A 72,089-nucleotide genomic window follows, 5' to 3' on the forward strand; every position below is an offset into this window, starting at 1 on the left:
GTTGTGCCCGCTTGCCACTGTACGCTTCCAGGGTGGCCTCCCACTCTCGGACGACCCTCGTGTCAGCGCTGGCGCTTCCCGCGACCTCCCTCCTCTCGAGCTACACGAGGGTTGTGTCGTGCATCGCCTCGAAGGCAACTATGTCGGCAAGGACCTAGCTCTACAGGGCCAAGATGCACTCTTGCTCTCCCTCCTGGTCGAATGCGGTCGGATCGGCCTCCCGCTCACGAAGAGCCATGTCGGCCTCCCGCCTGGCAAATGGCCTCCTTCGCTCCGGCCATCTCCGCCTCGCGGGTGGCATCTCAAGGAGCACGCGCCACAGAGTTGATCCCATGCACCCAAGGCTCTACCGTGATATCAGGCTGGCTGGTTGTCCCTCCAAGCATTGCAAGGCCAAGCGGAGGGGTGTAGCTCTCCCCCGCATGCGTCTCGCGCAGGAGCACCACGACAGAGGCAACCCTCTGCCTCTTGCGTGCGGACGTCCTAAGAAGATCTTCGATCAGGTTCACTAACCTCAAGGGAGACGATAGGAGTAAATAAGAAAGGGCTAGTGCACTTACTCATCAGTGACAACCCAGTGCCTCCATGACAGCATCGGGAGTCGACCTCCACCGCTCCCACGGGAGGAGGACAACGCCGAGCCCCACCTATGCACCGACACCGATGGTGCTGTTCTTGGGCGCCATGGCAATGAAAGGGGCAGGATGAGAGGGGACGAAGGAGAAATAGAGGAAGGGGGAGCGACACGATAGGGAAGTGGGTAGGAGAAGGCAGTAATGATGGTCTCACTCATGCGCGCGACAGTTTTGTAGGCAAGAGCGTAGTTCCTAAGGCGTCATGAGGAAGTGGGAGTGACACATCCCATCGTGAATCACCTAGGTCACCTCTCGGCCCGGCCGTACATCAGGTCCCATGGTGATTTGATCTGCGTTGTTTCATCTCAGTGTGTCTTCCTCACCTTGAGACCGGGGGTTATTGTCGGCCAGTGGGACGAGGGGTACCACGGCATGTATACCAGCTCAGGGGCGAATCCGGGACGGCCCAAAAAATTGGATTCCCTTCTTTCCTCTCCCGAGGGATTTGCCTCGCGAGGGGCAGGACCCTTTGGCGTGAGGCCTAGCCCTGCCAAGGCAACCTGGCGGGCGCAAGCACCTCGTGAGGCCTTCTCCGGAGGGCAGCCTCATGAGGCATTCTGTGTATGGCTGGCCGCAGGGCGCGGTCCCCTCCACAGGGGGATTCCCCTAGCATCATCGCAAGGACAAAGAGGGAGAGCGGGACAGTTTCGATTCCTGTGATAGGGGAGGCAGTGGAGCCCGCCTCCCACAAAGCAAGTCCCAATGCATTTCCCCTTTGGTGTAAGGAGATCAGGACAGATCGGCGTTGCAGGATGGAGGTCATCTCCGAGCCCACCGACTCGTCGCGGAAACTACTTTAGATGGTAGAGACTACCTTTTGTCAGGAGAAGACTAAACTCGTGTCCCCCTTTAAATCGCCACCCTATGGCGACCCGTTCTCACAAATATTTTCTCGGATGAGGTCCGAGGCATTAGAAAGGGGACATAGCGGTATCTTTGTAAGGGATCAAGCCATTCTCTCCCAAAAAACTCGTGTGCCTCGAGCATAGCTCTTGCATACAAAGCAATCCAACACGAAGCAGGAGTAGGGTATTGGACAATAAGGTGGCCATAACCTGGGTAACTCACGCGTCTCCGTTGTGTCCAGCAAGTAGCAGTGACCTCATCGTCGATCTCCATAGCTGAGCCCACCACCGAGTCATGGATAGCCAAGCCAAGTTCCCAAGTGTTTGAACCTATTTCTTGGGGGAGTTCTTGGACCAGATCCCAGACTCCGACAAAGGTTGTCTCTCTCAAACAACCCTGCAATCAAATACAAGAAATCTCTTGTGTCCCCAACACACCCAATACAATGGCAAATTGTATAGGTGCACTAGTTCTACGAAGAGATGGTGATACAAGTGTAGTCTGAATAGTAGAAATAGGTTTCTATAATCTGAATAAATTAGTAAAGCAAGGTAACAAGTAACAAAATGGGGATAAACGATATTACAATTCTTGGAAAGAAGGCCTACTTTTCATACTTTCACTTGTGCAATCTCTGAACAAGGCTAACATAATAGAATCATATGATCACCCCTCAACGTGCGACATAGAATCACTCCAAAGTTCATGTCTAGCAGAGAACATAAGATGAAATTTTCATAGGTAGTATAACTACCTCAAAGTTATACTTCCCAATCAATCTATTGAGCTATTCATATAAGTGTCACAAACAACCTTAGAGTTCATACTAAAATAACCATATGATACGCATTTACACACTCAAGTGTCACCTAGATACTCCAATGTCATCACAAGTATCTGTGAGTTGATTATTCAGCATGCATCAAACTATTTTAGATTCATCATATTCAATCCAACACAAAGAATTTCAAAGTGTACCCCAAGATTTCTACTGAAAAAGTAAGACAAGAACATGTATCAACCCATATGCATACATTACCCCAATGGTACCTCGGGTTTCCGCAAGTTGAATACCAAAATATATATCAAGTGAATCAATAGAACACCCCATTGTCACCACGGGTATCCACATCCTAGACATACATCAAGTGATCTAAAATCCAATATTCAATCCGACATAAGAAAATTTCAAAGGGAAAGATTCAATTCATCTGAATAAGATAGCAAGGGAAGAACACCATATTATCCAACTATAGTAACAAAGCCCATGATACATCTAGATCGTGCCATCTCAAGAACATGAGAGAGAGAGAGAGAGAAAGAGAGATAGAGAGAGAGATCAAACACATAGCTACTTGCACATACCCTCAACCGCGAGGGTGAACTACTCCCTCCTCATCCTGGTGACTGTCGGGATGATGAAGATGGCCTCCGGTGATGATTGCCCTCTCCAGCAGGGTGCCGAAACAGGGCTACGAATTAGATCGCTTCAAAGCAGAGGCTTGTGATGGCAGACCGGAAGTTCTAGGTTAACTTTCGGAGGTTTTTCAGCGTTGGAATCAGGCGAAACGGAGCCACAAGGGCCCCACAAGGCAGCAAGGCATGACCTAGGGGGTTGGTGCACCCTGTTCCCTTGTGGGCAACTGGTGTCCCCCCTCCGGTGCTTCTTCGCTCCAGTATTTCTTAGATCTTCCAAAAAATCGTCAAAAAGTTTTGGGCGATTAGGAGAACTTTTATTTTTTGCAAAATAAAAACACCACCACAGTAATTCTAATGGAAACAACGTGAGTCCAGGTTAGTTCCTATTCAATCATATAATGTGTATCAAAACCTTATAAAAATATTGTAACCATGGGTAAATATGGCATGAATACTTCATAAATTATCGATATGTACGAGACGTATCAGCATCCCCAAGATTAATTCCATCTCGTTCTTGAGTAGGTAAATGATAAACGAAGTAATTTATGAAGTGTGAATGCTAGCATAGTGTATAATTTTGATCAATGATAATTTCAGGCACTTTTATAGCATCATAACAACCAACTTTTTGTCATAAAACTCATCATGATAGAGTAGCAATCAATCCACATCTCATGGTTCAAACAATATATTCTCTTGAAACTTATCAACCTATGTTCTTAGTCATCAAACAATTTCAATGCATCTTATTTCTAGCAAAGTTTAAGTAAGAGCTCCACATACTAAATTGTCATATACTCTTCTATAATTGCTAATACACAAAGCATATTTTTAGAACAAACAACATTCATTGAACACACAGAAAGATAGGGGCTTAATGTTTCGCCACCCAACTCAATTATGATAAAGATAATTGTCAACAAAAATGACTCACGATCAACAAAAATGCCACCACATGATGCTTGCCAACTAATATACTAAGGTTGGGATAAGAAGTTGACTCAACATGAAATGTAAATAACAAAGAAGTAAATTGATTGTCCCTTAATAGAGGTAGTACAATTTTGTAGAGGTGCGAGAGCTCTTTGTATAAAATGGAGATGAATATAGGTAAGATCGAAAGTATGTCTAGAGGGGGGTGATTAGACTACTTGACAAGATATTTTTTTTCCTTTTCCCAATTTTACTTGAGAGGGAGCTACGACAGTTATAACAGGTCAAGTACACCCTACACATGCAGTTCTAATTGTATAGCAGCGGAAACTAAAACATGCAATTGTAAAGTAGAGGAGTAAGGTAGGGAGATCAAACACATGAGCTTGACACGACGATTTTTGGCATGGTTCCGATAGGTGGTGCTATCGTATGTCCATGTTAGTGGAGACTACAACCCATGGAGGGTAACAGCTATGAGTGTCCACGAAGGGCTCCACCCACAAGGGGCCCACAAAGAAGCGGCCTTGTCTATTCCATCACGGCTTCCATCCACACAGGACTAGCCTCACTCACGGTAGATCTTCACGAAATAGGCGATCTCCTTGCCCTTACAAACATCTTGGTTCAACTCCACAAGACGAAGTAGGAGGCTTCCAAGCGACACCTAACCAATCTAGGAGGCACCACCCTCCAAAAGTTAATAGATGGGGGTAGATCAATGAAATCCTTGCTCTTGTGATTCTAAAGATAGTCTCCTCAACACTAACCACTCTCTCATAGAATATGCATGGGCAGGAGAGATTGATTTGGTGGAAAGCAGTTTGGGGAGGCTAGAGATCAAGTTTCAAATGATAGGATTGGAATATCTTGGTCTCAACCCATGAGTAGGTGGTTCTCTCTCAGAAAATGGATTCAGAAATGAAATGTGTGTTGTGAGTGCTTCTCCCAGGAATGAGAGGTGGGTGAAGGGGTATATATGGGCAGCAACCAAAATCCAACCGTTACACACAAAAGAGCAAACTCGATGACACCGAAGTTGGAAACTCGATGGTACCGACTAGCACTAAAGTTGTTAACTTTTGAATCTTCCTGAGACAGATATATAGAACTCGATGGCATCGAAAAGGTGATTAACGGTCAGATGGCCAAACTCGGTGACACCGACACTCAAACTCGGAAATGCCGATTTTGTGTATCTTGGCAACAGAATGTTGGTACACTGAACTCGGTAGCATCGATGCAGTTTCAGTTGCACCGATTTGGTGGGAATGGCTAGGGTTCTGTCCAGGTTCAAATTCGGTGGGTTCGAAGTGGCAATGTTGGTGACACCAAATTTGTGTATGTGGAACTTGACAGAGTGGACACGTGGGAAAAATGATTGAGTGTTTTGGTGGCTAACTTTGAGCATTTGAGCAATCAGTTCATTTTACTACCTCACCCCCTTTTAACGGTATTGGCTTTCCTATGGACTCAAAAGTGATTTCTCACAAATATAAAATGAAGAGTCTTCTACCTTGAGCCAATATTATTCTTTTCTTGCATCCAGGGGTATCTCCACATAAACCTTAAGCCATAGCATCTTTTTAACTTTTCTGAAATACACTTGGAAAACACATTAGTCCAATGATGCATATATTGATTATCGAAACCACCCTAAGGACCAATTGTGCTTTCACTATATTTCGGAGGTATGCCTTTCCTGTCAATGTTATGACAAGTGATTTCACTATCTTCCATGCTAATCACATTATTTGCGGTTCCCAAACAGAATTTAAATTTTACTCCCCCTCAACGATTCAAACACACTCCATGACTAACCGTATCCACGGGTGCCCTCCAAGCAATCAACTTTCTAGGGGGAGTTCTTGTTTATTTTATTTTTGTATTATGCAAGACTGGACATCCTTTGTAATATCCTCTATTGTGCAACGACAAGTGAATAAACACTCATCATGGAAATAACCCGCTTAGCATGGAAGATACCAACAGCCCCGATCACTCAATGAGAAGTACGGGAACACAAAATGGATGTTTATTTGAAGGTTTAATAGGTGGCACTTGCAAATTTACATGGAATGGAAGTGAAATGCCATATATAGGTAGGTATGGTGGACTCTCATGGAAGATACTTGGCTCAAGGATTTGTATGCACAAGTAGTTTCTCTACTTAGTACAATGTTTTGGCTAGCAAAAGGTTCTAAACAAGCACCACATGTTGGAGGATCCATAACAATATAAGTTATATGCAAATATACCCGAACATAACCATTACGTTGTCTTCCTTGTCCAACTTCAACATTTTGATCAAGGTTGAAAATAATTAATGGGTATTCACAATCACAAAAGATGTCCAAGATAATATATTTGTATGTGAAAGTTCTATTTCTTATACCAATCATTCATGAATTGCTTGTATGGGCAATATTGTGATCATCAAACTTCAATAGATTTTGCTTTCTAAAACAAACATGAAACTACTACTAAGCGTAAAGGACAAATAATTTCTTATTTATTATACTACATTCACAATTTACTCTTAGGATATAACTCAAGCACAAGAGAAAACATCAAGCTATTATCAAAATATATAAGTAAAGATAAATGCATAGTCAAACAATTAAGTAGCTATGTGAGCAGTCTCTCTCAAAAAAGTTTTCATATCTTAGATTTACTTCAAATAGAAAACAAAACAAAAGGCACTCCCAGAATGACACATATGATGTGAACAAATAAAAACTTAAGATCAACATAGGCTAACCGATATTTGTTGACAAAGAGAGGTGGGATGTGTAGATCCCCAAGCTTATATGATTGAGACTTATTGTAATATTTACTTCGAGAGCCTTGGGCATCCCCAATCTCGAGCTTTCGTGTCTTGTTAATTCCTGTCATATCACGGTTTCACCTAAGTTTCAAAAAATTCATCCACACAAAAATCAAAAAGAACTTCTAATATAGGTTAGTACACATAAGAATAAATAAACACTTCATGTGCTAACAAGACAAGTGGCATAATAACTTTCAAACATTAGGTATTGTATACACAAATTTTACCTACCAATATAGACCATGAAAACTCTAGCATAAGAAGATAAGAAAACTATGGCAACAATCTATCCAAATAGAAGAGTCTGTGGCAATCAATTTCAAAAGTGTAGTTCTGTAGCTCCCAAAATAATGATATTTAGGGCATGATAAAGAATTTGATGACAGTATTGTGCAAAAAATTCATAATATTTGTATCCTTCATTATTGTCATATAATTCATATGTTGGACACAAAAGTTTTTGTTTTTCCAAGAATCAAACCAACAAGTATCCACACTATTCCAAAGGTTTTACTTGGCACATTATTGAAATAAAATGCACAAAACATGATTACTACAGTAACTTAATCATGTGAACACACAACAATAGTAGGTATAAGTATTGGGTGGTCTCCCAACAAGCGCTTTTCTCTAAAGCCTTTTAGCTAGGCATGATGATTTCAATGATGCTCGTATAAGAATAGTAATTCAAATATGAAAGAGAGCATCATGAATCACATGACAAGCATATTTATGTCTAATCCACTTCCTATGCATAGGGATTTTGTAATGAAATAATTATTTGTAGCAAGAATCAACTTGAATAGGAAGGCAAAACAAGCATAACTTCGTAAAAATTAGCACATAGAGAGGAAACTTGCTATTATTACCATACCTACAAGCATATGTTCCTCCCTCGTAATACTTTTGAGTAGCATAATGAAGGAATTCAACAATATAACTATCACATAAAGCATTTTTTTCATAACCCACAAGCATAGAAGTTTCATTACCCTCCACATAAGCAATTTTGTTCGCATTCATAATAGTGGGTGCAAACTCAACAAAATAACTATCATGAGACACTTGATTGACATAACCACATTGAATATTAAATTCATGATGAAAAGTTTCATGGTTATCATTATTCTTTATAGCAGACATGCAAACACCACAATCATCATAGATAGAAGGCATGCCATCATCATAATAAATTTGGTCGTCAAAACTTGGAGGACTAAAAATATCATCTTCATGAAACATAACATCCCCAAGCTTGTGGCTTTGCATATCATTAGAATCATGGATATTCATAGAATTCATACTAACAACATTACAATAATTCTTATCATCCAAGGATTTAATGCCAAACAATTTATTAAATTCTTCTTCTAGCACTTTGGCAAAAAATTCTGAACCATCATTTTCACGAAGGACACTATAGAGGTGAAGCATATGAGGCCACCTAAACTCCATTTTTTTGTAGTTTATTTTTTATAAACCAAAGTAGTGATAAACAAGAAACTAAAATATCCATTTGCAAGATTTAAAGATATACCTTCAAGCACTACCTGCCCAACAACGACGCTAGAAAAGAGCTTGGCGTCTACTACACAACTTTATTCTTGTAGACATTGTTGGGCCTCCAAGTGCAGAGTTTTGTAGGACATCAACAAGTTTCCCTCAAGTGGATGACCTAAGGTATATAAATCCATGGGAGGTGTAGGATGAAGGTGGTCTCTCTCAAAAAAACCTGCAATCAAATACATGAAATCTCTTGTGTCCCCAACACACCCAATACAATGGAAAATTGTATAGGTGCACAAGTTCAGGGAAGTGATGCTGATACAAGTGTAGTATGGATTGTAGAAATAGGTTTTTATAATCTGAATAAGTAAAAACAGTGAGGTAACGAGTAATAAAAGTGAGCATAAACTACATTGCAATGTTTGGAAATAAGGCCTAGGGTTCATACTTTCACTAGTGCAATCTCTCAACAATGCTAACATAATAGAATCATATGATCATACCTCAACACGCGACAAATAATAACTCCAAAGTTCATATCTAGCGGAGACCATAAGATGAAATTTTGGTAGCTAGTAGAACCACCTCAAATTTATCCATGGAGTTCGTACTAAAATAACCATATGATACGCATCAACCAACTCTACTGTCCCCCAGATACTCTAGTGTCACCATAATTATCCATGAGTTGATTATTTGACAAGCATCAAACAATATAAGATTCATCATATTCAATCCGACAAAAGAACATCAAAGAGTACCCAAATATTTCTATCAAAGTAAGTAGGACAAGAATGTGTATCAACCCATATGCATAGTTTACCCCAATGTCACCTCAGTAATCCGCATGTTGAGTACAAAAATATATATCAAGTGAATCAATATAAAACCTCATTGTCACCACGGGTATCCACATGCAAGACATACATCAAGTGATCTCAAATCCAATATTTAATCTGACATAACAAAACATCAAAGTGTACGATTCAATTCATCACAAAAAGATAGCAAGGGAAGAATACCATATGATACAACTATATTAACAAAGTACATGATACATCAAGATCATGCCATCTCAAGAACACGAGAGAGAGATCAAACATATAGCTACTGGCACATACCCTCAGCCCCGAGGATGAACTACTCCCTCCTTGTCCTGGTGACTGCCGAGATGATGAAGATGGCCTTCGGTGATGATTGCCCCCTATGACAGGTTGCCAGAACAGGTCTACACGTGTAATTGCTTCGGAACAGCGGCTTGTGGCGGCGGCCCAGAAGTTATATGTTACCTAGTGGCCCCCTCCAGTGGTTCTTGATACGTCCCAAACATATCTATAATTTCTGCTTGTTCCATGATCTTTTTGGTGACATTGTTATATGTTTTGCTACACTTTTATATCATTTTACACATATTTTTACTAACTTACTAACTCAGTGCACCCAGTGCCAGTTTCTATGTGCTGATGTCTATTTTGCAGGGGCTTTTACCAGAAAAAATATATAAAATATCAGCAAAACAGAAGCGTCCGGATCACCTAAGGAGGGCCAGAGGGGGGCCAGGGGCCTCCCAAGCGGCCTGCTGGTGCGGCCAGGCCCTAGGCCAGGCCAAGAGGTCGCCTGGGTGGATCCCACCTCCTCTGGTGCCCTCCTTTCGCCTATAATTAGAGTCCCGAGAGGAAACCATCAGAGACTTTCTGGAATCTCGAATTTCTCCATCGTTCCGCCACCGCAGCGCTTCCAAGACCGAGAACGTCAGGAGACCTCTTCCCGGCACCCTGCCGGAGGGAGGATTGACCTCCGGGAGCTTCTCCACCACCATGGATGCTTCCCGGACGTGCCGTGAGTAGTCCTCTTTGGACCATCAGTCCATGACCAGTAGCTATGTGATGTCTTCTCTCCAATCTTGTGCTTCAATGGTTAGTCCTTATGAGCTGCCCTACATGATCAACGCATCTATGTAATTCTCTTGCTATTGGTCTGCTCAGTTTGTTGGGATCGGATGTATAATGAGATTATGTTGAGATTGTTACGAGTTATATATTTGATTATCCTTTTATATTATGTTCCTTATTGATTCATGCATGTTCTCCGTTGCTTTTTATTGCTTTGGCCAGGTAGCAGATCGTAACTCCAAGAGGGATCGTTATGCATGATTCTGGGTTCATGCCCCTCGATTTCTAGATTGAGTGACAGAAACATGAGACTAGGGGATGTGCTTGTTGCCACCAGGGAGAAAACAATGGTGCTTGTGACCACGGTTGCAAGGATTGTTTACCTTACGCATAGTTCGTTAATGCAGTTGTTCGTTGCTTTGAGTTTACACTTTGGGTGGGGCTCGCAACTTAATACCGGAGAGATGTTCTGGATAGATATCTCAAGGTGGATGATTAGTAAGTAGATGTTGATGAATAAACGGTCTACTTGTCTTGGCGTACTACCCATTACTATTGAACCTCTAACAACCAAGGAGCATAATTAGCATTGCGGTGGGATCATAATTCTATCAATTTCCCAACTGTGATTTGTTTACCCAAGCATAGTTGTTTATCGCCTTTGGTAGAGAGACGTCACTAGTGAACATCATGTGACTCTGGTCCATATCACCATCATTGTTTACACCTCCATCATTTTCTGCTTTCATTTACTTTTCCGTTGCAATCACTATTACCTTCCCACTTGTGTTTTGATCCTTTGCAAACTACAAGGCCCGAGTTATTGACAACCTCTCTGTACTCGTTGGGAGCAAAGTTATTTGTTGTGTGTGCAGGTCCACGTCTTATGCTACCACCAGGGTGGAAGACACATACTTGTTGAGCCTAGGTCTCCTCCTGGTTCGATAAACCTTACAATCTCCGTGTAAGGGAAATTTAGTGCTGATTACATCTCCACCTTCCACTTGGGGTAACCAACAAGGGGCGAGAAGTATATACATCAACTCGTCATCAAGCGAATTTCTGGCGCCGTTGCCGGGGACTCCAGTCTTCAAGCTAGGGGAGTTGAACGCTATGTTTTACCTTTGCTTTTTAGTCTTGTTAGTTTGCCATGAGCTAGTTAGGCTTATGGAAAACTGCACTCTTAGTTCGCTGCTTGGGGAAGGCCGCTTTACCACACCCGTGGTAGAGAAGTCTCCTCCACCTGCTGAATGTATCCCATTCAAAATACCACTTGGGATAATTGAAATAATTAGGAACGATTGTTATGCAGGAGATGGAACAGTCAATCCTAGTATTCATTTGTTGAAATTTACAGAACTTTGTGAGTTGTTTAAGATTTCCGGTTTGACAAGAGATGGAGTCATAAGGTAATTATTGGCCTTGTAACTGAAATGAAAAACAGTGGAATGGTATAGGCTACTAGATGATTCTCACCTACGGGATTGGGAAGAGATTCAGTCTCTCTTTTACTCCAAGTTTCATCCTCTTCATGAAGTCCATGTGGATCATGGTAACAATGCTTTATGTGATACTTATATTGTTGGGTTTATTCATGATCCCACTGAAAACTATTATGAGAAGGGAACATATGCTTATAGATATTTCAATAATATCAAGTTCCCTCTCTTTATGTTGAAGGTTTTGAAGCTGCACTTGTTTTGCCTTCCTATGATTATTGCTTTGTCCTTCAATAAATTATTCTATTGCAATATTCCTATGCATAGGAAGCATGTTAGACTTAAATGTGTTTGGTATTTGCTTCTTGATGCTCTATTTTATTCTACAACTCTTATTCCTACGAGAGCATCATTAAAATCTTATGCCTATCTTTATGTCTATAAATATAGAGCTCTAGGGAGATGACCCTTGTTATCTTTACTTTGAGTTTTTTACTTTCAATTCTAGTGTTCTTGATTCTTGCTACTACTGTAGCAACATCATTGTATCTTTATTTTAAGCTTTGTGCCAAGTTATAGGCTCCAATTGCAAGAAAGTTCAAAAATTGTGACATGCTGTCCAGAAACAGATTCTATTTGCCTCACGGAAAAATTTGCCAAAAATCACCAGATCATCTTTTTGATCTGAATTGTTTTGACAGCATTCTCTATATAATTTACTTTCTAGCATCAGTTCTGAGTTTTTTGATTTGAGTTGAAGAAGAGACCGAATAAATTATTTACTACTTGTTGTTCTGTTTTTCGCAGATTCTGCCATGTTTTGCGTTTCCATTGTTTTGCAAATCCTAAGCTTACTTTTTTTTGCAAAAACCTTTTGGCAGTCATGAGAAGCAGTAGCTTTTCATGAAAATATTTATTTCCAGCAGGTAATGAATTATTTTATTAAGGGTACTAACCACTCTAATCAACTTATGACGAGTTTCGCATGAAGGGAGTTGATGAAAGAAGAAACATGAGTGTCAAGGCTCAAGCTTGGGGATGCCCCCATGCACCCCCAAGAAATATTCAAGGAGACTCAAGCGCCTAAGCTTGGGGATGCCCCCGTGCATCCCCTTGTCTATCAACAATCATCAAGTCATCCATCTGCATGCTATATTTTTATCACTTCATATGATATGTGCTATGCTTGGAGCGTCCCGCTATTTGCTTTTTAGTTTGTTTTAGCTTTTCTTGCTGTTCATAACAAGTCGTAACCTAGCCTACCTTGTTTGGGAAAAAGAGACGCTCCAGTCCACTCTAGAACACAACATAGGTCTTCATGCTTATCTTTTTGTGTGTTCTTTATCCTTTCATAGCTGCTGTCATGCTTAGCTCTTAGTTTTCATGCTTATCTTTTTAAGAGCTATTATTTAGGTTGATTTTGGAACTATCTTGAGTTATCATGCTTATCTTGCTTAGAGAGTTGGCTTGTTGCACTGAGTTGTGTGTCTTGCATGAGTAGGTAACTGAGATTGCTATTTAAGTATAGTAGTAACCTGCAATAGTTTTAAGGTATTGATTTGAGTAATGTTTGGACTATTGGTGCCAAGAGCTTGAGCCTATTAGTGATACGTGTCGTATTTTGCGAAATCCGTGTGTTTTTCAAAAACTAAAAATTAGTTGAGAACTCTAGCTACTAAATTGATCGCTAACCTCTGGAGGGGTTGGAATATATAGAGTACCCTCACCTTATCATGAGTCGAGGATGCGCAAGGATAACTGAACCCCCAAACACTCCTGCTCGGGGTACTTGTATCTTTGTGAATTTCCTAACTAGATAGGGAGTTACCGATAGTAAGTGTATGAGTTCTTCGGACTAATGTGAGTATTCGATTGTTGGCACTTCTAACATCCATATTTTCGTAGCCTCTTGGGTACCGTGCATTGCCCTTACTCACATTGAGAGTTGGTGAAAACTCCGCCGGTGCATCCAAACCCATGACATGATACACTCTGTCATACATAAGACTCATTATATCTTTCCTCAAAACAGCCACCATACCTACCTATTAAAGCATTTCCATAGCCTTTCCGAGATACATTTCCATGCAACATCCACCATCTCATGACTTGATCTTCATGTCATACATGCTTTTGCTTGATCATAGAGCCGCATGCTGGCTGGGCCTTGCCCTTATTATTGCTACATGACGCGCTAGTATCATTGCATATCCTGCTTCACCGGCAGAGGCATACATTTGCATACATCATGATAGTTTTCAGTTGTCTTTTATGTTGAGTACTTCTTATAAAGTGTGATGATTTTTCTTTTTATTTATGTAAAACATAGAGTGTTGCCCTTAAGAGCGGAAAAGAGCCCAAAGAGGACAAACAAAAGATGCCAAAGAGGACAAATGAGAGATCAAAATAAAGAGCCAAACAGGCCACAAAAATAAAAATAAAAGAGAAAAAGAAAAAAGAAAAAAAGAAGAAGAAAAAAGCAAGAAGGGGGCAACACTAGTATTCCTTTTGAAAGATCCACACTCGTACTCCATTACTATATTGGTACTACGTAGAGATTATAATTCATGCATAACTATGTGGGGATCCTTACACTATAGAACTTGGTTTGCATATTCAAATGATGAGCCTCCTCAAATGAGCTCTAGGTCTTCATGAGCAAACAAGTTGGATGCACCCCCACTAGTTACATTGGAGAGCTTACCTTAGCTCATATGTGCATCCGTTACATGGCAATCACTACTCCTCACATCATATCTATCATTTGGCTTTCTCTCGCCTATGGTTGTCCTCATTGATGTGAGCCTTTCACACCCTTTTATTTTTCCTTCCCCATCATTATTCTATTTGCCATCCTAAGTGCCAGCATATCTTGCTTACACTCATCCATTGCATGAGTGCTGAAAGTCGAAAGGGAGAGGATCATTTTGATTTGTGCCTGACTAGTGGTCTGGGATGAGTCAAAATAAGATTTCAAAGGAGACAAAGTGTACGGTTTAGTAGATTGAGTTCTCAAATAAAAAATGTTTTATGATCTCAACCCATCTCCCACTTCTTGCATGCAAACACCATTTGGAGACATTTGAGTCACGGACAGGAGAGCTCTTGCACCTTTATGTTCTTAGTTTGCTAAACTCAATACCAGATATAGACTCTTGCTTGTTATTGTCTTGACTTAAACTGCATGTCTCACTTGCTTTACTTTGAAGTTCTTATATGTGTGTTAGCATGTCACCACAAAAATTATTCTGTTATCATTTATCTACTCGAGGACGAGCAGAAATTAAGCTTGGAGATGTTGGTACGTCCCAAACGTATCTATAATTTCTGCTTGTTCCATGATCTTTTGGGTGACATTGTTATATGTTTTGCTACACTTCTATATCATTTTACACATATTTGGACTAACCTACTACCTCAGTGCACCCAGTGCCAGTTTCTGTCTGCTGATGTCTATTTTGCAGCGGCTTATACCCAATTTTCTGAAGCCCGAAAATATCTGGAAAAAATATATAAAAAAACAGCGAAACAGAAGATTCTGGATCACCGAAGGAGGGCTAGAGGGGGGGCAGGGGCCTCCCAGGGGGCCTGCTAGCGAGGCCAGGCCCTAGGCCGCGCCAGGAGGTCGCCTGGGTGGGTCCCACGTCCTTCGGTGCGCTCCTCTGGCCTATATTTAGAGTCCTAAGAGGAAACCCTCGTAGACTTTTTGGAATCACCAATTTCTCCATTGTTTTGCCACCGCAGCGCTTCCGAGATCGGGAGCGTCAGGAGACCTCTTCCCGGCTCCCTTCCGGAGGGAGGATTGACCTCCAGGAGCTTCTCCACCGCCATGGATGCTTCCCGGACGTGTCGTGAGTAGTCCTCCTTGGACCATCAGTCCATGACCAGTAGTTATGTGATTTCTTCTCTCCAATCTTTATGCTTCAATGGTTAGTCCTTGTGAGCTGCCCTACATGATCAAGGCATCTATGTAATTCTCTTGCTATTGCTATGCTCTGTTTGTTGGGATCCGATGGATTATGAGATTATGTTCAGATTGTTATGAGTTATATATTTGATTATCCTTTTATATTATGTTCCTTAGTGATTCATGCATGTTCTCCGTGGCTTTTTATTGCTTTGTCCAAGTAGTAGATCGTAACTCCAAGAGGGAGTGTTATGCATGATTGTGGGTTCATGTCCCTCGATGTCTAGCTTGAGTGACAGAAACATGAGACTAGGGGATGTGCTTGTTGCCACCAGGGGAGAAAACAACGGTGCTTGTGACCACGTTTGCAAGGATTGTTGACCTTATGCATAGTTCGTTAATGCAGTTGTCCGTTTCTTTGAGTTTACACTTTGGGTGGGGCTCGCAACTTAATACCGGATAGATGTTCTAGATAGATATCTCAAGGTGGATGATCAGTAAGTAGATGTTGATGAATAAACGCTCTACTTGTCTTCGCGTACTACCCATTACTATTGAACCTCTAACTATCAAGGAGCATAATTAGTATTGCGGTGCGATCATAATTCTGTCAATTTCCCAAGTGTGATTTGTTTACCCAAGCATAGTTTTTTTCGTCGTTTGGGAGAGAGATATCACTAGTGAACATCATGTGATTCCGGACCATATCACCATCATTGTTTACACCTCCATCATTTTCCGCTTTCATTTACTTTCCCGTTGTAATCACTATTACCTTCCCACTTGTGTTTTGATCCTTTGTAAACTACAAGGCCGGAGATATTGACAACCTCTCTGTACTCGTTGGGAGCAAAGTTATTTATTGTGTGTGCAGGTCCACGTGTTCTGCTAGCGCCTGGGTGGAAGACACCTACTTTTTGAGCCTAGTAGTCCTCCTGGTTCGATAAACCTTACAGTCTCCGTTTAAGGGAAATTTGTTGCTGACTACATCTCCACCTTCCACTTGGGGTAACCAACGAGGGGCGACAAGTATATACATCAATTCGTCATCAGTTCTTCACTCCAGTATTTCTTATATGTTGTAGGCAAAATCGTCCAAAAGTTTCGGGCGATTCTGAGAACTTTCATTTTCTACACAAAAAACAAACACCACAGTAATTATGCTATAACCAACATCAATGTGGGTTAGTTCCAGTTAAATCATATAAAGTGCATCAAAACCATATAAAAGTATTATAACAATGGGTAAAGATGCCATGAATATATCATAAATTGTCGATACGTTGGAGACGTATCAACTGTCATCGTGGCGGCGCCACCAATGGTGCTACCGAGACCGACTGTATGAACCAGAGCAGCCACACTAAAACCATCAGCAAAACTCGTCCGCATTCCCCTTATTTCAGCGCCACACGATGGAATTTTGGGCTAGGGATTTGGACACTATTTAGGGATTTGGGAAGATGGGGGAACTACGGGGACTCGCTAATGACCGGGAAACTATTATGGCATCCTGCTGTACACAACACACAATTTCAACAAAAATGGCAACGTGCGTGATCCACGGTTCCTGTAACTTAACCGTATGTGATGTGCTACCCAATACATATGGGGATGTAAACAACAGCTCTCCGGAAACCCATAAAAACAACTATTATGTTAATAGAAATGAGGGGTGACCGAGGAAGAAGCTACCGGATAGGAGGTCAATCCCCGGTCAGTCGGCAATGTCGGCATTATAGGAAGTCCACCATTGGTCGGTCAGCGGTGGGAGCTGATACGTCTCCAACGTATCTATAATTTTTGCTTGTTCCATGTTGTTATATTATCATTCTTGGATGTTTTACAATCATTTTACTACAACTTTATATTCATTTTAGGGACTAACCTATTAATGTTTCCACAATTGCACAAGTTCTTGTTTCACACTTTGATTTGTAGAAATTCATTAGAAATTGTCGAAAAATACGCAAAAGGAGCCTTGTTGGAGGAGGACTCTGTCTATCCTGAAATCTGTCCACAAACAGTTTTTAGAGATCATCAGGTTGACCCCCTAATACGGCGTCAAATGGAAAAAGCTAAAACTAGGAAAGTGTGGGGAATTTTATGGCAATGATTATGGACTACAAATTAATCCAAAACGGAATTCGTATACAATCTCGAGACCTGTTGTACTGAAGGAAAATATTTGATTATGGGATCACGAGAATTGTTGATGTGATTGAGTCCAACTCTTAACATATCTGATATATTCGGCCAAGACAGGACTTTGGAGACTCATGAGGGCTGTGAGGAGCCCCTAGGAAGGTTCTAGAGGTGCCCGAGAGCTATTGGATTAAGGGACCATCCATCGGAGGGTCATAGAGCACCACAAAGGCACATATAAGTAGAGAAAACCCCTAATTTTGGGAGAGACACCAAGAGCCACGAATTTGCCTCTCCATTGGCATCCGCCAAGAAGGGGAGAGGCACCTCCATTGCAGCACCAAGACCAAGGAAGAAGGAGGGGCAAGGAGCCGCCACCCGTCGCTGGTGTTGTGGCCACCATCGCCTCCATCTCTTCGGGGTTGCACCTCTCCATCAACAAATCTCTCTTTCTCACCATGATAATGTGTGAGTAATCCTCCTCGGGGCTGAGGGTATGTACTAGTAGCTATGTGTTCAGTCTCTATCTCTCTCTATCTCGTGTTCTTGAGATCACACGATCTTGATGTATCGCGAGCATTATTAATATAGACGAATCATATGGAGTTTTCCCCTCTCTATCTTCTTGTGATGAATTGAGTTTTCCCTTTGATGTTTTCTTATTGGATTGAGTATTTAAGGATTTGAGAACACTTGATGTATGTCTTGCGATGGGATATCTGTGGTGACAATGGGATGTTTGATTAATCCACTTGATGTATGTTTTGGTGATCAACTTGCGGGATCCGTGACCTTGGGAATCTATGCATAGGGGTTGGCACATGTTTTCGTCTTGACTTTCCGGTAGAAACTTTGGGGCACTCTTTGAAGTTCTTTGTGTTGAATTGAACATGATGAATCTGAAATTATGTGATGCATATCGTATAATCATGCCCATGGGTACTTGTGGTGACATTGGACTACCTATGTGACATTAGGGTTTTGGTTGATGTGTATCTTAAGGTGTTATTTTAGTACAAACTCTAGGACTGTTCGTGGCACTTATGGGGATAGCTCATAAGATTGATCAGAAAAGATAACTTTCAGGTGGTTTTATACCCTACAATAATTTCTTCGTTTGTTCTCCTCTATTTGTGACTTTGGAGTGAACTCTTCGTCGCACGTGAGGGGTTTATATATGATTCAACTATGTTAGTATTGTTGAGAGAACTGGCACTAGTGAAAGTATGGATGCTAGGCCTTGTTTCCAAGTATTTATACAACATTTTGCTCGCTGTTTACTATTTGTTACCTTTCTATTTTTATATTTTCTGATTACAAAAACCTATATCTACCATCCATATTAAACTTGAATCACCATCTCTTCACCGAACTAGTGCACGTGTACAATTTACCATTGTATTGGGTGTGTTGGGGACATAAGAGACTCTTCGTTATTTGATTGCAGGGTTGCTTGAGAGAGACCATCTTCACCCTATGCCTCCCACGGATTGATAAACCTTAGGTCATCCACTTGAGGAAAATTTGCTACTGTCCTACAAAACTCTACGCTTGGAGGCCCAACACGAGTCTATAAGAAGAAGGTTGTGTAGTAGACATCAGGAGCATGATATGAGGTCAATCCTCGGTCGGTGGCGGGGGATAGGAGGAGCTCAATCCTTGTGGTCAGCACCAGCATGATTGGAGCACATCCCTTGCGGTCGTAGGTGGGATAGTGGAACTCGGACTTCAGGCGGTTGCCCCACTAAGCTTTGCTCCTTGACCCTGATGTCTCTCCATGCCGTGACTACACGGTGCTGTGTCGTCTGGGTGGAGGTCGCCATGTGGATAACTAAGTAAGGTATTTCTTTGAGGGGCCTAATTAAGGTATTAAATTCATATAAGGGTAATGATGTACGTGTAAGTTTACTGGTAATTAGTATCATCGCACGGCTGGACAATATTATGCAGTGCCCTTTGTTAATTGTGAAGATAAAATGTTGTGATTTATTCACGCATCTTTGTTCATCCATTACTCGCAGGTGCAGATGGAACGATCTGAATGGATGGGGGATTGTAGAAGCTCAAGGTATGTGGATGGCACCAAAGAGTCCATGGCTTTCACTGAATGGACAAAAGGATAATTGACGAAGAATATTACATGCTATTTCCATGCAAGGATTGTACCAATATGGTGTCACATCCAATTTGTGAAGTCGACTATCTCTTATTCAAGAGGGGATTCATGGATGCGTACACACGATGGACTAAACACATTGAAGAGTCAGTTATGGATGAAGGTGTTAGAACATTGTGCCCCCATGTCTGTTGTTGTGGATTGATGACAATCCCTACGAACTAATGGTTGCCTTGAATTATATTTGAAGGATTTGTCCATAGGGATTTCTTGAAGTACATGTGTTGGTTTCGAGGAGTTTATAATATGACCAAGGTGGTATTCATGGAATTATCCAAAGATTGGTCATATGAGAGTTGAGCTTATTGCAACCATGTCTTGAAGAAGAGGATTGTGGAAATATTCATGTGCCCCATCTTGACGTTGATCAAGACTAAGTCAAAGATAGAATCAAGTTGATCAACACACAAAGCAAACACGATGTACCGAGATGGGTCAAGTGATCCCATGGTATGGTAAGAATTGTCCATTACGCTTTGTGTACTAACCCATGGTCTAGGTGGGAGTTCTTTGTGGGTTAGGTATGTATCCATGGGCTTGCATCAATAGGAAGATCTCATACAACCCATGGAGGATGAAATCAAGTGGTGATCATAATCAAGGTTGCAGTGTGCAAGTTCAAGTGGAGCATCATGAACAGATCATGCTTGAAGCTTTCCATCCATTGTGGTGACAATGGACTTGTGAAGATGTGCCGAAGAGTCGCTCACCCATAGTGGAGTATGGACGATCAATCTACTAGTATTCATGAAGTCATTGCAATCAACAAAGGTGGTCCATCTTTAGGAGGAAAATATCATAACCATCTAGCTCAAGTGACTATGCGCATGGCAGAGGTTTGTCCTTGATTGGTTTTCTATTTCACCGGTCTCACGGTGTTAGTTGGGAGACCGGGTTATAGGATCGATTGTCGTACTATCAAGGGGTCTCTCAAGTGAGTAGCTTGATCATATCGGTCGTTGAGAGCTCAAACCATTGCATTCTTTGCATCATCATATTTCTTGGTTCTTGGTTGGCTTTCCCCTTTGTCGGGTGATACATCTCCATCGTATCTACTTTTCCAAACTGTGTTGCCCTTGTTTTGGTCTCGAATTTGCATGATTTGAATGGAACTAACCCGGACTGACGCTGTTTTTAGCAGAATTGCCATGGTGTTGTTTTTGCGCAGAAATAAAAGTTCTCAGAATGACCTGGAAATTTACGAGGATTTTTTGTGGAATATATAAAAAATACTGGCGCAAGAATCAACTGGAGGGACGGAGCCAGGAGCTCACAAGCCCGCCCCCCTGGCCAGGCCTGGCAGGCTTGTGAGCCCCTCGGGGCTCTGCCGCCTCCAATTACAGCTCTATATATCCTCCTTCGACTAGAAAAAATATAGGAGAATAGTTCGTCATGTTTTACGATACGGAGGCGCCGCCACCACCTTTTCTTCCTCTGGAGGGCAGATCTGGAGTCCGTTCTGGGCTCCGGAGAGGGGAGATCATCGCCGTCGTCATCACCAACCATCCTTCATTGCCAATTCCATGATGCTCTTCATCGTTCGTGAGTAATCTCATCGTAGGCTTGCTGGACGGTGATGGGTTGGATGATATCTATCGTGTAATCGAGTTAGTTTTGATGGGGATTGATCCCTAGTATCCACTATTTCTGAGATTGATGTTGCTACTACTTTGCTATGCTTAATGCTTGTCACTAGGGCCCGAGTGCCATGATTTCAAATCTGAACCTATTATGTTCTCGTCAATATATGTGTGTTCTTGATCCTATCTTGCAAGTTGTAGTCACCTACTATGTGTTATGACCCGACAACCCCGGAGTGACAATACCCGGAACCACTCCCGGAGATGACCATAGTATGAGGAGTTCATGTATTCACTATGTGCTAATGCTTTGTTCCGGTTCTCTATTAAAAGGAGAACCTTAATATCCCGCAGTTTCCATTAGGACCCCGCTACCACGGGAGGGATGGACAATAGATGTCATGCAAGTTATTTTCCTTAAGCACGTATGACTATATACGGAATGCATGCCTACATTACATTGACGAACTAGAGCTAGTTACATATCTCTCCATGTTATGACTGTTGCATGCTAAATGTCATCCGGCATAATTATCCATCACCGATCCAATGCCTACGAGCTTTTCCTACTAGTCCTTGCTACGTTACTTTGCCGCTACTGTTGTCACTGTTGTTACTGTTAGCGTTGCTACCGTTGCTATCACACTACTTTTCTACTGAAACTTTGCGGCAGATACTTGATACGTCCATTTTGCATCATGTGTTCATGTTGATATTTAACGCTTCTAGGGCTGTTATTTCACTTCACGGTACAATACTTATGCCTTTTCTCTCTTATTTTGCAAGGTTTACATGAAGAGGGAGAATGCTGGCTGCAGGAATTCTGGCCTGAAAATGGAGCAAGTTTGAGATACCTATTCTGTGTTACTCCAAATGCCGTAAAAATCAACGAGGATTTTTTTTCGGGAATTATAAAAAATACTGGTCCGAAGAAGTGCGAGAGGGGCGCCAGCAGGTGGCCACAAGCCTGCTAGGCGCGGCCACCCCCCTGGCCGCGCCTAGGGGGCTTGTGGGCACCCAGCTGGCCCTCTGGCCCCCTCCTCTGCTATATGAAGGGTTTCGTCCGGAAAAAAATCAGGAGGAGGCTTTTTCGAGGATTCGCCGCCGCCACGAAGCGGAACTTGAGCAGAACCAATCTAGAGCTCCGGCAGGACGATCCTCCTAGGGAAACTTCCCACCCGGAGGGGGAAATCGTCGCCATCGTCATCACGAACACTCCTCTCATCGGAGGGGACTCGTCACCATCAATGTCTTCATCAGAACCATCTCATCTCCAAACCCTAGTTCATCACTTGTAACCAATCTGCGTCTCGTGACTCCGATTGGTACTTGTAAGGCTTCTAGTAGTGTTAATTACTCTTTGTAGTTGATGCTAGTTGGATTACTTGGTGGAATAGTTTATGTTCAGATCCTTGATGCTACTCATTACCTCTCTAGTCATGAATGTGATTATGCTTTGTGAGTAGTTACTTTTGTTCCTGAGGACATGGGATAAGTCATGCTAATAGTAGTCGTGTGAATTTGGTATTCGTTCGATACTTTGATGTGTTGTATGTTGTTTTTCATCTAGTGGTGTTATGTGAACGTCGACTACATAACACTTCAACATTATTTGGGCCTACAGGAAGGCATTGGGAAGTAGTAAGTAGATGATGGGTTGCTAGAGTGACAGAAGCTTAAACCCTAGTTTATGCGTTACTTCGTAAGGGGCTGATTTGGATCCACTAGTTTAATGTTATGGTTAGACTTTGTCTTAATTCTTCTTTCGTAGTTGCGGATGCTTGCGAGAGGGTTTAATCATAAGTGGGATTCTTGTCCAAGTAAGGGCAGTACCCAAGCGCCGGTCGACCCACATATCAAACTATCAAAGTAACAAATGTGAATCATATGAACATGATGAAAACTAGCATGACAGAAATTCCCGTGTGTCCACGGGAGCGTTTTTCCTCCTATAAGACTTTTTCCAGGGTTGTCCCTTGCTACAAAAGGGATTGGGACACTTTGCTGCACCGATGCTACTTTTGTTACTTGTTGCTTGCTACGGATCATCTCACCACACAATCACTTGTTACCGATAATTTCAGTGCATGCAGATATTACCTTGCTGGAAACCACTTGTCAGATCCTTCTACTCCTCGTTGGGTTCGACACTCTTACTTATTGAAAGGACTAAGATTGATCCCCTATACTTGTGGGTCATCAAGACTCTTTTTTGGCGCCGTTGCCGGGGAGTGAAGTGCCTTTGGTAAGTGGAACTTGTTAAGGAAACATTCATATAGTGTGCTGAAATTTATTATCACTTGTCACTATGGAAACTAATCCTTTGAGGGGCTTGTTCAGGGTATCTTCACTTCGAACGGAAGCACAAGGAGTTGGTCCTCAACCTTCTGCACCTACTGAAAATATTTGCTTTGAATTTCCTTCGGGTATGCTTGAGAAACTCCTGGCTAATCCTTTTACACGAGATGGAACATCACATCCAGACTTGCATCTAATCTATGTAGATGAAGTTTGTGGTTCATTTAAGCTTGCAGGTTTGCCCGAGGATGAGGTCAAGAAGAAGGTATTTCCTTTATCTTTGAAGGATGAGGCGTTGACATGGTATAGGCTATGTGATGATACTGGATCATGGGACTACAATCGGTTGAAATTGGAATTTCATCAAATGTTTTATCCTATGCATTTAGTACATTGTGATCGGAATTATATTTATAATTTTTGGCCTCGTGACAGAGAGATCATCGCTCAGTCTTGGGGGAGGCTCAAATCAATGTTATATTCATGCCCCAATCATGAGCTCTCGAGATAAATTATCATTCAGAACTTCTATGCTCGGATTTCTCATGATGATCGCACCATGCTTGACACTTCTTGTACCGGTTCTTTTATGAAGAGAGATATTGACTTCGAATGGAATTTATTGGAGAGAATTAAACGCAACTCTGTTGAAACAAATATTTTTTGTGACTTTAGCGCTAAGTATGGACTTGACTCTGAGATAGTAGCTTCACTGTGTGAATCTTTTGCTGCTCATATTGATCTCCCCAAAGAGAAGTGGTTTAAATATCATCCTCCTTTAGAAGTCAATGTAGTTAAACCCACTCCAGTTTAAGAGAAAGTCATTGCCTATAATGATCCTGTTGTTCGCAGTTCTTACATTGAGAAACCACCTTTCCCTGTTAGGATAAAGGATCATTCTAAAGCTTCAACTGTGATATGTAGAGGCTACATTAGAACACCTACACCCCCTTTGCGAATTAGAGTTGAACCTAGCATTGCTATTATCAAAGATCTTCCGTCCTACGATGTTGAGGGACATAATATTCACTTCACTGAAGATGCTGCTAGAATTGCTAAACCTCACGCTAGAGACAAACATAGGCTTGTTGTTGGCACGCCTGTTGTTTCTGTTAAGATAGGAGATAATTGTTATCATGGTTTATGTGACGTGGGTGCTAGTGTTAGTGCAATACCTCAATCCTTATATGATGAAATCAAAGACGAGATTGCACCTGTTGAGATAGAGCCTATTGATGTCACTATTCAGCTTGCCAATAGAGATACTATCTGCCCTGTGGGAATTCTTAGGGATGTCGAAGACTAGTGTGGTAAAACGAAGTATCCTGCTGATTTCCTCGTTCTTGCTACCGCACAAGATAGCTTTTGTCCCATCATATTCTCAATACTATCAACCCTCATATTGACTATGAGAAGCAAATTGTCACTGATGGCTTTGAAGGTGTGTCACATGAGTTCATTTGTCCAAGTTTGGTAGACAACCTCATGAAAAGGAGTTGCCCAGTAAGGATGAAACTATTGCCTTAGCTTCTATTGCCGTGCCTCCTACTTATCCCTTAGAGCAATACTTGCTTGAGCATGAATATGATATGCATATGGATGAAAGGGATGAAATAGATAGAGTTGTCTTAGAACAATATCCTATCCTTAAGAATAATCTACCTCTTGAACTGCTTAGGGATCCACCCCCACCAAAGCGTGATCCTGTTATCGAGCTTAAACAGTTGCCTGATACTCTTAAGTATGCTTATCTTGATGAAAAAGAGATATATACTGTTATTATTAGTGCTAGCCCCTCATAGCATGAAGAAAAGAAGTTACTAAAAACTCGGAGGAAGCACCGTGCTCGTATTGGATATACTCTTGATGATGTTAAGGGCATTAGTCCCACTCTATGCCAGCACAAGATCAAAACTGATCCTGATTCCAAACCAGTTGCTAATCATCAAAGGTGATTGAATCCTAAGATGAAAGAGGTAGTAAGAAAAGAAATACTAAAGCTCCTGGAAGCGGGTATTATCTATCTTGTTGCTCATAGCGATTGGGTGAGTCCGGTGCATTGCGTCCCTAAGAAGGGAGGCATTATCGTTGTCCCTAATGATAAGGATGAATTGATCCCACAGAGGATTATTACTGGCTATAGGATGGTGAGCGATTTTAGGAAATTGAATAAAGCCACTAGGAAAGATCATTACCCTTTGCCTTTTATCAACCAAATGCTAGAAATACTGTCTAAACACACACACTTCTGCTTTCTAGACGGTTATTCTGGTTTCCCCAAATACCAGTTGCACAATCTGATCAGGAGAAAACCACTTTCACCTGCCCTTTCAGTACATTTTCTTATAGAAGTATGCCTTTTGGCTTATGCAATGCACCTGCCACCTTTCAAAGATGTATGATGGCTATGATTCAAAGGTTTTCATGGATGACTTCTCTGTTTACGGGTCTTCTTTTGATGACTGCCTCAGCAACCTTGATCGAGTCTTACAGAGATGTAAAGACACCAATCTTTTCTTGAATTGGGAGAAGTGCCACTTTATGGTTAATGAAGGCATCGTCTTAGGACATAAAATTTCCGAAAGAGGTATTGAAGTCGATAAGGCTAAGGTTGATGCAATCGACAAAATGCCATACCCCATAGATATCAAAGGTATAAGAAGTTTCCTTGGTCATGCTGGTTTCTATAGAAGGTTCATTCAATACTTCTCTAAGATTTCTAGGCCTCTTACCAATCTCTTGCCAAAGGATATTCCTTTTGTTTTTGACGATGATTGTGAGGAAGCCTTCGAAATACTTAAGAAGGCTTTGATAACTGCACCTATTGTTCAACCACCTGATTGGAACTTACCTTTTGAAATCATGTGTGATGCTAGTGATTATGCTGTTGGTGCTGTCCTAGGGCAAAGAGTTGATAAGAAGTTGAATGTTTTTCACTATGCTAGTAAAACTCTAGACAGTGCCCAAAGAAACTATGCTACTACGGAAAAAGAATTTTTGCCAAAGTCTTACATAGTTGATTCCAAAGTCAATATCCACACTGATCATGTTGCTATTAAGTACCTCATGGAGAAGAAGGATGCTAAACCTAGACTTATCAGGTGGGTTCTCTTGCTACAAGAGTTTTATTTGCACGTTGTCGACAGGAAGGGTGCTGATAACACCGTAGCAGATAACTTGTCTAGGTTGGAGAACGTTCTTGATGACCCACAACCTATTGATGACAGCTTTCCCGATGAGCAATTGAATGTCATCAATGCTTCACGTAGTGCACCGTGGTATGCTGATTATGCAAACTATATTGTTGCCAAATATATACCACCTAGTTTCACATACCAGCAAAAGAAGAAATTCTTCTTTGACTTGAGACATTACTTTTGGGATGATCCTCACCTTTATAAGGAAGGAGTAGATGGTGTTATTAGACGTTGTGTACCTAAACATGAACAGGGACAGATCCTACAGAAGTGTCACTCCAAGGCCTACGGAGGACACCATGCGGGAGATAGAACTGCACACAAGGTATTGCAATCAGGTTTCTATCGGCCCACTCTCTTCAAGGATGCCCGCAAGTTTGTCTTGTCTTGTGACGATTGTCAAAGAATAGGTAATATCGGTAAACGCCAGGAAATGCCTATGAACTATTCACTTGTCATTGAACCATTTGATGTTTGGGGCTTTGATTATATGGGACCTTTTCCAAAATCCAACGGGTATACTCATATCCTAGTTGATGTTGATTACGTCACTAAGTGGGTAGAATCTATCCCCACTAGTAGTGCTGATCACAACACTTCTATCAGGATGCTTAAAGAAGTTATTTTCCCTAGATTTGGAGTCCCTAGATATCTAATGACCGACGGTGGTTCACATTTCATTCATGGTGCTTTCCGTAAAACGCTTGCTAAGTATGATGTCAACCATAGAATTGCGTCTCCCTATCACCCTCTGTCCAGTGGTCAAGTAGAGCTAAGCAACAGAGAGATTAAACTGATTCTACAAAAGACTATCAATAGGTCTAGGAAGAATTGGTCTAAGAAGCTCGATGATGCACTGTGGGCTTATAGAACTGCCTATAAGAATCCCATGGGCATGTCTCCGTACAAAATGGTGTACGGTAAAGCATGTCATTTACCTCTTGAGCTAGAGCATAAAGCTTATTGGGCAATCAAAGAGCTCAACTTTGATTTCAAACTTGCCGGTGAGAAGAGGTTATTTGATATTAGCTCGCTTGATGAGTGGAGAACTCAGGCATATGAGAATGCCAAGTTGTTCAAAGAAAAGGTTAAGAGGTGGCATGATAAGAGGATACAAAAGCATGAGTTCAATGTAGGTGATTATGTCTTGCTATATAACTCTCGTTTAAGATTCTTTGCAGGCAAGCTTCTCTCTAAATGGGAAGGTCCCTATATTGTTGAGGAAGTATATCGTTCCGGTGCTATCAAGATCAACAACACGGAAGATAATTGTCCGAGAGTTGTAAATGGGTAGAGAATCAAGCATTATATCTCAGGTACTCCCATAAAAGTTGAAAGCAATATTATAAATACCATAACTCCGGAAACATACCTAAGGGATATTTATCAGCCTGTTTCACACTCCAAAAACGAAGAGGTATGTTATTCGGTAAGTAGACAGACTCCAAAACTTTTCTAGTAGGATTTTTCCTCCGTTTTGGAATATTTGAAAAAATAGAAAAATTGGAAGTAGTCCGGAAAGCGCGCGAGGAGGCGAAAAGCCTACTAGGCACGGGCCCACCCCCTGGCCGCGCCTGGAGGCTTGTGGCCACCACGTGTGCCTCCCGGACTCCATTTTCATGCGGAGTACTCCTTCTGGTCTGAAAAAAATCAACATATATTCTCCCGAAAGGTCTGACCCTTGTATCACACAGATTTCCTCTATTTTCGTTTCGAGCCTCTTTCTGTTGCAGATCTAGATCGCTATGACGTCCCCGGCAAGCTCCAAAGGACAAGATCATCGAGAAGGTCATCAATCCCTACCTCACAAGAGTGCTGCAACACCCTCAATCTATCGAGATGCGTGAGGGGATGTTGCACATCCGTGATGTTGAGGGGCCCAAGAAGACCGGAAGCGTTGAGACGAGGCTCGAAGCAATGGAGCCACAAGTCTTCAAGTGCCAAGGTATGGTGGAGCGTGGACTCAACGCCAACCACATGATGAGCACCAAGTTCACCAACAAGCACATGATTGATGCCAATGACATTGGGAAGCACCTCTCATGGCTCTATGACAGGATTGATGAACTCCAGGCCCAGATCTATGACATGTAGAACCAAAGAAGTGAGTATGAGTATAGATTTAAATCAATACGGTTGGCCGCAGATTTGAGGATTCCGGAGACTCGTTCATCTTTCCATGATGGAGCACCTATGCCTTGGAAGATGGAGGATCAAGCCCATGTTGCAACAACTCCACCACCATCACCTCCAAAGGAAGACAACTGAGCATGGGTATGGGCAATACCCTTGGCTTGTGCCAAGCTTGGGGGAGTTGCCCCGGTATCGTATCACCATCACATCTTTTGCCTTTACCTTTGTTTTAGTTTTCCTTTTCAGTTTTCTCTTTCTCTAGTAGATTAAAAGTCTTAGTGTTTAGTCTTGAGTTTTGCTTTGTTTCAACACCGATGTATTCGAGCTCGTGATCATTATAATAAAGAGTGTCTTAGTTGAAGGGCTTTGCCTCTTGCCATGATCAAAAGAGTGAGAAAATAACAAAGCATGAAAGATCATGTAATGATCTTATGGGAAGTGATGGCTTCACATATAAAAGGAATGATGATTGAAACTTGTTGAGGGTAGACAAACGTAGACCTTGGTCATTGTTGCAATTAATAGGAAGTGATAAAGAAGGATAGGTTCACATATAAATATATCATATTTGACACCATCTATGATTGTGAACACTCACTAAACTATTGCATGCCTAGAAGTAGATGTTGGACAAGGAAGACAACATAATGAATTGTGTTTGCTTGGTTCCGAACAATGTTATATGATTAGAGATCCCTTAGCATGTGACGATTGCTTCCACCTCTTATTAGCCAAAACTCCCGCACCAAGTAGAGATACTACTTGTGCATCCATAAACCTTCAACCCAGTTTTGCCATGAGCGTCCACCATACCTAACTATGGATTGAATAAGATCCCTCAAGTAAGTTGTCAACGGTGCAATCAATAAAAATTGCTCCCTAACATGTATGATATATTAGTGTGTGGAAAATAAGCTTTGTACGAACCTGTGATGAGGAAGACATAAAATCGACAGACTGCATAATAAAGTTCTTTATCACAGGAGGCAATATAAAGTGACGTTCCTCCGCACTAAGAGGACACGCATCCAAACCTCAAAAGCGCATGACAACCTCTGCTTTCCTCTGTGAAGGGCCTATCTTGTACCTTTACTTTTTGCCCTTGAAAGAGTCATGGTGATCTTCACCAATTCCTTATTTCGCCTTTATCTTGGCTAACGTCACATGCTTGGGAAAGATCTATATTCATATGTGAACTTGGAAGTAAGTATTCATGAATTATTATTGTTGACATTACCCTTGAGGTAAGAAGTTGGGAGGCAAAACTATAAGCCCCTATCTTTCTCTGTGTCCAACTGAAACTTTGATCTCATGAGTACCATGTGAGTTGTAGTAATTGTAGAGAACAAAAGGATGATTGAGTATGTGGATTTGCTTTACAAGCTCTTATTTGACTCTTTCTGATGTTGTGATAAATTGCAATTGCTTCAATGACTAAAGCCTATCGGTTGTTACTTCTCGGTAAGGTTCTTGATCCATGCTTTACTTTGTGAAGGAATTATCACTTTAGCATGAGAGATTATATGTTGGTATTGCTGTTCTGATCATGATCATGATGCCTGGATATTCGTATCTTGTTTTGTCGAAACCTCTCTCCTAAACACGTGGACATATTTTTTGAGCTAGGATTTCGCTTGAGGACAAGCGAGGTCTAAGCTTGGGGGAGTTGATACGTCCATTTTGCATCATGTTTTCATGTTGATATTTATCACTTCTTGGGCTGTTATTTCACTTCACGGTACAATACTTATGCCTTTTCTATCTCATTTTGCAAGGTTTACATGAAGAGGGAGAATGCCGGCAACTGGAATTCTGGCCTGAAAAAGGAGCCAGTTTGAGATACCTATTATGCGCAACTCCAAACGCCGTAAAAATCAACGAGGATTTTTTTCGGGAATTATAAAAAATACTGGGTCGAAGAAGTGCCAGAGGGGCGCCAGCAGGTGGCCACAAGCCTGCTAGGCGTGGCTACCCCCCTGGCCGCGCCTAGGGGGCTTGTGGGCACCCAGCTGGCCCTCTGGCCCCCCTCTTCTGCTATATGAAGGGTTTCGTCCGGAAAAAAAATCAGGAGGAGGCTTTCCGAGGATTCGCCGCCGCCACGAGGCGAAACTTGAGCAGAACCAATATAGAGCTCCGGCGGGACGATCCTGCCGGGGAAACTTCCCTCCCGGAGGGGGAAATCGTCGCCATCGTCATCACGAACACTCCTCTCATCGGAGGGGACTCATCACCATCAACATCTTCATTAGAACCATCTCATCTCCAAACCCTAGTTCATCACTTGTAACCAATCTCCATCGGGCTACTCCGATTGGTACTTGTAAGGTTGCTAGTAATGTTAATTACTCTTTGTAGTTGATGCTAGTTGGATTACTTGGTGGAAGAGTTTATGTTCAGATCCTTGATGCTACTCATTACCTCTCTGGTCATGAATGTGATTATGCTTTGTGAGTAGTTACTTTTGTTCTTGAGGACATGGGATAAGTCATGCTAATAATAGTCATGTGAATTTGGTATTCGTTCGATATTTTGATGTGTTGTATGTTGTTTTTCCTCTAGTGGTGTTATGTGAACGTCGACTACATAACACTTCACCATTATCTGGGCCTAGAGGAAGGCATTGGGAAGTAGTAAGTAGATGATGGGTTGCTAGAGTGACAGAAGCTTAAACCCTAGTTTATGCGTTACTTCGTAAGGGGCTGATTTGGATCGACTAGTTTAATTCTATGGTTAGACTTTGTCTTAATTCTTCTTTCGTAGTTGAGGATGCTTGTATCATAAGTGGGATGCTTGTCCAAGTAAGGGCAGTACCCAAGCGCCGGTCCACCCACATATCAAACTATCAAAGTAACGAACACGAATCATATGAACATGATGAAAACTAGCATGACAGAAATTCCTGTGTGTCCTCGGGAGCGTTTTTCCTCCTATAAGACTTTGTCCAGGCTTGTCCCTTGCTACAGAAGGGATTGGGCCACTTTGCTGCACCGTTTCTACTTTTGTTACTTGTTGCTTGCTACAGATCATCTCACCACACAATCACTTGTTACCGATAATTTCAGTGCCTGCAGATATTACCTTGCTGAAAACCACTTGTTAGATCCTTCTGCTCCTCGTTGGGTTCGACACTCTTACTTATCGAAAGGACTACGATTGATCCCCTATACTTGTGGGTCATCAATACTAAATCTTTTAGGTGTGGTTGAATTGACAACTCAACTGCTAATACTCGAGAATATTCTTTGGCTTCCTCTTGTATCGAATCAACAAATTCGGGTTGAATACTCTACCCTCGAAAACAGTTGCGACCCCCTATACTTGTGGGTTATCAAGACTATTTTATGGCGCCATTGCCGGGGAGGCATAGCTCTATTCTCTGAGTCACTTGGGATTTACGTGTGTTGATAACTATGAGGAATCCGAGAGATCCAAAAACTAAAGTCTTGCCCTCAACTATGAGGACAGGTAAGGAACTGCCATCTAGCTCTGCACTTGATTCACCTTCAGTTATGAGTAAGTTTGGGACATCACCTCCTGCTAGAAATTCTGATATGTCGCATGTGCTTGATGATGCTACTTCTGCTATCCATGATGCTTGTGATGATGCTTTGCTTGATACTGCTTTGCCACTAGGTGCATTTCTTCATAAGAGTTGCTGCTGAATGTGATGATACTTCTGAGACTGCTGAGATTATTGACGTAGAACCTACTATTTCACCTGTTAGAACTAGATCTCCTAGATATGAATTGTCTGCTATACCTGAGGGTTATGTTATGGACAGAGAGGTAGCTGAGAACTTTCTTGCTTGTAAGGATAGCTATGATCTTGAGAAATTACTGCGCAACTCGAAGGAAAAGTCTCTGAATGCTAGAATGAAATACGATCCTAAGTTTGCTGCTTCGCCTATATTTTTGACTGATAAGGATTATGAATACTCTGTTGACCCTGAGTTAATCACTTTGGTCGAATATGATCCTTTTCATGGTTACGAGTCTGAAACGGTTGTCGCACATCCTACGAAGCTGCATGATATAGCCACCCTATTCACGAGTGAGGAGAAGATTCACCACTACTATATCCTTAAGCTGTTTCCTTTCTCGCTAATGGATGATGCTAAGACTTGGTTCACTTCTCTTGCTCCTGGTTGTGTGCGTAGTCCCCAGGATATGATCTACTACTTTTCTGAGAAATATTTTCCTACCCATAAGAAACAAGCTGCCTTGTAGGAAATATATAACTTTGTGCAAGTTGAAGAAGAGAGTCTCCCACAAGCTTGGGGGAGCTTTATCCAGCTGTTGAATGCTTTGCCCGATCACCCTCTTGAGAAAAATGAAATACTAGATATCTTCTGTAATGGCTAACCGATACTTCTAGGGACCACCTAGATAGTTGTGCTGGTTGTATTTTCAGGGAACAAACTATGGAGCAAGCTGAGATTCTATTTAATAATATCTTGTGCAATGAGAATGCTTGGACTATTCCCGAACCACCTCCGAAGCCAACTCCTAAGAAAAGATGTATTCTATTCCTCAGTCCTGAAGATATGCAAGAAGCTAAGAAATCTATGAAAGAGAAAAACATTAAATCTCAAGATGTCAAAAATCTACCACCTATCGAAGAGATCCATAGTCTTGATAACCCGACACAGGTAGTAGAGGTAAATTCTCTTCATAGATTCAATGAGAGTGATATTACTTTTGATAAACCTGCTAGCTTATGCCTAGATGAATTTTATAACGTTGTTGCCAAACAACAAAGTTTTAATGATTATGTTAGCAGACAATTGGAACAGAATGCTCGTATGCTTAGTCATTTAAGTTCTTGTGTGGATAGAAATGTCAATGATCTTAAGCTTTTGAATAAACATGCCTCTATGGTCACCACTCAAGTAGAACAAGTACTTAAGGCTCAAAATGACTTGCTCAATGAGTTGACTGATAATTCCGTTAGAGTGGTCACTAGAGGTGGTAGAATGACTTAGGAACCTTTGTATCCTGAGGGTCATCCAAAGAGAATTGAACAAGATTCTCAAGGAGTTAGCACCGAGGCACCTAGTCATCCTAGGAAGAAAAATAAAGATGATAGGAACTTGCATGCTAGCAAACCAGCTGCTGTCACACCCGAGAATCCAAACGATGTCTTTGTTTCTGATGCCGAAAACAATCTGGTGATGAACATGACCCTAGTGATAATATCAATAGCGGTGTTCATGTTGATGCTCAACCTAGCAATGATAAGGATGTGGAGATTGAACCTAGTGTTGATCTTGATAACCCATAACCTAAGAATAGGAGATACAATAAGAACCATTTCATTGCTAGGAAGCATGGTAAAGAACAAGAACCATGGGTTCAGAAACCCATGCCCTTTCCTCCCAAACCATCCAAGAAAAAGGATGATGAGGATTTTGAGCGCTTTGTTGAAATGATTAGATCTGTCTTTCTGCAAATGCGTCTGACAGATATGCTCAAAATGGCTCTGTATGCTAAGTACATGAAAGATATTGTGACCAACAAAAGGAAGATACCTGAGGTTGAGATTTCCACCTTGCTTGCCAACTACACCTTCAAGGGTGGAACTCCTAAGAAATTAGGTGATCCCGGAGTGCCCACTATACCTTGATCCATTAAACGAAACTACATTAGAACTGCTTTATGCGATCTTGGAGCCAGTGTTAGTGTTATGCCTCCCTCTCTTTATCGTAGACTTGAATTGGATAAGTTGACATCCACTGAAATCTCCTTGCAAATGGCCGACAAATCAACTGCTTTTCCTATCAACATTTTCGAGGATGTGCCTGTTGTGGTTGCTAACGTTACTATCTTAACGGACTTTGTTATTCTGGATGTTCCCGAGGATGATGCCATGGCGGTCATCCTTGGAAGACCCTTTTTAAACACTTCAGGGGCTGTTATTTATTGCAACAAAGGCAATGTCACTTTCCATGTCAATGGTAATGAGCATACGGTGCACTTTCCGAAGAAACAATATCGAGTACATTGCATCAATGCTTTTGAAAAAACTTCATCAATTCTTATTGGAAGCTTTGAATGCCCTATACCTACTGTCAAGATGAAGTATGATTTGCTTGTTGGGGATATGCACATCGCCATTGAGGTAATGTAGTGACTATTCGAAAAATCTCCGGTTCTATGCGATTCTAAAAAGTTTGTCAAGGAGACTTGATCAACCTCATTGACGGATTTCTTTTGATGACAATGAGATGGATGGATCTAGGAGTCACAACCCTGTGTTCCGAAACCTTTACCTTCGGTTCCTTAGAAGAAAAATGATAGATTTAGCTTTAGTTTTTCCTGTTTTCTGCTTTTGGCATCCATTAGAAAAGTGTCCCAAAAATAAAAGTTCTTCAAATACCCTGAAAAGCAAGTAAGATTTTTTCTGGAATTTTTGAAAAATTCTGAGACATAGAACTACTCAAGGGGATGCACGAGTGGGTCAAAGGCCCACCAGGCCTGGCCACCCCCCTGGTCGGGCCTGGCAAGCTTGTGGGGCCCACGTGGCCCCCCTCGACTTATTCCAGCTCCCATCTCCTTCTCCTACCTCCAAAAAAATTCATTCCACAGCTCAAACCCGTGTTCTTGCTCCTCTTGCTGCATTTTTTGATCTCCTTGTGCAAAGCCCCATTCACCGAACTGTTTTGGGGAAATTGTTCCTTGGTATGTGACTCCTCCATTCGTCCAATTAGTTTTTTCTCTACTGATTTATTCGTTGCATATTTTTACTGCCTTGGTGACCATGTTCTTGAGCTTTGCATGTTCATTTTAGTTGGTCCCAAGTAGTTTTGACGCGTGATATTGCTTCTAGGCACTTGCAAGAGTAGTTGCTATGAGTTTTGTTGAGCCTCGTTCACTTTTCTCTTGAGTCACTAAAAATTTCAGAGAAAAAAGAAGATGTTCAGGAGAAACTATCATGGTGGTTCGTCCAGCAAAAGGGGTCCCCGTCTCTCGATTCGGGAGCCCGACTCTTATCAGCCGAGGAACGCACAGGTACAACCATGTGAATGGCCTTCCGATGAATTCATGATTGATGCAGGTTTCAAAGACAAGTTTGATGCATTCGTTCACAACGCCGGGCTCGAAGAATTCATCGCCAACAAATGCAAACAGTATACTATGCTCACTGCCTCTTTTGTTCGTAGATTCAGATTTTCAATTGGTCGTGACTCATCCATACTGTTTGATCTTTATGACAAATCGTATACCATGGATTTAGAGGATTTCAATAGAATTTGCAAGATACCTGATTGGGGTAGTCCCAATGATCCTCCTAAGTCTTTGGTTAGAGATTTCTTTTCTAGTATAACTGTTGGAGATACTAGAGATATTACACAGGCTATCTTGGGGAGCATTCAATTCCCTGCCTTATATTATTTTTCCCTCTTCACAGGTAGATGCGTTAACGGCAAGATTGATCATTGTCACCTGTGTGCACCTGACCTTAGTATTCTTAAGAGCGTAGTAACGGGTGATAGAAGTTTCAACATGGGAGCTATAATCACGAGGAGGCTGAATAATAATGCTAATGAAGGGGATTTCTTTGGTGGGATCTATGCCACTCGCATAGCAAATTTTCTTGGAGTACCGATCCGCGAAGGAGATCCCCCACTCCACACAACTTTCCTTGATCACGCTGCTATGACATGCTATCAATTCCTTGAGAGGGATAATGAATCCCTCATATACCGGTTAATATTTAACCGACAACATGTTTTCCATATTACCCTTCCTCCTCCTGACTTCTTTGACTTTCAGGTAAAACGGGGATATTACATAACCAGAGGAGAGGCAGAGGAGTATGAGAGGGAGGCGAAGGTTGCTCGCCTCCGTGAGGCAGCTATTCAGGCGGTAGCTGCCGCGATCCCGTATAACCCCCATCATGATTTTGGATATTGCCCGGACCAGCCGTGGGAGTAGACCAACTTAGGCCAAAAGCCTAAGCTTTGGGGAGTACGTGTTTCTCACCGACTTTATATTCATGCTCACACTTTCACTTTGTTAGTCGGTGTTCACACCTTGCCATTGTATCATCCGTGCTAGTTTATTTCCTTTTCTCGCTTTCTTCTCGTGTGTTTGTTTAGACTGAGAAAAAACAAAAAAATTAGTTGTAAGTTTACTTTTCTACTTGCTTAGTAGTGTTTTAAAAAGAGAAAACCCAACAAGATTTCCCGTTCTTCTTTTGCTTGTTGGGAGCTTTCCCGTGTAAATAGTTTTCTTTTTCTTTGGGTCAAGGTAGAAGACCATGGTTAAAATGTTTAGTGGCTCTCACATGCATATCTGTTTATCTGTTAAAGAGCCATATTACTTTGTCTTCTCCTCTGTGTTTGCCTGCAGATTCCATCTTAGTCCAATGCACGAACACTTTCATTATGACTCACATCATTCGGTCGTGCAAGTGAAAGGCAATAATGACGATATATGATGAAGTGACTAAGCCTGGAAAAGCTGGTCTGAACTCGATCTATTTTGTTTTTGTAAATATGACTAGCTCATCGTTCTTAATTCAGCTTTGTTATGAGAGAAACATGTTGCAATGACAACTTAGAGATCATAGTTTCTGATGCCATGCTTAATTAGCTAGGACTTATAATGGTTTGTCTTGGATGCCAACATGAATTTCAGTATGATTATGATGTAGTATGATAGGATGGTATCCTCCTTTGAATGATTCAAGTGGCTTGACTTGGCACATGTTTACGCATGTAGTTGAAACAAAATCAACATAGCCTCTATGATATTCATGTTCATGGTGATTTATATCCTACTCATGCTTGCACTCAATGTTGGTTAATTTCAATGCATATTGATGACTATTGTCGCTCTCTAGTTGGTCGCTTCCCAGTCTTTTGCTAGCCTTCACTTGCACTGAGTAGGAATACTGCTTGTGCATCCACTTCCATAAACCCAAATTTGTTCCATATAGTCCACCATACCTACCTATACGCGGTATCTACCTGCCGTTCCAAGTAAATTTGCATGTGCCACTCTCTAAATCTTCAAGTAATAATCTGTTTTGTATGCCCGAACCGCTCAGTATCTTCCATGCTAGGCATGTTATCCTCGATATGTGTTTATTTAATATCACTCATGAGAAAGTCGACGGTAATCAAAATGCCCAGTTCCATGCTCAAGTCGAAAAGATAATTGCAAAGAAAACTCCCCCTGGATTGTTGTTGGTACGGACGACACCCGAGGATTCGGCTAGCCGTGGAGTGTGATTGATCAGTGGTGGGGGAGTCAAAACTTTACTTTTCTGTTTGGGAACCACCTATAGTATGTGTAGCATGGAAGATGGTGAAAAACTCTTGGTCATCGTGTTGACAATGAGAGCATACCACTCAAAATTATTTATCTTTGTCTTAAAAGTTTGAGCTCTGGCACCTCTACAAATCAATGCTATCCTCTGCAAAGGGCCTACCTATTTACATTTCTGTTGAGTCATCCTCTTCTTATGAAAGGCACCAATTAGAGAGCACCTCTGTCATTTTCATGCTTTGCTATTAATTGATATCGAGTATTACTGTGACTGGATCTTCTCTACCACGAATTACAATGTTCAGTCACCCCTTGGTCTTTTAAGGTGCTCTGCATTTATGTTTTGCGGTCTCAGAAAGAGCTAGCGAGATACCATCTGTTCATATTGCTTCATGATTGTTTTGATTGAAGTGTTGACGTTTGAAACTTATTATTATTGCTCGCTAGTCGATTATGCCATTGATATGAGTACTTCATGAGACCTATATGTCATTGCTTACGTGGTTAGCTTATGATATTGCTGAAAATATGAATATGAGTTAGACATAATTACAACAACAAGATCAAACAAAGTTCGTAAAAGTTTTTCTTTTGTCTCTTTCAGTTTGTCAATTGAATTGCTTGAGGACAAGAAGGCTTTAAGCTTGGGGGAGTTGATACGTCTCCATCGTATCTACTTTTCCAAACTCTTTTGCCCTTGTTTTGGTCTCTAATTCGCATGATATGAATGGAACTAACTCGCACTGATGCTGTTTTCAGCAGAATTGCCATGGTGTTGTTTTTGCGCAGAAATCAAAGTTCTCGGAATGACCTGGAAATTTACGAGGATTTTTTGTGGAATATATAAAAAAAACTGGTGCAAGAATCAACTAGAGGGATGGAGCCAGGAGTTCACAAGCCCACAAGCCCCCCCCCCCGCCCCCGTCGTCGGGCCTGGCAGGCTTGTGAGCCCCTCGGGGCTCCGCCGCCTCCAATTCCAGCTCTATACATCCTTCTTCGACCGGAAAAAAATAGAGGAGAAGAGTTTATCGCATTTTACGATACGGAGGCGCCGCCACCACCGGTTCTTCCTTTGGAGGGCAGATTGATGTTGCTACTACTTTGCTATGCTTAATGCTTGTCACTAGGGCCCGAGTGCCATGATTTCAAATCTGAACCTATTATGTTCTCGTCAATATATGTGTGTTCTTGATCCTATCTTGCAAGTTGTAGTCACCTACTATGTGTTATGACCCGACAACCCCGGAGTGACAATACCCGGAACCACTCCCGGAGATGACCATAGTATGAGGAGTTCATGTATTCACTATGTGCTAATGCTTTGTTCCGGTTCTCTATTAAAAGGAGAACCTTAAGATCCCGTACTTTCCATTAGGACCCCGCTGCCACGGGAGGGATGGACAATAGATGTCATGCAAGTTCTTTTCCTTAAGCACGTATGACTATATACGGAATGCATGCTTACATTACATTGATGAACTGGAGCTAGTTACATATCTCTCCATGTTATAACTGTTGCATGATGAATGTCATATGGCATAAGTATCTTTGCCGCTACGTTACTTTGCCGATCCAATGCCTACGAGATTTTCCTACTGGTCCATGCTACGTTACTTTGCCGCTACTGCTGTCACTACTGTTAGTGTTACCGTTGCTATTGTTGCTATCACACTACTTTGCTACTGAAACTTTGTTGCAGATACTAAATCTTTCAGGTGTGGTTGAATTGACAACTCAACTGCTAAATACTCGAGAATATTCTTTAGCTTCCCCTTGTATCGAATCAACAAATTTTGGTTGAATACTCTACCCTCAAAAACTGTTGCGATCCCCTATACTTGTGGGTTAACATGGGTTTGTTGATCTTATGGTCATCTTCATGACAAGCTCGAGTTCATTGAAAACGGGGTCTATATGCATTTTCTATGTTGTTTTCGATGTTGTAGTTTTTTCCTGTTCTTCATTCATAGAGGTTGCACATCTCTATATCATTGGCATTTTTATACTTGTTGTCTGCTATCCAACAACCATGAGTTTGCTCAATTTAGAGCTCATTTGTAGAAGTTATGTCAGTTCTGGTGTTCCTACATCCATGGATTTTGCTTGGGGCTTGCTTGAGGCACCCAAGAGGTAGTACCACGTTGAACAAGGGTAGTACCTCTCCAGTGGTACTGTCGCACTTCAGTACTACTCAAGTACTGGTTATATTTTGCTCTTTGTTCGACGCATTTCTTCAAGCGGTAGTAGAATGATAGTAATGCTCGGTAGTACCGCTCTCTACGGTAGAACCACCCTATTTTTCTCTACTACCACTGTTTCACCTACACTTGCAACACCTAGAGGTAGTGCTACTCCGGCGCACTACCACCTCCTGGGTCCTCTTAGTTGCACGCTGTGGATTGAAACTTTCATGCGAGCGGACGGTACTACTACTTATGCATGGGTTGAGTGCGTAACAATTACATTTGGGGGATATTTATGGGGGTCTTCTTACCAAATGGTTCCTATCTCTTCGGCTTGTGTTCTTCCCCCCATTGTTGACCTTCTTCGAGCTTGCTAACTCTCAATCCCTCCAATGATTCTTGCTAGTTCTTGAGGGAAAAGAGAGGACATCTAGATCCATATTTCCACCAATCACTTTCTCCTCTATGTGAGGGGAACCCCTTGGATCTAGATATTGGAGTTATTTGTGAGATCCATATTCTTTCTCTCATATTCCTCTATAGCTTTTGTTGTGGTGGTGTGATTTTAGTGTGAGGGACATGACTAGTTTGTGTGATCTTGCCATTGCATTAGTTGCATCGGTTTGAGTTCTCCACGGTGATACATGGAAGTGAGTTTTGAGAAGCTTATTACTCTCGGGTGTTTGGGCACCCTCGAGCTTGTGCCTCTTGGGTGCTTTGGCACCCTAGACGGTTGGTAGTGCCTCGGAGCTCAATCATTGTGGTCTAAAGCTCCGAGCAAGCGTCGGGGTCTCAAATTAGGTTGTGGAGATTTCCCCGAGCAATTTGCACCTTGAAGCCACAATCCATTGTGGTGAAGCTTCGTGGTGGTGTTGGGAGCCTCCAATCAAGTTGTGGAGATTGCCCCAACCTTGTTTGTAAAGGTTCGGTCGCTGCCTTGAAGGGCACACTAGTGGAATCACGACATCTTGCATTGTGCGAGGACATGAGGATATTACGGTGCCCCTAGTGGCTTCTTGGGGAGCATTGTGTCCCCCTCCACCACTCCAAACGAAATTATCATTCGCAAGGGTGTGAACTTTGGGATACATCGTCGTCTCCGTGTGCCTCGGTTATCACTTACCCGACCCTTTACTTATGCACTTTTCTTTGTGATACCCATATTGTTTCTTGTTATATATCTTACTATCACTTAGTTGTTTATCTTGCTTAGCATCAGTTGGTGGTGCACATAAGTGACCCTAGTTTTTTTAGGTTTTGTGCCTTACTAATTAAACGCTAGTTTTATACCCTGTTTGTTCAAGCCGAAACCATAATTATTATAAAGCGCCTATTCACCCCCTCTAGGTGAGATCAACATCCTTTTAGAAGGTAATAAGATGCATGTCTACGAGGTGTGAAACCCCGATCAGTGTCGCATGGGTATTGAATTTAACCTCGGGTCTGAGAGATCAAGTCTAATTTTGGAAAGTACAATCCTTCTTGTGATATGCCTTGGTTTCCAAGGGGCGGTCATCACAATTTCCGCCAAACAATACCATTTTTCCACGTGTTCTTCACATCATGCCACAGTGACACATCCATTTTCATGATTTTCGGAGTCCATTTGCAGTTCCTCCAATTAAATTACTAACAAGCCCTATGTTGGTGGACGTATCTCATTGCCTAAATGTTTGAAAATTCTTCACATTCCCTGGACAATGACTGAAAAGACGCAATGCGACACACAAAATGATTTTTTAGACCTACCTTGATAACACCAGCATGTAGTTGAAGTTGGCATTTTATTTATATGCACCAAATGCCCGGTGAATGAAAAAAATGTCTTCAATTTAGCAAGCGAGTCGTGGAATGTGACATAGAATCAATACATGGGTCAAAAGGTGATTGTTCACTGAGAAAATAATTCGAGGCGAAATGTTGAAGCCACGTGTTCATTTCAAATGAAAATATGATATTCATGCATAAACAAATAGCACATGGTTCATTCATTAAGGTCGTGTGCTTCGCAAACCATGGGCAATGACCCCTAATACGCGAAAAGTGTCGTGCGTTCTGATTGGACAAAACCAAAGCCACATGGATGTACTTCTACACCCTAGGATGCACCCAGATCTAACGTCATTCCTTATCCCTCTCGATAACACATGTAGTTGCAATTGGGATTTGATTTATATGCACTACATGCCAAATAAATACTAAAAATGGCTTAAATATAGCAAACAAGCCCATAAATGCTCCAAAAAATCAAACATGGTGCATAATGATGAATGCCTACCGTGGAAAAAATGGAGGAGAGGCGATGAAGACACCATCGATTGAAGTTTGGTTTGCGACTTCTCCCTTTGGAACTATGATGCTTCTATTGAGATGCTATGGTTTCGAAGTTGTAATCATCGTAACATGTGCCACAGTTTACCAAAAAATCCATGCGGTCTCGAGATCACGCCACGATGATACACTGGTTTCCGTGATTTTCGGAGTCCATATACATTCTCTATAATTAAATAAAAACATGCCTTATGTAGGTGGATGCATCTTGTAGCGAGAATATTTGAAAATTCTTCTCATTCTTTGGACAACGAATGAAAACACACAAAGTGACACAGAAATGATTTATAATGCCTTCTTTCCCAGCACCCACATGTAGTTGCAGGTGGGATTTGATTTAAATGCACTAAATGCTCGGTAAATGCAAAAATGTTGGGAAAATATCAAACGATACATGAAATGCGGCACAAAATCAATACTAGGGTACAATGATAGCTGCATACCATGCTAAAAAATTTGGAGACAAAATGATGAGGTCGCGTCTACATTTCGAAGTTGACAATTTTCACTTCAAACGAATTTAAACTACTTGTGCACATATGTTACTAGATGAAACCATTTGCATAGGCCTTTCTGCGGGCCGTTCGCCGCTCTTTTTCACCCTTTTCACCGAAGCCGCCAACATGCCCCCCACCCGCTCCCTCTATTTTTTCACTCAACAGTCCGTATATTCTACCCGAACTCCATAGCCAGCTCCCTCCCGTCCCTGAGATCTGCACCAAAACCCTTTTTGGTGCTGTCGTGCTCAACCCGTCCGTGTACCCACTCCCTGGCGTCAACCCTACCCTTCACTGCCATTCCGAACATGTGGTTGCACATGTATTGTTGTCTTCATTTGCTCGCCATCTACCGTCGAGCATATCGATCATGTGCCCTCACCTCTCCTGTTGGGTTTGCACAAAAACATGTTGGTTATTGACTTCCATCACGGTGAGGTCTATTACCTCCTGATCCCTTTCCTTATTTGGTTCAGTTTATTCCCAATTTGGTCGTAAAATAATGTACAACATATTTATGTTCATTATCTACCTTTGTAACTACATATAAGTTGTATTTGTTCCAATTATTTATTGTCGGTTACATATCATGGGAGTCTGAGTCACACAAAATTAACAGATTAGCCATACATTTCCAAGTTATCACATGTAGAGTTTAAACAACTTGCTGCCTAGTTGTTACCTTTAATTTATCTTATCCCCTTTCCTGAATTTTGCATGTGTCCTCTGTAGATGTTGATTAGCAGCAACGATATCATACTTCTACTAATGTATCTTCATCCGAGTCCAAAACCAACATGTCTACAGCATATGATCTTGCATCAAGAAATTAGGAACAAGATAGAGTTGTCACAATCACCCTTCCAGTCAAGACACGGAAGACGCTCTAATAAATCCCACACACTAGCCTAAAGGTGTACACAAAGTAGCTGAAATCGATTTGAGGTCTTGGTCTCCAACTAAACCAGATAAAGAACACACGAGGTTCATGATTGTGTGTGAATTTGTTGGCAGGGCAAGGCTCAAATTTAATCTAATCGGGTTTTGCAAGGTTGATACAGAGACACAACATATGATAGTCATGGAGATCATGGAGCACTTTAATGTTCCTCAGGAGTGGACAGATCGGTTGGAACACACTTCATTGAAGAAGGCGAGGGATGCTTGGAGAGACTGGATGCATGTGTTGTACAATAAGTACTTCAGCCGATGCAAGGACCCAATCCCCTCATACCCCCAAATTACAACGGAAGACTAGAAAGAATTCAAAAGGGTGGGGTCCAATATAGAGTTTATTCAGAAGAGTGCCATGTAATCGGAACTTCAGAAGAAGAACATACACCCTCATCGTATGGGTGTGGCAGGATACTACGACATGACACTGGTATGGGATCAAGAGGGCAAAGAAGCAGTAGCTGTGAGTGGCAAACCGACCTTCAGTGAAATTAAGGGCAGTCGTGTTAGGGACTACTTGCGGGCACGTGCAAGGAGGCATGACAACAATACTTATTACTTTGAAAACTCCGTAGATGAAACAATGTATAAGGACATGGTAGAGGCTTTCAAACCCCTTGGAAGGTTCTTAGGAACTCGAGGCCATGTGACATTCTCTTTGAGGTGTTTCAATCCAAAGACTCCACTCGACGTGCAAGGGGTATTGGGGATAAATATCCCGCAAAAGAAGGATTTCTGAAAGCATAATTGCTCACTAGGGTGGATTTGATAATTGATCACAACATATGCATCATCGGACTAATATGATTTTCCAAGTATATTTCAGAAAAATATAAAAGATGTTTTGGCTAAAGGCTTATGTGGAGGTGCCCCTTGATGCAAGAAAGGAATAAGATTGGCTCAAGCTTTAAGCTAGAAGACTCTTCATTTTATATTTGTGAGAAATCACTTTTGAATCCGTAGGAAAGCCAATACTATTAAAAGGGGGTGAGGTAGTAAAATGAACTGGTTGCTCAAGTGCTCAAAGTTAGCCACCAAAATACTCAGTCATTTTTCCCACATAACCATTCTATCCAATTCGACATACTCAAATTCGATGCCACCAACTTTCATATTTCGGCCCCACCGAATTTGATCTCACACAAAAACCCTAGCCATTCCCACAAAATCGATGCAATCGAAACCATATCGGTGCTACCGAGTTCAGGGTGATTAACTTTTTGTTGCCTAGGTACATAAAATCAGAATTTCTGAGTTTGCGTATCGGTGTTACCGAGATTGGTCATGTGACTGATAGCCACCTTTTCGGTGCCACCGAGTTCTATATATCAGTCCCACCGAGATTTAGAAGTTGCTACCTTTTGGGCGAGTAGGTACCAATGATTTTATGACTTCGGTGTCACCGAGTTTGCCACTTTAGGTGTAATGGTTGTATTTTGTGTGTTGCCTATATATACCCCTTCACCCACCTTTCACTCATGGGAGAACTACTCAGAACACACACTTCATTTCCAGATCCATTTTCTGACAGAGAACCACCTACTCATGTGTTGAGACCAAGATACTCCAATCCAATCATTTGAAACTTGATCTCTAGCCTCCCCAAACTGCTTCCCACCAAATCAATCTCTCCTGCACATGCCAGTTCCATGAGAGAGTGATTTTGTGTTGAGGAGACTATCTTTAGAAGCACAAGAGCAAGGATTTCATTGATCTACCACATCTATTACCTTTTGGAGGGTGGTGCCTCCTAGATTGGATACGTGCCGCTTAGGAGCCTCCTACTTCATGTTGTAGAGTTGAACCAATATTTTTGTAAGGGCAAGGATATCGCCTACTTAGTGAAAATCTACCGTGAATAAGGCTAGTCCTTCAAGGGCAGAAGCCATGGTGGAATATACAAGGCCGCTTTTTTGTGTACCCCTTGTGGGTGGAGCCCTCCGTGGACTCCCGCAGCCGTGACCCTCCATGGGTTGAAGTCTCCACTAACATGGACATACGATAGCGCCACCTACCGGAATCATGCCAAAAATCACTGTGTCAACCTCATGCGTTTGATCTCCCTATCTTACTCCTTTACTTTACACTTGCATGTTTCACTTCCAGCTGCTACATTCTTAGAACTACATGTGTAGGGTGTACTTGACATGCTATAACTTCCAAAATAGCCCCTCAACTAAAATTGGGAATAGGCAAATAAATTCTCTTGTCAAGTAGTCTAATCACCCCCTCTCTAGACATACTTTCGATCCTACAAGTGCTATCAGAACTTTGGTATCCATTGCATTGGTTTCACAACCTAGGAGAGTGTGGCATCTAGTGAGGGAAATTATCACCATAGAGGTTCATACTTCGATGGTGCTAATTTTGCTAGTTGGAAGCATAAGATGAAAATGCATATTCTTGGCTTTGATCCTCATGTTTGGGATTTTATTCGTGTTGGTGTGCAAGGTAACTTCTTCGATGATGGGCATGAACCGGATCCTGACGCAACATCTGATGAACTAAAGATGTTGCAACTCAATGCTCAAGCCTGCGACATCACCTTCAATTGTCTATGCCCCGAAGAATTTAACAAAATCAGCTCCCTTGAGAATGCAGAAGAAGTTTTGGATACTTTGATCGATATGCACGAAGGTACTGATTTTGTCATAGAATCTAAGTTGGATGTGCTTCAAAGTCAGCTTGACAAGTTCAAGATAAAGGATGGTGAAGGTGTCGCTGAAATGTACTCTAGGATAGCTTTCATCACCAATGAGATTGCCAGCTGATCAACCGAAGAGATGACCGACAAATTCATCATCAAAAAGATACTTAGAGCTCTTGATGGAAATTATGACACCATGTGCACATTGATCCAAATGATGCCAAACTACAAAGATCTCAAGCCAACTGAAGTCATAGGTAGGATTGTTGCTCATGAGATGTCACTCACGAACAAAGATGAGCTGCACAACAAGTCAAGCGGTGCTTACAAAGCTTCATGTGATGCTCCTGCTACTTCAAAGGACAATCTTGTCAGATGAAGAGATAAGCCTCATGGTCAGAATATTCAACAAGTTCTACAAGAGTAGAGGCAAAGAGAGAAGCTCAATCTCAAGACATGATGAGAATCGTTCGTCTAGTCGTGACCGAAGCTGCTACAATTGTGGGAAGCCCGGACACTACTCCAATGAGTGCTCGACTCCCTACAAACGAAGAGAAGAGTCACCTCGAAGACGAAGCTCAAGAGATGAGTCACCTTGTAGAGAGAGAAGGAGCAGAGAAGATCGTTACGAACGAGGACACTCACGGAGAGGCAAAGAATCGCAGAAGAAGGACAAATACACCAACAGCAGCTCAAGAAGAAGACATCAAGCTCATGTTGGTGAATGGGTTTCTGGCTCCAAGTCTGACAACCATTCCGAGAGAAGCTATCACTCCAACTCAAACTATAGTCAAGATGGAGGTGTTGCTGTCATTTACTTATTTCCTCCAACTCCTACGCCCTATTTGATTCACCAAATGAGGGGTTCAGAAATTGCTTCATGGCTAAAGGCCCCAAGGTATCACACCCCGAGTATCTTGATCTTAATAGTGAAGAGGATGAATTGTTAGGAGAAGCTGACTTGCTCTTTGATAAAACTAGTGATTGCAATGAAAATGAACTTGCTAATTATCATGCTAGTCAAGAGAAATCGAGTGATGATGATAAGAAAGAGATTGAACGACTAACTCAAGAATTAAAAACTCTTATGTTATCTCATGAAACTACTCTAGAAGATCGTAGAGAGCTTGCAAGAACTCATGAGAAGTTGCGCTTCGAGAAGCTCAATTTGGAGCAAGAACATTTGCAAGTGCATATAGTGCCCCTTAGTGATTTTGGTGGTTTGAACACTTATAGGTTAAGTATCTAATGTGTTCATGAGTGTACACAGGATCTATAAGTCGCCGAGGAGTTTGAAATATACGATGAATATCGACCCCTAAAAATGTATATCTTTAGCTGAAGAAATTGGTCTTCTGCTGAAGACTTTGATCACGAAGTGTCGGTGAATACTCACAACATATGCCATAGGTAGGCTAAAGTCGGTGACAACCGAAGTGACAAAGGTGGGCGTTGGGAACGAGGTTGGTACATGCATGGGACGCACGATGTACCCAGGTTCAGGGCTCTCCGTAGAGATAATACCCCTAATCCTGCTGGTGTGTTTGATGTATGGGAACAGAGTACAATGTTGCTCCTGGAGCTGTGTTGGGAGGAGGAAGAGGGGAGCAGCCGACTCGTCTCTACCTCGCTCTCTGTTGGTTGGTGAGTGTGTGGTGTTGAATGACTGGCAAGGGATTGTCCCCTTTGCATGGGGGGCGGCCGGGGGGGTTTATAGACGAACCCGCCGGCCTACAATACGGATAAAGGCTACACACGTGGAACCCGGTTGGCTGCTTCGCCGGCTGGCCAGGGGCCCACAAGGGTCTTGTCTTGTTGATGAGGGGCCCGCCGGCTGCATGGTCTCGATTGCCTGTGGGACCCGCTGGCGGGCCAATGGGGTTCTCGCGTAAGGCTGACGCTGAGCACGCGTTGTACGTCGAGCGTCGCCCCACGAGATTCTGCATGGGCAGGTAGTACGACCGCCTCCACTGTTCCCCACACCGAGTGCAGTAATGGAGTGGGAGTATGATGGTCCGAAGCTAGGTCATGGATCAGAGCCTAGGTAGGTCAGCGACGTGGTCGCCGATGCTCGTACCTGCCGGGCGCCCTAATCGTGTACCTTTGCTGACGCGTAGCTACCTTTAATCGTGAGGTCTCCTCCTGACCTACGATCTGATGTGACTTGTGATTCCCAGCCGGCTAGCCTACTTGGTCAGCCGGCTTGAGGGTGGCCACCTCCTCCCCTATCCGGCTGGCGGGACCAAGCCGGCTCTGAAGGGGAGGCCGCCTGCATTCTAGCCGGCAGGGGCTACTTGGCCGGCCAGAAAGGTGGCTGCCTCGTCTTCGAGCCGGCAGGCGATGCCTAGCCGGTCAGAAGACTTTGGCCTTGGAAATCTCCATACCTTCATGTCCATTGGGCCGGAAATGAAGGAACAGGCTTGATGAGCCTACCCCGGGGTTATCCCCCCGACAGTAGTCCCCGAAGCTGGCGAGGTCTGCCACCTGCGGGCGGGCGGCCTCACCGGCTTGTTGTCCTGATACTTTGGCTGTTGTTTGCGGCGAAGGGCGCCGACTTCGGAGCCGGGAACCTTCGAAGCGACGCCTCGGTCCAGTCGTAACTGGCCCGGAGAACGCCACGTGCCAGGCCCCGCCTGGCGTAATGATGGCGATTACTGCTTGACGGGACCGGGCTTGGGCCCTGGGTCCCGCCACGATGCCCCCTCGGCCTCCGCGCGGGAGATCTTCTGCGGATTTACTCCGCGATGGTTGGGCTTAGGGGGGCGTTACCGCCCGTAATACACAAAATTAATGGGGCCCGACACGCACCGGATCCCTCCCCACGACGCTTCGTGGGGGTTTAAATGGGAAGCGAGGGTTTCGAGGAGGCCATTCGCCCCCTCTTCTCGCCCTCCTCCGTGCTCTCTTCCTCCTTGCGTCCCGAGAAAGAAGACCTCGTGCCCTTCGTCTCCTTCTTCTTCACCGTCGAGACCTCCGCCGAACGCTTCGAGCTCTCACCACGCGCAGCCATTGCCGGTGGATCTTCTTTGAAGAAGTCATCGGCGCAGCAGGCGTCCTTGCAGGGGGCCTGGCTGGGCAGCGATGTCGACGAGGAGCTCATCGATGCGCTCCGTCATCATCGACTGCTGCCCCCGGCCTCCCAAGTGTCGGTGCGCCTTCCTAGCTCCGAGGCCTCTCCCGCACCTGTCGCGGGAGAGGTTGTGGTCTTCGCCGAGCACTTCTACCGGGGTTTCGGGCTCCCGGCTAGCTCTTTCTTCGCCGAGTGGCTCCAGTTCTTCAGCCTGCAGCCGCATCATCTGGCGCCGAACGCCATACTGCAGCTGGCCGCCTTCGTGGTCCGGTGCGAGGGCTTCGTGGGGATCGAGCCTAGCGTCGATCTGTGGTGCAGCCTATTCTTCTTTAAGCAGCAATCCATCGCCATGGAGAAATTCGAGGTGGAGAAGCTCAAGGGGCCGCGCCCCATGACGTCGTGCGGGGCCGCGTTGGTGCATCAACGCCCGAAGTCCGGCTTCCCCCAGATGCCTTTGCAAGACTCCATCAAGCATTGGTAGAAGGGGTTCTTCTACGTGAGCAGCACCGACCCGACCCAGGACGCCCTCAACATGCCCCCTGTGACGCCCTCGGTTTAATCGTACGCTAACCATACACGCAAATGCGTACGATCAAACCCAAGGACTCACGGGAAGATATCACAACACAACTCTAGACACAAATAAAAATAACATCAGCTTCATATTACAAGCCAGGGGCCTCGAGGGCTAGAATACGAAAGCTCGATAAACACACGAGTTAGCGGAAGCAACAAATATCTGAGTACAAACATAAAACATGGGGTGCCTTAGAGAAGGCTAGCACAAAAGATACAACGATCGAACGAGGCGAGGCCTCCTGCCTGGGAACCTCCTAACTACTCCTGATCATCAGCGGCCTCCACGAAGATGAGACCATCGGGATGACAGACATCGGCAGAAACTCCACTCCTGGGTTCCATCATCTGGTCGCAGAAAATGGATCAAGGGGACAAGGGGAGCAAAGCAGCGGTGAGTACTCATCCAAAGTACTCACAAGACTTACATCAGAACTGTGCTAGATATGCACTATTATCAAAGAAAGGTGGGATATATGTGGACTGACTGCAGCAATGCGAGAATAGAGAGATGAGGCCTAGTCCTATCGAAGACTAGCATCTTCAGGGTCTTGCAGCAATAGACGAGAGTAGAACAGGGGTAAAACATTAATAGTCATATTGTTGCAGCAATATTAAAGTGAGGTCACGCCTAAAGATCCTCCCTCGACTCCCTGCGAGGAAGCAATCCCGAGGGAAACTAATTCCAGTTAAGTAACAATTGTAGTTGTATAAGATCGGGGCACAACTCCAAGTCGTCCTGTAACCGTGGACACGGCTATCCGAATAGTTAATTTTCATCCCTGCAGGGGTGCACCACATGTCCCGTCACGCTCGATAACACTCTGGCCGGACATACTTTTCTGGGTCCTGCCCGGCCTCGGAATATCGACACGTCGCATCCCCACCTAAGACTAATGAGAGAGGTCAGCCCGCCGGTCTAAATCCTAAGCGCAAAGGGTTCATGGGCCCAGTTCCCCTACGCGCTCCTGCACGATGTGAGGGCAGCCGACGTCAGTCCTAGCATCCCTTAATCACAAGCGCAATGCATCTCGGGACCACTCGGGCGCGCGCCACTACGATTGCTGACATCTGAAAATCTTCGGTTGATACCGCGACACCGAGTACCCATAATTCTTCCCGCGTAGCCGGTTAGTGCGAAAAGGTCTCCGACCAACCCAGATCAAATATCCAAATCCATTAACATTTTAATTAGGCCAACAACACAGTCTCACGGGAATCCACCCGTCTTACAACTAATCACCAAAGATCCCAGTAACATGGTCGAGTAACTGTGTGGGTATAACATCGGGGGGAATCCGAGGGATCACCCTCGTTGGATTCCGAACGATATATCCGTCAAGGTGGGCTTAGAGGAATCCCCTCGGGGGTCCCACACTTGAGGGGTTGCACGACAGGGGCATCGTCGGGAATGGTGAAAGAGGAATCACCCTCGATAACCACGACTGACTAGCTATACTACAGGATATCATTAGGAGTACTTAGCGAGGTGTCACCCTTGGTACCCGATAGTATCTCTGTAGCGTCGTACAACTAAGGGGTGCATGTGCTGTGTCGGGTCTGGCTCGTCGATCAGGGATCGAGATTTGAAAACAAGCGGGGCAACTGAACTACGGGGTCAGAGGGGATGACTGCTCCACCTATGCTAAGGATATTAAAGGTACATGACTGAAAGTAGCAGTTCATCAAAAATAGGCTATGCATCAGATATAGGAGCTAACAACAACAGTAGCAAAATACTAATGCAAGCAGTAGGAAGAAAGACATAGGCGACATAGGAATGATCAAGGGGGGTTTGCTTGCCTTGCAGCTCTGCGGCAAAGGACTGATCGGCAGGGTCGTAGATGTACCCGGCAGCAGCGTCAGTCTCGGGGTCTACCCGTAAGAAGAGGGGAAAGAAACAATAAATAATAGCAACGGTGCAACACAAAGCATGATATGGCAAGATGCAGGCTAGACATGAGCTAACGCAGCAACATCCGTCATAGACGGGTCGGAAGAATATCTGACGATATTTTCCGAGTCTCGGGCTACTACCGGTCATACTGGAAACGATGGAAATGTTTCATGTTTGGTATGCTAGGGACGCGTGACACACGAACGAGCCGTGTATCCGGGTTCGTCTTGTTCTCCTGATCAACTTTCATGTTGAAAATATTTTGATCTGACTTACAGATTATTTAATTTTAATTTTTAAAGTTTTATTCAATAATTAGGAATTCAAAAACAGGTTTAATTTTTTTAATAAAAAGCTATTATGACATCAGCATGATGTCATGCTGCCATCAACAGTTGACTGGTCAACTGACTAGCGGGTCCCGAACGTCATAGGCACAAGTTTTAATTTAGATTAAATATTAATTAATCAGATTAATTTAGTGGGGGACCCACGTGTCATACTCTAATTATTCGAATTATCCAATTAATTAATTTAACTAATATATATCTATTTATTTATTTAATAAAAACATTAACATTATCTTTTTTTTTTTAATTATCGCGTGGGGCCTCCCTGTCATAGACAGCGGGTGCGTTGGCCCCACTGGTAAGTGACCTTAGGCCAAATACTCGATTTTATCCACACATACATAATCATGCAAATATCGTATTCCTCCAAATATCTATATACGCAAATACATACATCGCATCTCATACATACATACATATATACGGAATACATCATTTGTTTTATTTTATTTTAACTCTCAACAGTCCCATCTCTCTCTCTCTGTTAACAGAGTTACACACAACTCTCTGCTCTAACTCAACATAGAAGAACACATCCTTCAAATCTTCCTACCGGAGTCAAACGTCGACGGATCGGAGCCCCGTTCGCCGGAACGGAACCGGGACGACGAGGAGAACAAGATGGTGGGAGGAGCCCGAGGAGGGGCTCACCGACGTTGACAAGACGGCCCAGTGAAGCCGGAGTTCGCGGGAAGGCAGAGGTGACGGTGGTGATGGCGTGGTGATGACGGTGGTGCCGGCGGTGACGGTCGTCAGAGAGGGCCTCCCGGAGTCGTGGGCGGAGAGGAGAGCCCTCCGGTGAAGAAGGGGCCGGCCGGATCCGGCGAGGGTTGCCCCGGCCTCAAGGGGAGGGAGGCCGGCCGGGTGGGAGGCAGGGGAGGCCCCGTGGGGGAGGGGGGCTCGCCGGCGGGGTGGAGATGTAGGGGAGGGGTTCGGCCGGCGGTTGAAGGGGCCGAGATGGGGATGCTCACCGGCCGGTGAGGAGGTAAGGCCTCGGTGGGGGGGACTGGGAGGCCGACGGGGGAGTTGGGGAAGGAGCTCGCCGGCCGGGGTGGGGCGAGGTGGAGAGGAGGGCTCGGGGTGGGATCTAGGGGTTCTCGTGGGGCTGTTAGGGAGGGAGAGAGGAGACCGAGAGGAGAGGCCTCGGCCTCGTGAGGGAGAAGGGATCGGGAGGGAGTCGATCTGGGGAGGCGGGGGGCTCGATTTTGGGTGCGGGAGAGGGAGCAGGTCGAGGGGAAAAGGGGTCTCGGGGGGGGGGGTTTGCTGGGGGCTCTCGGTAAAGGAGAGAGCGGGGGGACGTGGGGTGTCTGTGAGGAGGGGGCCCCCTCGAGGGGATGAGGGCACGTGGGCGGAGCGCTTGGGGAGGGGAGATCGCCAGGGGGGGTTTGGTGGCGATGTGGGGGGCTGCTGCCCTGGCGGCGGCGGGGGGGGGGGGGAGTTGGGGAGCCAGGGGCGCTAGGGTTGCTTGGTGGGTGGTTGTGGCCTAGCCGGCTGGGCGTCTAGGCCCAGTTGGGCGAGGTGGGGGGGGTTCGGTTGCTTGCTTTTTTTATTTTTTTTATCATTTGTTTTTCTTTCTTTTACTTTCTGACATTCTATTATTATTATTTTCTTATATATATATATATATCTTTCTGTTCTAACTATATAGGACTTTTAATACCATTAAAAATGTCTGATTCATTTTTATAACCTATTAGGGAATTTCAGTAACTCTCCTGACATTTTTACTTCACATCACAAAACGTTTCTCGTTCGATTTTATTTTTAAATTTCGAATTTGACTTGGTTTTCGACTAACACGAGATCAATGATAGAATTTATGATGACGTGGCTTCATTAGCGTGGATTACTGTCGCTTGACTACAGGGGTTACTGTAGCACAAATCCGGGGATGTCACACCCCCGTTCGCCATCGCCCCTCCGACGCGGCAGAACTGGGACGCGAAGACTCCCAAGACACATCCTGAGGTGGCGTTTATTCGCGACCACCTCGATATCTTGAGGGAGAGCGGCCTCCTCGGCCGTGACCTTCTCGCCACCATGGTGGTCCGCCGGATTCTGCCTGTGCAGAGGCGGCCACATCTGGTCTGCTAGATGAGCGGCTGGCTTGATTAATGCCGGCTGTCCACCAAGAGGTTCACCCTGGGCGCTGTAGCGCGAAGGGTGAACCTGATCTCCATCGCCCGCTTGGATGAGGGCGGGGAATGGACATGGGGGATGTCCCCATTCAACCGGGCTCATCCGCCTCCGATGGTAGCCTTACTCCCTTCTTTTCTGTTGTTTTGTTTTGAAGCCGGTGGCGTTTGCTAAGCCTGGTTGAATTCCTTTCTTGTAGATGTTCAAGACCTTGCAGGGGTCCCTCCGTCAGCCTGCTTCTAACGTGGAGGCGTCCGGCGCTTCCGAGATGGAGGACGAGGATGCGATGGAGCCCCGCTCAGACTCCTCCGCCGGCTCGGAAGATCCCTTGGAGTCGGAAGGGACCGAGCCGTCCGGTGAGTATCCGCGCCACGCCCATGACTGGACTGGACGACGATGAGGAAGCCTCATTCTGTTCTCATGTAGCATTGGAGGGAGACTCCGACGAGGTGGAGGAGGTCACCGGCCCACTACCGTCGCGCGGTCGGTGTCAAGGTGGCGGAGAGACCGCTGCTGATGAGGCAGCCCGGAAGAAGGGCAAGGGTGCCACAGCTTCCCGGCCGGCCTCTAAGCGACCGGCGCCGGGTCCCCCAGCCGGGCAGCGGTAGACGGCGCCGTGGCGGTCGCCGGAGGCAGGTCCCGGTAGTTGCTGGGTATGGTTTCCTCCTCTTCTCCCTTCCATATCTTGAGATGAGCTTTGTTCCTGAGAAGCTTGGCTTGACAGGGAGGCGGAGGATGCAGATGAAGACACCGCCTCCACAGGTGAGCGGGCCGGCTGGGCAGCGGCTCGAGATAGAATCCCAGCATCGGTGGGACACGGCTGCGGGGAAGACCGCCGTGGGTCAGCCTCGCCCCAGCCGGGTCGAGAGGCCGGCGGAGAAGCGTGCGAAGGCTAGACAGGATCCCTCCGCACATGCCCGTGTGGAGGAGCCAGCTAGCGAGGCCGCCTCCAGGCCGGCCCCGAGGACTGGAGGGGCCCAGCCGCCGGAGCCGGCAGCCCCGGAGCAGGTGGACGTGGAGACAATCCCGGTTTCTCCCCAGGCCAAAGCAGCTCCTGACGCGCCGGTGCTGGATCTGACCGCGCCGGACGCGGCCCCTGATGCCCTAGGAGCGACCATGGATGTGCTAGACGCGGCTCATCCTCCTCCTGCGAAGGAGGTAGCGCCGGCTTGGACGGCACCCGAGCCAGACGTCGAGCTGGCACCAGGAGCCGGCGCCATCGTCGTCCCTCATTAGGGCCCTGTTGCGCCAAGGGCAGGGGGCCAGCCTGGGAGCCGGCCCATGAATTCATGGCGGGCGGCGAACTTGGCCCGCCTGCGAATGCCCGCCCGCGCCGTTCTTTCTGGCGTGCCGGAGCTGGTGACCCTGTTTACCAGCGGCCGGTCGAAGGTGGAGTAGGCGGCCCGCGTGGTATGCCTTGAAGCCTGGAAGCCCGCACCCAGGTAGGCCTTACCTTTTTTGGTTTTTCTCCGCGCTTTTTTCTCTTGACGTCAGTGGGGGCCCGACAACGCACCCACTAGGTGTAGCCCCCGAGAATCGGGCGGGTTGATTGCCAACCGGTCCGAATCTCTTGGAGGCCTTTTTCTCTGCATATTTTTCTTCAGTGGGGGCGCGCAAGCGCACCCACTGGGTGTAGCCCCCGAGAATCGGGCTGGTTATGCTTTTAACCAGGTCGAATCTTAATCATGTTCCCTTTCTCTCCCCTTTCGCACGCGCTTTATGATGCTCAGGTACAGACGTACAACGAGCTTCGGGACCAGCACCTGGGGGCTGTTAGCCGGATCGCCGAGCTTGAAGCCCGGCTGGGCGAGGCTGCCGCTTTGCGTGATGCCTTGCACGAAGCCGGCGGCTGGCTCCAAGAGCAGCTGGACCTTCTTCAGGCGGAGAAGAAGGAGCTCGAGGCGGCAGGCTAGGTCGAGTTGGAGCTGCTGCGGGCCACGCTGCAGGAGAAGGAGACCTCCTGCTCTGCCGACGTGGACCACCTCGCGTCGCTTCATCTTGAGGAGGTGAACCTCAAGGACGCCGCCTTGAGGGCGATGGACGAAGCCCTTACCCAGAAGCAAGCGCAGCTGGCTAAGGGACTGGAGTCCGCCGCGACCCTCCAGGAGGAAATCGCACGCCTCACCCATGCGAGTGAGGTGCGGGGGCGCGAGGTCCTCGAGGTCTCTCATGAGACCGACGGCGCTTTCCAGCGTGGGTCTTTCTTCCTTGTTTTGGGTTTGGTCTTTTTGCTGTCTCCTCCACTTGCTATGTTCTTACGTCCTAGTTGCCTTTTCCCCAGATCTCTTCCCCGAGACCCAGGTCGTAGCCGACACCGCCATTGAGGTGTGCCGTGAGGAGCGCCGCGCGTCCGGGCAGGAGGTGGATACTACCTCCGGCTGAAGCGTGGAGGAGATCGGGGTGGACCTTTGGGCCCGCCTGCACGTCCTGGGCGAGTCTGTGACTCGGCTCCAGGTTGCAGGTTCGTCGATGGTGGCGGCCCTGTGGCCGGAGGGTGTGGAGTCGACGAGCATGAGCCGGCTTGCCCGCTAGCTCGCAGCGGGTGGAGAGCGCCTGGATGCCTGGCGTGCCTCCGCAGCGCGGTCTGGGGCTTATATGGCTCTGCGCTTGGCCAAGTCATGGTATCGCAACCTGAACTTGGGCAAGCTGGCTGCCCAGCGCGACGGCTCAGAGGCGGAGCTGCAAGGCATGGAGGAGGAGCTCCGGGTGAGAGCCAGCACTGTCGCCGAGTACGCAGCATGGGATGACTTCGTCTTGGAGCGGGGTGAAGAAGGTGGCATGATCGCTGAATATCTGCACGGCCTCCAGCCCTATGACGCCGACAACAGCTCCGACGAGGCGGTCCGGGCTGCGGAATCTGCAGCCGCCTCCAGCGGTGGGGCGTATGCCGACTCCGGGATCAGCGGAGCCGGGGGACGCAACGGGGGAGACGGCGCATCCACCTCGGGAGGAGCCGGAGGCGGTGAAGCTACCACGTCAGGAGCAGCAACCGAGACGACCCCTGTGGCCACTGTCCCGTAACTGGTGTCCTTTTGTGTTTTTGGTTCTACCCCCGGAGGGATGTAACGAACATGGGCCGTGGGCCACTGCTTTTTATGAATGTATATATTCAGCATTATATTCGTCACCAAGCATGTTGTCTTATGATCCCATCTTTTGATTCCTGGTTGACTTCTCTTATCTGAAGCCATCAAGACATAAAGAACGAGACATAAGCCAATCAGAGGCCGGCTTGAATGAACCAACTCGAGCCGGTCATCACTAGTATAGCCGGACTATGCATGTATTCGACCTGACCCGGCGTCATATCGCGAACCGAGCGACTGGAACCAGCCCGCAGGTTCAAGCGAAGGACCGGGAGTCAGCCGGTACACTATGTGCCCGACTATAAGGATTGACCGTCCGAGCGGCTGGCGAGCCACCGAGCTTGTTTAAAGCTAGCAAGGGGCCGCGCTGCGTAGCCTCCGAGCTTGATTAAGCCAGCAAGAGGTGGTACGCAGTGTAGCCCATACACTGAGTGAAAACTCTTTTAGCAAGAGGAAGCATGGAGCCTGCTTTTTTCATCATATTTGTTGTTCCCGGCAGTCACAGGCCGTCTTGAGTCTTGAGTGAGATCGTATATACGATCGAGCCAGCCCGAGTCGGTCGTCCCAAGTATAGCCGGACTTTGCATGTATTCGACCTTACCTAGCGTCATATCGTGAACCGAGCGACCGGAGTCAGCCCATATGCTCAAGCGACGGACCAGGGGTTAGCCGGTACACTGTGTGTCCGTTATAAGGGTGGACCGTTTAGGCGGCTCGCGAGCCCCCGAGCTTGTTTTAAGCTAGCAAGGGGCCGCGCTGCCTAGCCTCCGAGCTTGGTTAAGCCGGCAAGAGGTGGTACACTGTGTAGCCCGTACACTTGAGTGAAAACTCTTGACAAAAAGAAACAAGGAGCATGTCCTTTTTATTGCCTTCTTTGTTCCCTGAAGAGGGAGGAAGATACATGTGCATGTTCTTTCCTTTGCTTGTCTTCTGCCTTTTAGCAATAGAACGGGCGAAGCAACGCCGCATTCGATGGGCGCTCCGTTTCTTGGCCGGAGTCGTCCCTCTTGCGCTTCCTTGGCTTCTGGGTGTCAATCAGGTAGTAAGCGTTGTTGTGTAGCGCCCTACTGATGATGAAGGGTCGCTCCTAGGGGGGTGAGAGCTTGTGCTAGCCGGCAGTGCGCTGGATTCTTCTGAGGACCAAGTCTCCCTCCGTGAAAGAGAGAGGCCTGATCCTCTTGCTGTGGTAGTATCTCAGCTTCTCCTCGTAGATGGCCGTCCGGCTCAAAGCCAAGTTCCTTGCTTCTTCGAGGAGATCCACACCGTCTTCTCTAGCCTCCTTCGCCTCTGTTTCTGTGTATAGGGTGACCCGAGGTGAGTCGAATTCGACACCCGTGGGGATAATAGCCTCAGACCCGTATACGAGAAAGAATGGAGTGAAGCCGGTCGACTGGTTGGGCGTGGTGCGGAGGCTCCATAGTACAACCGGCAGTTCTTCGATCCAGCAGCCAGCTGACCTGACCAGTGGTGCCACCAGCCTTGGCTTGATGCCTGCTAGGATCAGGCCGTTGGCCCTCTCCGCTTGGCCATTTGACTGGGGGTGTGCCACCGAGGCCAGGTCGAGCCGGATGCCTACCTTGGAATAGTAGAGCACCAGGGCGGCCTTGGCGAAGTTGGTGCCGTTGTCGGTGATGATGCTGTGGGGAACGCCATATCGGACAGAGATGTCTGTGATAAACCTGACAGCAGTGGGGCCGTCAAGCTTCTTGATAGGCCTGGCTTCGATCCACTTGGTAAACTTGTCGACGCTTACCAGAATATGTGTCATCCCTCCGCGAGCCGTCTTGAAGGGCCCAACCATGTCAAGTCCCGAGACGGCGAATGACCATGATAAGGGAATGGTTTTCACCGCTGAAGGCGGCATATGGCTTTGTGCACTGAAGTGTTGCCGGCCTTCACATTTGTCCACCAGATCCACAACCTCCTCGAGGGCCGTGGGCCAGTAGAATCCATGGCGGAATGCTTTGTCCACCAGGGTTCTGGAGGCGGCATGATGCCCACACTACCCCTGGTGGATGTCTCTGAGGATCTCATGCCCTTTTTCTGATTCGACGCAGCGTTGGAACACGCCGGTCGTGTTGTGTCGTACCAGTTCGCGATTGATGATGGCGTAGGCGGAGGACCTGCGCTGGGTCTGTCTTGCCTCCGTCTCGTTCTGAGGAAGTTCGCCGCGAAGAAGGAAGGCCAGAATGGCCTGAGACCATGATGGAGCCGACACAAGGGTCGCCTCCGCTTCGCCTTGACTGTTGGGGTCTTCTGCAGCCCCCGAGCTTGATGGCGTCTCCGGTGCTATTGCTGCAGCCGGCTCATCGTCTATCTCCATGACGTCCACCCACTGGGCGGATTCGAGCCGGGGCAGAGCCGGGGTTGTCGTTGTAGCTGCTGCCGTTGTTGGAGTCGGGTGGACCAATGGAGCCGGATTAGGATCCGAAGCCGGCGTAGTTGGTGGAGCCGACGACGCTTGCACCGTAGACTCAGTCGGTGCCGCATTTGGAGCCGATGCCGTAAGTGCAGCCGGCGTGGGGTCCACAGCCGGCATAACTGGCGGAGCCGGCGGCGCTTGTATCGTAGAGTCGGCCGGTACGAAGATTCATACCGACTCAGGAGACGGCTTGATAGACGGCTTGTGGAGTTGCTCGAGGGAGACGCCGGCTAGGATGGCCTGTCTCGTGGAGCCGATCTTTGCCAATGTATCGGCCGTCTTATTTTCCGCCCTAGGAACATGGTGGAACTGACAACTCTCGAAGGGGCATGTTGAGTTGCTGGATCAGGAAGCGGTAGCTTGCCATGTTGGCGTCCCTGGCGTCCCGTTCGCTAGAGACCTGCTACACCACCAAGTCTGAATTGCCGAAGCATATGAGCCGCTGGATGCCAACCTCCTTGGCAAGCCGGAGGCCGTGGGCCAGTGCTTCGTACTCGGCAACGTTGTTGGAGGTGGCGAAATGGATCTGGAGAGCATACTTGAGTTGGTCCCCTTTCGGAGACGTCAAGATGATGCCGGCTCCCAGTCCTGTCTGCATCTTCGAGCCGTCGAAGTGCATCCACCAATGCGTGGAGTCTGGAGGCGGTGCTCGAACTGGGTCTCGGCCCAGTCGATTAAGAAGTCGGCCACCACCTGTGATTTGATGGCGGTGCGAGGCTCGTACCGAATGTCATGGTCCGCCATGACGATGGACCATTTGGCAATCCTGCCCGTGGCATCACAGTTGCCTATGATCTCTGAGAGCGGAGCCGTGCTCAACACAGTGATGGCATGCTCTTGGAAGTATTGTTTTAATTTCTTTGCAGCAAGGTAAACGCCATAACACATTTTCTGATAATGAGGGTAGTTCTGCTTAGAGGCGGACAAGACCTCGCTAAGGTAGTAGACGTGGCGCTGTACTGGCAGGGCCTTGCCTTCCTTTTTGCGCTGAACTACCAACACTACACTGACCACGCGAGTGGTCACCGCGATGTATATGAGTCTGGGTTCCCTTTTAGATGGGGCCGCCAAGATGGGCAGGCTCGAGATTACCCGCTTGAGGTCGCAGAAGGCTTCGTCCGCCTGGTTGTTCCACTCGAACTTCGTCTTCTTCTTCATGAGCTGGTAGAGTGGAAGGGCCTTCTTGCCAAGCCGGCTGACGAACCGGCTGAGGGATGCCAAGCAGCCGGCGAACTTCTCGACGTCGAGGATCCGAGCCGGCCGCACCATCCGCTTGATGGTGCTGATCTTCTTAGGGTTTCGCTTCGATGCCCCGGGCGGATACGAAGAACCCCAAGAGTTTGCCGCTTGGGACCCCGAAGACACACTTCTCAGGATTGAGCCGGATCTTGTGGTCGCGCAGATTGGCGAATGTCTCCCGCAGGTCGTCGAGGAGGCTGAAATGCTGCTTCGTCTTGACGATGATGTCATCCACATAGACGTGGATGTTTCTGCCAATCTGTGGCAGCAGGCACTGCTACATGCAGCATTGGAACGTCGCACCTGCGTTCTTCAAACCGAACGTCATGGTGGTGTAGTAGTAGGCCCCGAAGGGCGTGATGAAGGAGGTCTTCAGGCGATGAGCTGGATCCAGCTTGATTTGATGGTAGCCTGAATAAGCATCCAGAAATGACAGCAGTTCACAGCCTGCAGTGGAGTCGATCACTTGATCTATTCTAGGCAACGTGAAAGGGTCTTTCGGACAAGCCTTATTCAAGCTAGTGTAGTCGACGCACATTCGCCATGTGTTGTTCTTCTTCAGCACCAGGACTGAGTTCGCCAACCAGTCCGGGTGGAAAACCTCAATGATGAAGCCGACTGCAAGGAGTCGGGTGATCTCTTCTCCGATTGTGCGCTGCTTGCCCATGGCGAAGCGGAGCAAAGGTTGTTTCACCGGCTTTGCATCCGGTCGCACGTGAAGTTTGTGCTCGGCGTACTTCCTCGGGACGCCCGACATATCTTTGGGGGACCATGCAAAGATGTTCCGATTCTCACGAAGGAAGTCGACGAGCTCGCCTTCCTATTTGGGGCTGAGGCCAGCCCCGATGGTGATGCACTGCTTTGGGTTGGCAGGGTCGAGTGGGACCTGCTTGGTCTCTTTAGCCAGCTTGAAAGAGCCCTCGCCGGCCGATTGGGACGGAGGAGAAGGAATCGCCGGTTGCTCGGTAGCCTGGGCCACGAGCCGGTCGATCTGCCGCTTCTCCTCAGCAATCACCAAGGAGTCGGCGAGGCGGATGCTATCTTGGGCACACTCGAGCGACTTCTTGTAGTCGCCAACAACAGTGATGATGCCCTTGGGACCCGGCATCTTCATCTTCAGGTAGGCGTAGTGCGGAACAGCCATTAACTTGGCCAGAGCCGGTCTCCCCAGCAGCACGTGGTACGGGCTAATGAGGTCCACCACCTCGAACCATATGGACTCTCGGCGGAAGTGGGCCTTGTCGCCAAAGAGGACGTCCAGCTGGATCTTGCCGATGGGCGAGCATGACTGCCCACGCACGATGCCATGGAAGACAGTGTTGGTTGGCAGGACGTCCGTCTCCTTGAGCCCGAGCTTGCGGAGAGTGTCGAGGTAGAGGATGTTGATTCTGCTGCCGCCATCGACTAGCACCCGGGAGAATTGGCAGGTGAGCCTTTTGGAGGCGAAGGTGCGGTCGAGGACGAGCGCGTATGACCCCGGGTTTGGCATCACCGCAGGGTGGTCCACCCGGCTCCATGTGATTGGTTTGTCTGACCAATGCATGTACTGGGGAACCAGGGGAACAGTGGCGTTCACCTCGTGCCGCCTTTGGCGCAGGCTGTGCTTGTCGTCGCCTTCGCTGGTGAAGACGACAAACGCTCCGTCTTAATGCGGACAGTCGTCAGGGTGTGGGTCGTCGTCGCAAGGCGGCGGCGGCGGAAGCGGAGCGTGATGGGGAGCCGGTGCATGGGGCGCCGCCTGCGCACACGAAGGAGCCGGCAGGCCCTCCCCTTGCGACAGCGGGCGTGCGATGCTGCACTGTCGAAAAGTATGGGTAGACGGCGTCGCCCCAGAATGTATCTTGTAGGGGGCGTCAAGCAGCTGCTCGAGAGACTGCTTGGTCAGCCAGTTGGGGTTGCCCTGATTGCGACGCTTTCGAGGAGGGCCGGCTTGGGAAGCCGACGCCTCGCCCTCCACGTTGGCCACTAGCTTGTTGTTGGAGCGGGGATCCATCTGATCCGCCTTGCGCTTGTAGTTGTTCTGGCCTCCTCGGTTGTCCCCAGCCGGCTTGGGAGTAGCCGCCGCGGGCACAACCTTGTCCAAGGCGGCCACCTTAATGCGCATTGCGGAGTCGGCCGTGGCGTACTTGTCTGCCTTGGCCATGAGCACCGCCAAAGAGGTGGGCTCGACGCACATGAGCTTGTGCTTGAGGAGGGTCCCGTCTCGGCATCCGTCGATGAAGTACTGGATGGCTTGTACCTCATGCACCCCCTCACAGGAGTTGCGAAGCTCAGTCCACCGGGTGGCATAGTCGCGGAGGGGTTCGTCGGCCTTCTGGACGCACATGGCCAGCTTGCGGGGCCGGCCAGGGCGCTTGTAGGTGCCGGCGAAGTTGCGGACGAACGCCTCCACGAAGTCCACCCATGAGTTGACGCTGCCGGACCGGAGGCTGTTAAGCCAGGTCCGGGCCGAGCCGGCCAGCATGAGTGGCACATAGCGAACCGCTACGCGCTTGTTGCCCCTGGCGATTCCTACGGCCGTGGTGTAGTCGATCAGCCAGTCTTCTGGCTTGGCCGTGCCATTGTATTTCGGTGTATCCCGAGGCAGGGTGAAACCTCGGGGGAATGGCTCCCCTTGTATCCGGGGGCCGAAGCAAGCCGAACCGATGGGTCCGTCTTCCTCTAGAAGGGCCGAATGGGCCAGGGCGATGATACGCCGGCAGGCGTCCCGCTCGTCCTGGGAGGCGGGGGCGCCAGCCCCGGTGGCGAGAGGGGAGGCGCGTCGGGAACAGGAGGCGCGAGTTCTTCGCGGGGTATGGTCCCCGTACTCCGAGTCGCCCTCGTCGCCTCCGCGACGTAATCCTGAAGTGTGCTCGCTCTGGTGCTGCGAGCATCGGCCTTGGCTTCCCTCCCCCCTCCAGCCGGAAGGGCGATGCGAGGAAGATCCTTCGGCGTGGTGCTGGCCGCAAGGGTTGCGGCGAGCCCCCGAGTTTGGTCCCGGGGACTCTGAATGAGCCTGGCCGGGGTCGAACTGAGCGTGCTGCTGGTTAGCAGCGTCAAGGAGATCCTTCACACGCTTCTCCTGGAAGGCGCGCTCCTCGCCTTCCAGGCTTGCCATTTCCTCCATGGCCGCCTGCACTGCCCGCATGATGGCCGCAGGATTCTCGTAGGTGGGCAGGTCCCCGCCTAGAACCTCGGCGACGAACAGTCCATGGCTGCGGACCGATCCAAGCCGGCTGGGGGCCTCAGAAATCGGAGTAAGACCGTATGCGGAGTTATACTCACGATGTGTGGCCTCCAACCGACGTTTTGCCGAGGCCACGGCGATGCCCTCCTCCAAGATACGCTTGCGAGCCTCCTCCAGTGAGGCCCGAGCGTGTGCAGGGTCGTCGGAAGCGGTGACCGGTGTCTTCAGGCCGGCGATGGCGTCCCGAAGAGTGTTAGTGGCGGCCGCAGCGGGCTCGCCAGCGCCTGCGGAGGCCTTGCCGGGAGCTGTGGTGGTGCCGGCGCCGATAACCATCACCTCCACGGCGTTGGAGACGGCAGTGACGTGGTACGGGGTGAAGAACCCCACCGACGGCGGAGGGCCGTCGAAGATGAGGATGTTACTGGGGTAAACGTCGTGGGCAGGCATCTCAGCGATAGAGAGCCTGTTGAAGCTGGCGCAGAGCGCCTCAACATCGCTGAAGTAGCGTGGGCCGTCGTTGAGGCGAAGGTCACTGAAGAGAACGCTGAGGTTCTCCATAGCAGCGACGAAGATGCTAGGAAGCGCCTCGTCGTCAGAATCTTCGTCCGAATCCGCATGGCGGATGGGGACGTCGATCATCATGGGCGTCGCCTCGTCGAAAGCGAACTCCACGGGCATGCAAACTGCTCCGGACGCGATGCATCCGGTGGTGTAGGTGCGGGGCCCCGCCCAGCGTGTAAAGCCAGCCGATGTCGCGATCGGCCCCATGGTGGGCGCCAAATGTCGGTGAATACTCACAACATATGCCATAGGTAGGCTAAAGTCAGTGAGAACCGAAGGGACAAAGGTGGGCGCTGGGAACGAGGTTGGTACACGCATCGGACGCACGATGTACCCAGGTTTAGGGCTCTCCGTAGAGATAATGCCCCTAATCCTGCTGGTGTGTTTGATGTATGGGAACAGAGTACAATGTTGCTCCTGGAGCTGTGTTGGGAGGAGGAAGAGGGGAGCAGCCGGCTCATCTCTACCTCGCTCTCTGTTGGTTGGTGAGTGTGTGGTGTTGAATGCCTGGCAAGTGATCGGCCCCTTTGCATGGGGGGCGGCTGGGGGGTTTTATAGACGAACCCGCTGGCCTACAATATGGATAAAGGGTACACACGTGGGACCCGGCTAGCTGCTTCGCCGGCTGGCCAGGGGCCCACAAGGGTCTTGTCTTGTCGATGAGGGGCCCGCCGGTTGCTTGGTCTCGATTGCGTGTGGGACCCGCCGGCTGGCCAATGGAGCTCTCGCGTAAGGCTAATGCTGAGCACGCGCTGTACGTCGAGCGTCGCCCCGTGAGATTCTTCATGGACAGGTAGTACAACCGCCTCCACTGTTCCCCACGCCGAGTGCAGTAATGGAGTGGGAGTGTGACGGTCCAACACTATGCTAGGTGATGGATCAGAGCCGGGGTAGGTCAGCGGCGTGGCCGCCGACGGTCGTGCCTGCCGGGCGCCCTGAACCTGTACCTTTGCTGACGCGTAGCTACCTTTAATCGTGAGGTCTCTTCCTGACCTACGATATGATGTGACTTGTGATCCCCAGCCGGCTAGCCTGCTTGGTCAGACGGCTTGAGGGTGGCCGCCTCCTCCCCTGTTCGGCTGGCGGGACCAGGCCGGCTCTAAAGGGGAGGCCGCCTGCGTTCTAGCTGGCAGGGGCTGCCTGGCCGGCCAGAAAGGTGGCCGCCTCGTCTTCCAGCCGGCAGGCGATGCCTAGCCGGTCACAAGACTTGGGCCTTGGGAATCTCCATACCTTCATGTCCATTGGGCCAAAAATGAAGGAACATGCTTGATGAGCCTACCCCGGGGTTATCCCCCCGACACGAAATAATTGCAATGAAATTGATATTCCTCATGAAGATATTGAGGATGAGGAATTCGGTGTGTCCTTAAGAAAAACGATCCGAAGACTTTGAAGCGTGAAGATTTATTCTTTCTGTTTCATTTTCTTCACTCTTGAGTCATAGGAACACCGTACTATTAAAGGGGGTCGAGCTAACACTTTGCAATGAATTTCCTCATGATGCTCAACCCAAGCCTAATCCTACCGAAAAGCCTCAAGTGAGGAATATGAGAGACATGAGGACTCTCACAGTTGAGGGTCCCGACCGTTGCCGCAATTTGCGCCACATCACCGATCTTATCCACACCAACGGTCATATTATTTAAGGGCATTAATGTCAAATCATGTCTGGATGCTCCTAGGCTATAAATAGCCGCCCCCGACAACCATTAGCTGGTTGGCTGCTCCGTGAGAAACTGACACTTGTCATTTAGAGCAACCCAAATTCCTCAGAGTCTTCGAGAGTAAATCATCAGTGAGGAAATACCCCAAACACCAAACCACAAACCAAAAACCAAGTGATTGAGCATCACTGAAGAATTTGTTCCTGTGTGGAACTGAAGCCTTTAACCTTTGAGGAATGTGTATCCTCCAGACGGTTAGGCGTCATGGTCTAGAACAATCCAGCAGTCAATTGTGGATCGCCGGGTGACTAAGTTTGTGAGGGTTTGGAAGTCTGCCCTGAAGACTTACCACGAGTGTTGGGCGAGGACTGTGTGTCCTTAGCTCAAGGAGAATACGGTAGGGACTATGTGTCCCGGGAATGCGTGTCCTTTGGGTTCAATACCAAGCTGCTCCAAACCAGACGTACAACTATCACAGCAGTTGGAACTGGGTCATCAACCACTATCTTCCTTGTGATACGGGTTCTATTTCTTCAACTCTTTCAATTCCTCAATATTTTATGTTGAAGATTTTCATTGTCACTGGTTGAAGAATTTGCTGAAGACTTTCTCTGAAATTCCTCAACCTCAAATTCTTCACACGAGTTAATCCTCACCTGCTTTCTCTGTGCCTGCATACTATGCAAACTATTTTTCATATTCCTCATCTTGAAAATCGTTGTAGTGATACTTTGCACCCCTGATCCTTTGTTGTTTCCCCTGCAAGTTAATCATCAGTGAGGAAATTCCTCAAAAGGAATTTCCTCAGTGATGAAATTCTAAAAATATCCTATTCACCCCCTCTAGTCGATATAACACACTTTCAATTGGTATCATAGCAAAGTACTCCCTTGTTCTGTGTGATTTTTTTTAACCACCTGGAGTTTTAGTTATGTCGACTGCAGGCATGATCAAGGTTACTGCAGAATGTCCTACTTTCGAAGGAAAGGACTTTCCCTTTTGGAAGACCAAGATGCAGATGCATCTACAAGCAATTGACAATGATCTCTGGTATATTGTGGAACATGGTGTTCCTCTCATCACTGCTACTGTCTGTGCCACTGATGTGAAGAAATTCAAGCAACTTGATTCTCAAGTGAAGAATATCATTTGTTTCCATCTGAGCAAAGGTCAGTATGGTAGAGTAAGTGCTTTGGGCTCAGCAAAACTAATCTGGGAAAGGCTGTCCAAAGTAAATGAGTATCAACTCAGCGTGATTCTCGTGTTGATTTTCTTCGCAATCTCTTCAATCGCTTCAAGAGGCTTGACAATGAAAGCTGCCAAGATACCTTTGATCGCCTCACTGATATATCAAATGAACTGCAAACACTGGGAGCTCCAGACATTACTGGCCATGAAGTTGTGAAGAAACTGCTAAGATCTTTGGATTCATCATTTGATACTTCGGTTTTGATGATTCAAGAAAGACCAGACTACAAGATGCTTGATCCTGCTGATATACTCGAAAGACTCAATAGTCATGAATTCCAACAGAAAGAAAAGAGGGATCTATATGGACCGAGCTACTCAAGACCTCGTGCACTGCAGCCAAAGCAATTTCCTCATCTGAAGAAGAAGACTCGGATTGCAGCATTCGTGATCCTGAAGAACTTGGACAGGAGCTAGGAATGTTCGTGAGGAAATTCTAGAAGTTTACAAGACATGGAAAGTTTGGTAAATCTTCAAGAAGAGATATGAGGAAATCAGAATCTTCATGTGAGGACTACAAGAAAAGGACCTGCCACAAATGCAAGAAATCAGGTCACTATATTGCTGACCGTCCTCGTTTGGTGAAGGAATCAAAGAAGAAGAAATACTAGGATGAAAGTTCTGATTACTCGAAGAAAAAGAAGAAATCTTCAAAATCCTCATCCTCAAAGTCCTCATCGCACAAGAAGACAAGTTTCAGAAAGGCTCGGGCACTTATTGGCAAGGAAATGGATTCTGAGGTAGAATCTGAGGAATGTGATGAAGAGGAGGGTTCTGAAGAAGACTCAAAATCTGGACAGGCTAGTCTTGCACTAGCAACCACATTCGTCGGCAAGTCAATCTTCAACCTTGAAGAAAATGACAACACCATCCACACTGATGACTATGCTGATGACTTCGCTACAACCTATTGCTTCATGGAAAAAGGTTCAAAGGTACCGAATGATGCTTCCTCCTCTGATTCAAGTGACTGTTAACCTGATGATTATGAAAAACCTAGTTACAGTAAACTTGCTATCATTGCAACTAAACAACAAGCTGACCTCGAAAAGCTTCAGAAACTGCTAGATAGAAGCGATGACCTGTTGAACGATGAAATGAATCTTACCCAAATCCTCACTCGAGATATGAAAAGTCTTCAGTCCAGATTTGATAATCTTCAAGATCGCCATGGTACACTCCTCACTGACCATGAGAAACTTTCCTATGAATTTCTCATGATGATCTTCGTATGGAAAATGATTCATTATTCGCTCAACAGATCAGTGCCGCTCAGGTTGAACTCATTCCTCCATGTCTTAAATGCATCGAACGTGAAACTGCTAATTCTTCACCAGAATCATTAAATGCTTCTATTGCTACCAATTCTTCAACTACTCATGTGGTATCAAATTCCTCACTTGAGGAAACCACAAATGTCACTGATGAAAATGCAGGGCTGAAGGAATTGTATGTGACAGGCATGTACAAAAGTCTCAAAGGGAACCATACGCTTTGTGATGTGCTCAAAAAATAGTTTTTGAACAGGAACCCGAGGAAAGAAGGACTTGCCTTTGAGAGGAAATTGAATGCTGATGGTCATACTGGAAACCTGTGCAGCATCCCAAAACCTCATGGGTTGCTGCTAAAGGGCCTCCTGTTGATCCATCTGATCTACCAGGCTTTGCATGTGAATTATCTATTCCTCAGATGAGTCATTTGACTCCAACTATAAACTGTTCAAAAATGAATCTAGTGAAGTATTTGCTCGATATGTTGGAACTAACTGCAGGAATGGACCACCCCTGAGGAAAATCTGGGTCCCCAAAAGATGCCCTGAAAATCTTCAGGTGAATGTCCTCATGACACCACCTATGAAGAATCTGAAACCCAAATCAAATTCCTTAAGAGGACCAAAGTCTTCAAGAGGATCAAAATCCTCAACTGGTCAAAACTATGCTCATACCCGTGCTAATGCTTCAAATATGCAGGGAAATTACAAGGGACATGAATATGAGTATTACTCTTCAAATCATCATGTTCATAAATCCTCAAAGAATTTCTCTGCCTATTCATTTGAGTACTCTACCCCCCTACTGTGAAGAGAAGTGCATTAGCTTCAATGCCCCCTTTCTCATATGGTGCTCGCAGGATGATGAATTCTTTACGACCCCTTCAGATGTGGGTGGTGAAGAAATCGAACTAATCACTTCCGCAGGATAGGTCTCCAGATGAAAATCATCATCTGAAGAATTTGCTAGAGACCTGAGGAAAATGCTTGATAGGACGCAAGCTAACATTGATGAAATGAAAAACATTTCACCCATCCTCATAATTACAATTTATGATGAAATTCCTATCTGATGAAATTGATATCATATTCTTCAAGTCAGAAGCATATGAGATGGTAAGTTGTACTAATTCATCTTTAGGATGACAAACCCAAGAGTACTGAGTGGGTTCTTGATAGTGGCTGCACACACCACATGATTGGTCACAAATGCTTGCTGATGAATATGCCACTGACTCCATCACCCTGAAGCAAATCACTAATGGTGACAAAGGTAAAAGCAAGGTATTGGGACTTGGCAAAGTGGCTATTTCCAAGAACATGCACATGGACAAAGTGATGCTTGTTGAATCCCTTGGGTTTAACCTCAGGTCAGTCTCAATGCTTTGTGATCTTGATATGGTTGTTATCATTGGAAAATTTAGATGTGTTGTCATCATGGAATCTGGCAGATCCAAAGTCTTCGAAGGTGTTAGAAGAGGGGATTTGTACATTGTTGATTTCTCTACAGGTCCTCAACCAGCCACATGCTTAAAAGCAAAAAACCTCAGAAGGGTGGCTATGTCATCGAAGACTTGGTCATGCAGGCATGAGGAATTTGCACACGCTGGCGAAGAAGAAGCATGTCATTGGCATCGAATCAGTCAAATGCCTCAACGGCCACCTCTGTGGTGCTTGTGAGTGTGGAAAAATGACCAGATCCAAACACCCCTCAAAGACTATCATGACCACTACTCGTCCATTTGAATTGCTTCACATGGATCTATTCGGACCTACTCATTATGCCACTCTAACAAATGATGCATCTTTATATGGCTTTGTCATAGTTGATGATTATTCTAGATACACTTGGGTGCACATCATTCTGTATAAAACTGAAGTGCAGGAAGTCTTCAAACGATTTTCCTCAAGTGCCTCGACAAACTTCGACGTCAAAATCAAACACATCAGGAGTGATAATGGGACAGAATTTAGAAACACTGGTCTTGATGCTTATCTTGATGAACTTGGTATTACTCACGAATTGTGTGATCCTTATACTCCTCAACAAAATGGCGTCATCGAAACAAAGAACATGACTCTGGTTGAAATGGCACGGACCATGCTTGAAGAATATCAGACTCCTCGTCGTTTCTGGCATGAAGCAATCAATACTACTTGCCATATCATCAACAGGGTATATCTCCACAAATTCCTCAAGAAAACCTCATATGAACTCCTCGGTGACAAGAAACCCAATGTAAGTTATTTCAAAGTCTTCGGTGCAAAATGTTGGATTAGAGATCCTCACCATAGCTCAAAGTTTGTACCTAAGGCACATGAGGGTTTTATGCTTGGTTACAGAAAGGACTCGCACACCTACAGAGTCTTCAACACCTATCACAACAAGGTTGTTGAAACTGTAGATGTGCGGTTCGATGAAACTAATGGCTCGCAAAGAGAGAAATTGCCTCCTGATCCCGATAAGTTGTCTCCTAAGGAAGCAATAAAGCTCAAAGCTACTGAAGACATTATTCCTACCGAGGAAATTGCTGAAGAAGTCACTCCCAGCACTGATGAAAATCAAGAATATGCTCCTGA

The sequence above is a fragment of the Hordeum vulgare genome, chromosome 5H (assembly GCF_904849725.1).
Source record: "Hordeum vulgare subsp. vulgare chromosome 5H, MorexV3_pseudomolecules_assembly, whole genome shotgun sequence".
NCBI lineage: Eukaryota > Viridiplantae > Streptophyta > Magnoliopsida > Poales > Poaceae > Hordeum > Hordeum vulgare.